Below are 67,867 nucleotides of genomic sequence, written 5' to 3'. Positions count from 1 at the left end.
AGTTCCCGACACTAGACCATACACTCCACACTTCTCTGCTATGTCATCCAACCATTCGTGACACGCCATCCAGTGTATCACGACCTCGTATAGAGTACACTCACGTGAACTCTCTTCCATCCACACTATGACAACATCACTACGATATACGCCTCACAGTGCATCGCTACGCGACACGGAGTACGCGCCATGCGTACTCCTTTCGTTACAACACTCATCATCACGATGCACATCACACGGTGCATCGCCATACCACACGGAGTACACTCTAAGTGCACTCCCTTCCTTCTACGCCACACATTACTACAATGCACGTCACACGACGCGTCGCTGCATTACACAGAGTACGCTTCACGCTTACTCTCTTCACACTACATGCCGTATCACATCTGTGGCATTCATCTCACGCCCATACTTCACAACATAGTCCACAATGCTACACAATCAAGCCCAACACTTCACAACTACACTTCGCTTCACAACTACGCAGCGAACTCCACAAATACTAACTACACAGTCTACGATCCAACCAATCAACTACTTTAAACATAAATAACTAGAGATAGAGGGTTATACCATCGACGGGCTAACCCGTGCGTCGTTCGCTGCTCGTCACGATTAAGCGTCGGAGGAGCGTACGTGGCGGTAACACCGCGTACGGTGGTTGTCCACCACATAAAGTGGTAGTTTGAGCTTGAGAAAAGCTAGGCGTGGCCTTGGAAGGCTCATGGTGGCCTCGTGGTGGTCGAAGGTGGCGGAGCACGGCGGCATCATGCCGTGAACAGTAAATCCGAATGGTGGGTGTTTGCTTGAGGTGGTGGAAGACCATAGAACTTCATGGCAAGCTAGGGAAAGGTAGAGGAACATGTGGTAGAGCTGTGGTGGCTCGGTGGTGGCCATACGGTGGCTCACGGCGGCGGATCCGCCGTTTGAAGCCATTTTCGGCCTTGGAGAGTGAGGGAGAGTGAGAGCTCTACATAGCTCCGTTGGCCATGGAATTTCTTGGGGAAGTTCGTGGTGATGAGAGGAACAAGGTGGTGGTGGTGAAACACCATGGGTGGCCGTGTACGGTGGTGCACGGCGGTGCAACCGAACGTGTGTGTGTGAAAACCCATCGGAGAAAGAGTGAGAGTTAGGGAGAAAGAAGGACATGGGGAGGAAGTCCTTGACATGGTGGTTCCAATGGTGGTGCTTGGTGGCCGTTTCAACCGTGTATGGTGGTCCAAAGAGGTGAAAAAGAGTTGAAGACCCATTTCTTTGAAGGGAGATAGAGAGAGACTCGGTGGCCGGTTTAGCTCACCACCGGTGAGGTAGTGGTCGCCGGTGATGGAGGGTCATGCCGGTGTGGGAAGTGAGGCACGGCGGCCGGAGGTGGCGCCGGCTGGAGCTTCAACCGAACGGACATGGAAGTCCATGCACAGTGATGAAGCACGGCTGGACGTGCACGAGGGAGAGAGAAGAGAGAAAAAGAAAGAAAAGAAAAAGAGAAAAGACTGAAGGGAAAGGGTAGGGGCCAGGGTATTTATCTTCAATCCTACGCTTCGGGATCCTCAAAAGGATCTAACGATGAATTAAAACATTGATTTGAAGAGGCGTAAGTATTTTATTTAAAATAAACACTTAGATAAAACACTGAGAGGAATTAAGATAGAATATTATTTTATAAACTAAGGTTTATAAAATAATATTTTCTTCATCATTATATAAAATGATAAAGTATCATTAATTAATCAAAGTGCATAAAATCATTTAAACAAAACACTGAGAGGAATTAAGATAGAATATTATTTTATAAACTAAAGTTTATAAAATAATATTTCTTCATCATTATCTAAATTGATAATGTATCATTAATCACTCAAAGAGGATAAAACCATTTAATTTAAATAAGAGTTTTCAACGTAAAGTTAAATCTCTTAATATTTTAAAACAACTAAAATATCTAATATAAGATATTATCCACAATTATAATATTTTCAGAGCTCATTAAAATATTATAATTGTGCTACATTAAAACAAGCTTATCTAATAATACTGAAAATATCTTCTATAGATATTTTCTATAGATATCTTCCATAGATATTTTCTATAGATATTTTTATAATATTAAAATATCCATAAACTTTAAAATATCTATCTTACTTTGAAATTCGCATAATAACTTTCAGAACACGCCATCGAGATACAACACGTGGGATAAGGCTCAGCACGTAGATCGAAACTCGGCACGTAGACCGAAACTCGACACGTGGAACGAGGCTCGGCATGTTGACCGAAGTTTGACACGTAGATCGAGGCTAGTCAGATAGACTGACTCTCGACATGTAGAGCAAGGCTCAGAACATACACCGAAGTTGGACACGTGGATCAAGGCTTGTACGTAAAGAAGAAGAAAGAAGGAGCGGATATTATATTATCACTTAATAAACTATGACAGTAGGCCAGAGAGAATATGTGCATTATGAGAGAGAGAGAGAGAGTAAAGGCCAAAGGAGCCATAGGGCTTATGAAAAAACTGGGCATTAAGAATCAGAAAAAAATATTTGGAAAGCAACTTGTCTTGGGTAATTTGTACCCAAAACTGAGTTTGCACATCGGCAATCTTTTTTATCTGGTATGTTTAAATAGTTCATTAAACTGTAGGACACACCAGACCAACTTCTCTCACTAGAATGGAACCATCAAACAAAAGGTACACTCACATGAATTACCAGAATGAGGCAATTGACTAGTGGAATCTTATTTATGCCACCATACACAAGAGAAAGGTATCATAGAAGTGACTGGCATAGTTAGTGTGCATTCAGTGGGTATAGAGATTATTTTAATTATCGGTATTCCTCATTGCATAATATTATTGAGCGCACGTTTGGTGTGATGAAAGAACGGTTCAGAAGTTTAAGTTTAATGCTTGCTTATTCAGTTGGGAGGCTAGGACTCATCATTACAGTATGTTGTGCACTACATAATTTCGTTAGAATGACAACGCCTCAAAACTGGTTGCTCACAGATGCAAGTAGTTCGCAGGTTCGCCATAACTTGTCAATTGGGACTGGTGGGGCTAATGTTCAATTGCCACTCCTAGCTGCCCACATCAATAATCCAATTTCATCCCTAATAGCACCCATGGCTTGGCCAAAGTAAGTGAAAATAACATATGGAAAAACTATAGTGTACAAATTATCTGAATTGAGCGAACACTGAAGTGACCAAGATTAACAAAGAGGGCTTTAGAACCTGATGTTGTTTGACTAAACTCAAGATATGAGTGAAGGCAAAGTTGGGCGAATAAGATGATCAACAAAAGTAGTATCATGTTTTGGTACAACCATATATATTTTTTTAATATAGTAGGTTTAAAGAAAATTATTTCAAGTAAAGCTTTAGCTACTAATTAATTAACTACTATTGAACTTGAAATTACATACACGTTTGAGTTTGATCATGTCAAATATAAACTATGACGTCTGTAAGAAATAATTCTAGTCATCCTACTTAAAAATCACATGTTTTTTTATCGTAAAATTTGAAACAATACTTATGTCATGTTATTACTACAACAGAAAAAGTCAATTAATAATGCACAATACATACCTATTAGGCATAAGATGATGCCTCTAAGAGAAATCCATGCATCATTCTTATTCCTCTTGATAAATTGAATGATATACATTGGATTAATTGCCTTGATAACACCTGGATTGTATTTAAAGAAGCTGTACAAGCCAATACTTTAATGAAAAGGAACCAAATTATGAGTATTGGAACAAAACTGTAACTGATTTTATCTGTCCCAATCCTTTGAATTTGGAACAAAATAATCAAGATTTCCACTGCAATCCACATGATCATATTACTATTGAAACCACTAGCAGCTTCCTTAACTCCTTCCACCATTGACAACACTGCATAAAGGATATCAAGATATATATTGTTATCACATATTGATGAATAAACCGATTAAAAAGAAATTACTAGATATAGAATTAACTGGCTAAATGTCAAGCTTGCCTTGGCATGACGACACATGAGAGAATACAGAGCAAAAGTTTCTTCTATATATGATTTTCAAAATATTAATCAACAGAAAATACTTTGATGATGAGAATATTGATTAACAGAAAATATATGATCAATATTCTGTTAAGAATATGTGATTTCATAAAAATATTCACAAATTGACGTGGTTTGATACAATACCTCATATTATAAAGTTACTTTTATTATAAAATAAATATAATATATCACAAGAAGTTACATCAATTTATAGATTTACTTTTATGAATCTCTTTGTGGTTGTAGGAATACAAAAAATAAATTACAAACCAGATTATGTGATCATTGATATTACCTTTGCTTGGATACCAATTGAATATAATATAATAGCTTTGACTATATACATGAATATATAAACAAAAAAAATCACAATCATTAGAGATTTTGCCAGGAAGGTGGTGGTAGCCAGATGTGGTTGCTATTGGATGAGTTTTTAGGGATAACTAGGAAAATCAGAACATGTCTCACTAAATAAAGTAATACTCTATGTCGAAAATATAAAGTGTGAGGGTCTCAAGAAAAATGTACATATATGAAAAAAAGAAGAAGCTTCAAATAATGAAATTTATCTCAACTAGAAATGAAACACATTCATCCTATACCTAAAAGATGTCGCCATCAAATAGGAAAATAAATGGAAATTTTAATAATGATAAGCATATATAGGAGATCAGAAGATTATTATCACTATTATCATTGACTAATAGCACAATAAAAATGTATTTGATCAAAGTGATTAACATGAGCAAGTAAAAGATAAGCGATAAATAAAGTAATAAAAGATGTGGTTGCTATTGGATGAGTTTTTAGGGATAACTAGGAAAATCAGAACATGTCTCACTAAATAAAGTAATACTCTATGTCGAAAATATAAAATGTGAGGGTCTCAAGAAAAACGTACATGTATGAAAAAAAGAAGAAGCTTCAAATAATGAAATTTATCTCAACTAGAAATGAAACACATTCATCCTATACCTAAAAGATGTCGCCATCAAATAGGAAAATAAATGAAAATTTTAATAATGATAAGCATATATAGGAGATCAGAAGATTACTATCACTATTATCATTGACTAATAGCACAATAAAAATGTATTTGATCAAAGTGATTAACATGAGCAAGTAAAAGATAAGCGATAGCACTCCAAGTATATCATCATTGTGCTTAATTCCAATAAAAAAAAATGGCTGGTAACACATATAAGGGCGAAGTGATGAAATCACCATATACAACACCTATGCTTTGAAATGCTAGCTACATGATTGTTTTCCAATATTCGACCTGTAATCAATTAAATGTGTTACATCCTATATATGTAGAAAACTAAAAAATAATCATTATAGCATGCAAATACAAAAACAAAAACCTAAAAAAAAGAAGGAAATCAAAACAGAAAAAGTAAAATTTACAATTTACCTAAGACGAGCCTTAGTTTGTGGTGAATCAAAAGAATCATGAATGGTCGATTTTTTGCGAGATAGCATGTTTTGACCTTTGAGTATGTTATCTTTTTCTTCTAATATTTCTTGATCTACATGATATTCCTCTCTTGACCTTTCTTCTTTCATGGCATTATCAACCTCCATATCTCTCAAACAATCTACAACTCAAAGAATACTGTTTCAAAATTTTGAAACATTTAAATGGAGTCAATATATCTACTTAGTGAAGTGTTTAAAATGGCCAGATTCAATTAATATTCAAGGAATCCATCTATCACTCAAATGTTAAGGAAATATGTCTGCCCACAAGTTATTAAAATTCAAAAAGTAGTGTCATTTTTAAAGATAGGAGCATATTTATTCAGTCTTCCATGCGTGCAATGTGCATGCTCAGAATTTTGCAATTTGCATGCTGTGCAACTAGCCAAACCAATAGCAAATGCGTTGTTTGAGACATTAATTCGAGACTTTGAATTGAACAGGAAACCTAATTTTACTTGTACACAAAAGGGAGATTGATTTAAACAAGAAATAGCAACAACTTTATCCTGGTATTCGCATTCAATTGAAGTAGTCCTTTAATATTTTATATATATATATATATATAAAACATAAGGAACTAAATATAATATTTTAATTGATGATAATAATCTGATTAGCTTTGAGATAATTATGATAGCTCAATGACTAATGAATGATAATAATCCAAAAAAATGATAATAATCTGATAATTTCTTTTAGTTTATAATTTTTTTATAATAAATTTTAATAAACGGGAATTAATTATGATAGCTCAATCAGTAATAAATTTTTTTTTTTTTTTACATAGGTTTATACAATTAATTTTAATATAATATAAGCATATTGACAATTTAGGTATGAATCTACTAAATAATATAATTTTATTATTAAAGTGTTGTTAAAGTTATTTAAGCACTTTTTAAGATCTAATTTGAAATGTTGAAGAGACGTTACAAGAATGAGAACAAAGACGAGCTTGAACAGAGCGTGGATGAGAAAAGTGGAACAAAAATAATAATAATAATAATAATAATAATAATAATAATAATAAAAAAAAAAAAAAGAAGTTGTTGGCATATGATATATACATATATATATTTGGCCACGAGAGAAAAAGAAAGAAAAAGAGCAAGCCAAAGGAAGAGTCGAGGAAGAGCAACGTTTTGTTTGGCCGTGACGTGGGTAAAAACAAAAACATATAATAGATATATATATATATATATATATATATATTTGGGAGTTAAAGAAACTATTACAACTGATGCAATTCATATCTTAAAGTTTGATCATTATTTTTGTCAACTTATTATATTTTATCGATCAAATTAATTTTTGTTTAATTCAAAGTCACAAATTAATGTCTCCAACAATCATTTGCTACTAATTAGGCTAGTCGTACAGTATGCAAAGTGTAAAATTTCGAGCGTGCATATTTACACACAGAAGACTGAGTAAATATGCTCATATATTTAAAAACTACACTACTTTGTGAATTTTAATGACTCGTGGGTAAACATATTTCATAGAGATTTGAGTGATAGTTGGAGTCATTGAATATTAATTGGCTCTGGCCATTTTAAACACTACATTGAGCAGATATACTAACTCCATTTTAAACGTTTCAAAAATTTGAAATAATATTCCTTGAGTTGTAGATTGTTTGAGAGAGAGATGGATGTTGGTAATGTCATGGAAGAAGAAATGTCAAGAGAGGAAAATCATGTAGATTAAGAAATATTAGAATAATAAAAAGATGACATACTCAAAATAAGAACATACTATCTCGCAAAAAGTTGGCTATTTGTGATTTGTTTGATTTAGAGGCAAGTAGATTCACCATAAACCAAAGTTTGTCTCAGGTAATTTACTTTTTTCTGTTTTGATTTCCTCCATTTTTTTAGGTTTTTGTTTTCATATTTGCATGTTATTATCATTATTTTTTAGTTTTCTACATATACGGGATGTAAGACATTTAATTAATTGCAGGTCGAAGATTCGAAAACAATCATGGAATTAGCATTTCAAAACATTGGTGTTGTATATAGTGATTTAGGCACTTCACATTTGTATGCGTTACTACGCATTTTCTTACTTGGATTAAGCACAATGATGATATACTTAGAGTGTTGTCGCTTATCTTTTACTCGCTCATGTTAATATCTTTGATCAAGTACGGTTTTATTCTGCTAGCGGCCAATGATAATAGTGATGGTAATCTTCTGATCTCTTACATATGCTTATCATCATCAACATTTTCATTTATTTTCCTCTTTAATGCCGACATCTTTTAGGTATAGGATGCATATGCTTCATAATCTGGTGGAGATAAATTCCATTATTTTAAGTTTTTTTTTCTTATGCATGTACATTTTTCTTGAGACCCTCACACTTTATATTTTCGACACAGAGTATTACTTTATTTAAATAGATATGTTCTGATTTTCCTAACTATCCCAAAAAATGCATCCAATAGCAACCACATCTGCTTACCATCACTTTTTTGAAAAAAATCTTTAATGATTGTGATTTTCTTGTTTATATATTCATGTATATAGTCAAAACTATTATATTATATTTGATTGGCATCCAAGCAAAGGTAATATCAATGATCACATAATCTAGTATGTGATTTATTTTTTATATTCTTACAACTACAAATAGATTTATAAAAATAAATTTATAAATTGACATAATTTCATGTGATATATCAGATCTATTTTATAATCTGAGGTACCATATCAAATCACGTCAATTTATGAATGTTTTTATGAAATTACTTATTTTTAATAATCTGAAGTTTGTCCAAGGTGAAACTTGATAACATAACTAATCACCCCATACATGCTTGATATTCCAACTTGAAAGTTTTAATTATTTGATGTGTGCATGTACCAATTAGTCTAATAGTCACGGGATTTAATTGTTCAATAACTTAACACAAGCTTCCTCACATGACGCTTTGATATTATATATGTCTATATATATATATATATATCAAAAAGTTAGCAACGTATTTTCTATTCATTAATTATCAGAAAATATGTGATCAATGTTCTCATCATCAAAGTATTTTTTCTTAATTAATATTTTAAAAATCATATATAAGAGGAACTTCTGTTTTGTATTCTCTTGTAAGTAGTCATGTCAAGGCAAGTTTGACACCTAACTAGCAAGCTGAAGACAAAGAAGTGTCTAACTATCGACTAGATGTGCCAAATCGATAGCTCAAGGGGGCATCTTTTGTAATGTCCATGCTTAAAAATAGACAAACAATAAAGTTTTTCATATTGTTCATAACCATGCTTGGCACTTCCATAGTTCGTGGAGATGGAATTTTTACACCATGCATCTAAGGTAAAATACAATATCTAGAGAGCAATTAATTCTCTATTTACTAATTTCTTTCTAATCAATTTATTCATCAGTATGTGATAATAATATATATCATGATGTCTTTTGTGCAATGTTTGGGATAGATAAAAGTGGCTACATTTTTGCTCAAATATTCACAATTTGATTCCTTTTCATTAGAAGTATTGGCTTGTATAACTTTTATAAGTATGATTATGGTGTTTTCAAAACAATTAATCCAATGTAATATCATTCAATATTTTATGAAAAATAAGAATGATGCATGGATTTCTCTTGGAGGCACCATCCTATGTCTAATAGGTTTGTACTGTGTAATATTAATTAACTTTTTCTGTTGTAGTCATAAGATGATATAGGTATTATTTCGGGCTAAAAAAGTATGTGATTTTTAAGTAAGGTGACTAGAATTATTTTTAACAGGCATCATAGTCCATGGTTGCCCGCTGCGTATCATGGTTTGAGCCAAGGCATGCAAGCAGGCTAGTCATGTGACTGTCCTAACCCTCCATGAGTAGGGTCGAGGTGTAGTCCCGGGCATTTCTCCTGGGGTTGTGACATTCCCCTTCCCTTCAAACACATTCTTGCCCTCAAGGATCAACTATGGAACCCTCGACACCCTCTCATCATTTCCATGATCTACCTCCAGTAACGAACTCCCCTCGCGCCTACTCTAAGCGTTCGCCACTTTGTTCTCCTTGCCTAGTTGGTAGATTATATCATATTTAAAACCAAGCAATTTCACAAAGAACTTTTGTTGCTCGGGTTTCACTATTTTTTGTTTAAGTAAACGTCTCAATGCTTGTTGATCTGTGACAATGGTAAACTTTATTCTCAACAAATAAGGTCTCCACACCTTCACGGCATGCATAACCGCTAGCATCTTCCTAGTATAAATACTTCAAGCCTTTTTCATAGGTCCAAGTGCTTTAGAAATAAAGGCTATTGGTCTTTTTTGTTAACCAAAACAGTCCATATCCCTTCACCACTAGCATTGGTGTATACCTCAAAAGGCTTCTCAAAATTAGGTAGCGCAAGCACGGGAGTGGTTGTCATAAACCTTTTCAACTCATCAAAGGCCTTAATTGCCTTTTGGGTCCATGCAAAATTGTCCTTCTTCAACAATGATATAAGTAGCATAGCAATAAGCCTATAGTTCTTCACAAATTGCCTATAATAGCCGATCAATCTCAAGAAACCCCTCAATGCCGAAATGTCATGTGGTAGTGGCCAATCAACCATGACATCAATCTTCCTTTGATCCACTTTCACTCCCTCTCTCGATATGAAGTGACCAAAGTACTTAAGTTCTCTCTCTATAAAAGCGCATTTGGAAGCCTTAATTAAGAAGTGGTACTCTTCCAAAATCTTCATCACAATTCTTAAGTGGCTCTTGTGCTTTTTGGTAGTCTTAGAGTAGACCAAGATGTCATAAAAAAATACCAACACAAACTTTCTCAACAATGGCTTAAAAATTCTGTTCATGGCAACTTGGAAAGTGGATGGAGCATTACACAATCCAAATGGCATAACAAGATACTCAAAGTGCCCGGAGTGTGTTCTAAAACCTGTCTTGTGTATGTCTTCACTCTTCATTAATATTTGATAGTAGCCCACCCTCAAATCTAACTTGAAAAAAATTCTTGCACCATGAAACTCATCAAGCATTTCATCTACGATTGGGATAGGAAATCTATCATTCACTGTGGCCTCACAAGTGCTCAAGCGTCTTGAAGAAATTAGTTATAAACTATGCCTATAATTGGTTGCGAAGAAGTGTGAGGCAGGTTGATGAAGTTTTTATGATTCTTCACAAGCGACTTCTCAAAGTGGGGATGACTTATGATGTCTAATAATAGAGTTTTGATCAATTCAGTGTGGTTTTCCTCTTTCTATTTTGTTAATTAGACTTCTCATGAGTTCTCATGAGAATGATATTTTTACATTTTTAGGAGTAAAAAGTGTGACGCTCCTAGATTTCCGTTTGGGATCGGACGGACATCCGAAGTGTTGGGACATACAACATAAGATTACCTACCCCCATTCATGACATATAAGATGCAATATTCCTAATATGCATATAGTATTATATAATATTTGCAGCGAATAATTTTTTTTTTTTAGCAATACTATGTACCAAACTTATAATATCCCAAATAGTTAAATCGTAATTCAAGCATACTTAACAGAATAAATATCCACGATTTCAGTACGAGTCTTAGAAGACTGCAATCTCTAAAACATGGGAAGCCAAACTCCATATTTATATTACCAAAATACTCTATTGAGGAAATTCGTCGAGTAACTTGTGTAACTTGACTAACGAGGCCAGAATCTATCTAAAAACTAACTATGGAAGCTGTAAGTTCCGCATCGTGTTTGCGGCGTCTAGTCAACCTCCTCCAGTCTACCAGTGTCTGCTCCCTGCTCTGATCCTGACATAACGCTTACCATTCGGGGGGAATAGTAGTTAGGACTACCACGGTGAGATTTTATTATAAATCTCAGCAAGTTAACAGGAAACTTTCACAAAGGTTAATGATGTATGCATGACAGTAAAAACATGAATGTATAATTAAAGTCATAAGTAAGCATAACATAACTTGACATATAGCATGGCATAACTGATATACCCTGAACAGAAATGTGAACCAAACTTGACTTGACATGACATGAACTTGAACTTAAAGCACAACATAGACTAGCAACATAACAAGAATTTGAATTTGAAACATAATATGGACTTGAAACATAGCATAAACGTGAACATACATAACATAAACATGAACTTGAACTTAACATAAACCTGAGTATAACATGACATAAATGTGAGCTTGAGACATAATGTGAACGTGAACATAACATAACATGAATTTGAACATAACATGACATGAACGTGAACTTGAAACATAACGTGAACATGAACATAACATGAACATGAGTTTGAACTTAACATAAACGTGAACATAATATGATATGAATATGAATTTGAAACTTAACGTAAACATGAACATAACATAACATAACATAACGGCAGATTATACTCCTTCACCGTAGTACTCAGCAGCGCATAGCCTTGAACGCAGTACCAGGTAGCGCGTATCATTCTTCTGTAGTACGGCAGATTATACTCCTTCACCATAGTACTTGGCAGTGCATAATCTTGACCATAGTACTAGGCAGCGCGTATTATCCTTGATCGTAACATAATTTAACATAACGGTAGATTATATTCCTTCACCGTAGTACTTAGCAGCGCATAACCTTGACCGCAGTGTCAGACAGCGCGTATTATCCTTAACCATAACATAACTTAACTGATTTAACAATTTGTAGTACAGTAGATTATACTCCTTCACCTTAGTACTCGGCAGCACATAGCCTTGACCACAATACCAGGCAACGCGTATCATTCTTGATTGTAGTACAAATTAACTGATAATTGAAACTTAACTGTTTTCAAAATGCACAACTGTATTCGAGATGAAATGTGATTGGAATACGAAAGAACATAAGTCCTGATGTCACATAATATGACTTGAACGTAACATGAGAGACATGACTTACTTGAGATAGAAATATTTTATAGTATGACATAACATGTAACAGTAAATATTATGTGACATGGCATACATGTAATAGATGGCATGACATAATATAACATACTTGTAACATATAGCAATACGTGACATAATAAATTGTGTAACAGATAAGCATTCATGACAGAATAAATCATGCGTAACATATATACATGTAATGATGTGGCATGGCATGACATATATGATAACATACATACATAAATTGTAGTTCCCTTACCCATCATACATAAACAGTAAACTGATAGTAAGTTAGAAGCTAATTTACCTCGATCGTCGCGTTTTACGAGAATAAAGGGTGAAACGAGAGGAACTGTAAGAGAGTATTCTAAAAGTTAGAAATTTAATTACTAACAATTAGAAATGTGTAAAAGAGATAACTTAGAGTAAAATTACCATTTTATCCCTAACTTAAGGATTTTACATTCTAACTCCAAAAATTTTCAAATTTACATTCCTCATGTAAATTTTGTCATAAACTCAAATATCAAGCTAGAAAAATTTAAAACAAATCACAACTACGGAAAACACACTATGGCCAAAACATCCATAGGCAATTTCTCTTGAATTTTATTGCAATTCCTTCCAACTCAAAACTCATGCTTAATCTAAAATTTTGCAATAAGGATCTTCCTATCCTAAGTTTGAAACCATACCTAAAACATTTATTTAGAAAAAGCTAATAATCAACACCAAATTTTTTGTAAAAAGATCCAAACACTTGAGACACAAGGTTTGACCCTAAATCAAAACATTTCCAAAAATTCCAAAAAAATCAAATCTTACTTCTAACATATTCATAACATCATCCTAAAATCAACCATGCTTTAAATCATCAAAATAAAGTCACCAAAGTCACAAAATAACACTTCGAGTTTTTGGTTTTATACTTAGTCTAAAATATGGGTGACAATATGTTACATGACCCGTTAACCTAACACGAACACGACACGATAGCGGGTTAGGATTTAGTCTTAACGAGTTCGGGTCAAAACGGGTTGACCCGTTAAAACACGATTGCTTAACGGGTCAACCCGTTTTGACATGTTATAACCCGTTATGACACGTTAAAAAAGTTGAATTTACAATTATATCCTTCTACTTAAAAGTAAAATTATTATAATTTTAATTTTGATATTTTATTGTTTGGATTGTAATTTTAAATTTATAGGTAATTTTATCATTTTTATAGATATTGTGATTTTAATATTTATATAAAATTATGTGAAATTTAATCAGGTTAAACAGGTTAATTTCGGGTATATTTAACCCATTTTACATAAACAGTTTGAAACATGTCGTATTGTGTCGTATTAGTGAATATTGGTAATATTCACTAATGGGTCAAAACGGGTTGACACGACACGACACGAAACGTTATGTTAATGTGTCGTGTTAGGATTTGAGATTTTGACACGATAAGGTTAACGGGTCGGGTTAGGGTTGACCTGTATAATATAATATACATGTTTTGACACGACACGAACATGATCAGTTAACACGATTTGACACCCCTAGTCTAAAAACAAAAACTTTTTTTTTTCAACTAGCTTTGATAAATCTCTTGATCAATGGCTAAAGAAGGTGAGATCTTTGAAATAAAGCATCACATGGTTTTAAAATGTGTCTTAAAGAATATCCAACTATTAAACTTAAAATCACATAGCTAAAACTCAATAAAATATAGATCTAACCCACAAACATCAAATTTCAGGCCTAACCAAAATTCTCTTGCATAGAAAAATCATATATTTGAAACTAATGCTAAATATCTTCAAAATAACATCCTAATATGAAAATAAAAGACTTAGGATCATCATATAAAAATATCAAAGCCATTAGAGTAAGATCAAACCATGAAATATTCAAACTTTCTTCAAATAAAGATTATTTTTCCACTTCCAGTTTTCAAATTTCTAGATCTAAGAAAATCTATCATCAAAAGCTTTATTCATGTAACAAAATTTCAATGAAAACTTTTAAACACATGCTAACGACACTATAAAAGTTTTGGACCAAGATATGTCCATTAGCTTGGTAAAAAATTTCAAAACATAATATACTCTCCAGTTTCCTGCCCAGAATGACCTTTTCATGGTTAAAAATACTTTTGACCAACCAAATGGCCATGGAATGATACGAATATATATATATATATATATGGAAAATACACTCAAAGGCAAACAACTGTTATGAAGGAGTCATCGTGTGAAAATAATTACAAAGGGTAGAAAAGCTCCACGCAAAAAGACCCAGAAGTGATGAAAGGGAATAAAGTGTGTCTTGCACGACTCAAGGCTTCTGTAGGGGGAAGATATGGACTTGAATGACCTTGATTGGAGGTGGTTATGTGACATAAAGTGGAGAATAGTGAGGGGTAAAGTATAGCCTGCAGAAGCTATAAGGTATGGAGGTTGATGGGGTGGGTTTCTCCATCTTATTAAGGCACTATTGGGTGCAGCCAAGGGCAGTGAATGGTTTTCCATGTGAGGGAGGAAACTTCTTCAAGAAGTCTTGCCAAGGTGGCCAAATTCGTGGGCCTTGGTGGGCCTCAACCAAGTGGGCTTCAATTTGGGGTTTTGGTTAGGGTTTGAGATGCTATCAAGCCCAAATCCAATTTTTCTTATCCCAATCAAATTTTCAAGGTTTAAAAGGTTGGATAATGATGTCATAACAAGAATTTGAGAAATTAATAACATGTGAAAGTGATTTAATCAAGTGATTAAACATAATGCTAGAAATTGGATCAAAAAAGGTTTGAAGGCCAATTTTAGGGTTTGGGAAAACTGTTTAGGGTTTCAGTTTCAACCAAGATTTTGAAATTTTAATTGGATTCCAAACATTTAGCGAAACTCTCTTTGATCTGGCTTAATTTGGTTGATCAGATGAAAAACGTTTTGCTTAGGTGGCATGATCCCACACCTTGATTTCCTTCACAAATCCATCTAATGGTTCCTCTTTGTGCCAAGTGTCTAATACTATTCACCATGTGTGGCTAAGATATTGAAGTGTCCAAATAAAATTTCTCTAATCTAATTTGGACATTCTACACTGTGATTTTAAAAACACTACACTTAATACGCTTATCGAGATTACTATTCATTCCAAAGAAATGCATAATAAACTTAATATTGAAAAATCCTAAATATTCATATTAAGCTACAGTGAAAATCGTTTACCAAAATTCAACCTTGAAGTGCGCCTAAAAATAAATTCATAATTTCGAACAGGCATTTCGTCTGAAATTATGAAAATGAGTTATTGCATCATAAAATCCTAAATATTCAACTGAGTCTAGTGGAGTAGACTATAATGTATTCTGACACTTTTAACTACCTCAAACAATTAAAAACGCATTTCTGACACCATAACGAGTGATAACACTGACTATGTTGACAGGCTAAAACTTTTGCGATTAGTCGATTCATGAAAACTTATGAAATTTTCATGAAGTTCCTAAAGTTTATAGAAATTCCACCATTGAATTTCTAGCAGGATGTTACAAAAAGTGGACTGAATGAAGGGGATTATGCACATAATACCGTCAATTTTTGCAGAGGGTAGCATCTACTGCTAGTTCATCCTGCTTTGTCTGAAGTATATGGACTTCAATCATAAAGATCTAATAAAAAAGAACCAAGAGATATATCAAAAATTTTGTTGCAAACCAATTTCAGATTTGGAAATATCTCTGATATTTTGATGGCCATGCATCAAGGTTACACCTACATTTACATATATTAAGAACAAATGAACAATCCAAGTGTTCAATTCAATTCTGGGAAGAAAAGAAAAGTAATTCCATTCAGGGAGGAAAAATTAATCTCAAAGAGTAACTTACTGATAAGAAAGTCCAACTAGCATTTTTAAGTTCCATAAAAATTTACATACTTTAAATTAAAACAACCATATTATAACAGGAGGGTCATTATGATCCAACAGCACAATACCTCTTCAACTAATTTTAATACTCATAATTCAAAACATATCTATTCGATCAAATTGGGAACACAGAATTATAGTGCTCCCACAGGCTAAATGCATGCCTTTGGTATGATAGCATGATACTTGAATCTGATGAACCATTCCCACCATCTGATACATACTCCTTCCCCATCTCTATATCAAAGAATGACCTTGAGTATATCATGATGTGTTTTATAAGGAGGGAGTTAAAGCACCAAGTTCTAATTATCAGATCTCAAATATGTTATGTAGTACTCCTTCCTTACGTTGCTGTTGACTCCACATCTTTGCAGTAATTCTCAAATCTCTCTACCAGTGAATTATTAGAATCTCATTCTTTTACATTTGCATTATCTGAGAGGAAAAATTTAAGGAAATTAGATTCATGTTTCCTCATATATATATGGAGATAAACCAGTAGATAAAATGATTAATTGGTCCCCAACAGCTCAGTCGAGATAGTGCCCATCCAACTTTATTTTACAGCCAAACGAAGAGGTTCAAGCTTTCTTTCCAATTTCTCTTTTTCAATCATTCAATCACTTACAATTCTGCTCTGCTCCTCCTGAATTCTTTACTCTCTTTCTACTTTTTGTTGAGCTCTTTTTCCTCATCTATTTGCACTATTGCTAGGTTGGTAATAGAAACCCCCTGTAAAGGCTTTCACCAAATTGACAATATTGCTTTTTCCATCACCTATTGCTATAGCCTAATGAAGCAAGTTCTACAGTGTGTTTTTCGTTATGTTTAGTAGATAGTTGAGAGATCTCTTTCCTCCACCTGTTTCTTCTTAGCTTTTTGTTCAGTCTTGCTACCCTTGGCTGCTGCCTTTTTAAGTTCTACAGTTGTGATATCTCTTTCCTAGAATAAATCATTTGCTCTTTGTTGATGCTAGTGTAATATTCTGTAGAACTAAACAGACAGAGTGGAAACACTTGCAATCTATCTTATCAGTATATGAAAAAGCTTTAGGTCAAGCTCTCAATAGGTATAAAACTTCAGTTTTTTTTAGTAGAAATACAACTGCAGCAACCAGGGCCTTAATTATAATGAAAGTGGGGTCCATTATAAGGATAAGGGGTATTGTATCCATTGGAAGAAGTAGAGTAAAATGGGGATGTCTAACAACAAAGGGGGGCCAGGTTTTTGAGATATAGAAAGTTTTAACTTGGCATTGGTAGCAAAACAAAGCTAGAGATTTATGTAAGATCCTCTCTCATTAGTAGCTCGAGTATACAAAAGCAAGTATTTTAATAACACAACTGCTGGAAGCAAAATTAGGAAACTCCCCATCTTTTATTTGGGGAAGTGTGTGGTCTGCTATAAAGTTACTACAGGAAGGGTTTATTTGGTGAGTAGGGGATTGAAAAAAGATAAATATATGGGGACATAAATGGTTACCGAAGCCATCTTCCTACTGTGTTCAATCTCCTACTACAAACCTAGGATCTAAAGCCAAGGTGTGTGTACTATTGGATAGAGAAAAGAGAAGTTGGTATAGAGATTTGGTTAAAGCCAATTTTGTGGAAGAAGAAGCTCAATTGATCTGCAACATTCCAACCAGCAAGACTGGAATTGAAGACAAGCTAATTTGGAATTCTAATAAAAATTGGAGGTTCTTTGTAAAAAGTGCCTATCATCTAGCACAATCTAAATTACAAGAAGTAGATGGTGAATCCTCTAGCTATAATGAAAAGGATGATAGGTGGAAAAGAATTTGGAGGTTAAATATACCTTGGACAACAAAGCATGTTCTATGGAAGGTGGATACAACATCCTGCCAACCAGAATTGAGTCTACACAAGAGGAAAATTAAAGGACACTCCTTAGTGTCCTTTCTGTCGGTATGAAGAAGAATCAACCATTCATGCTTTGTCAAGATTTTGCTACTACTACAGATGTTTGAGCAGAAGAAAGAAGCCTAGTTTATAAGTGGTCCAGTAACTACAATGATTTTGTGCATCTATGGGATAGGATGTGCTCATTATTAAATAAAGAGCAATTGGAAAGTGTAGTCCTCATCTTGAGAGGTATATGGCAAAGAAGGAATAGATTCATTCTTTATCATAAGTTTGATAGCCCTTCAATGATTAAATAAAAACAGCAATGGAAGGTTTATATGAGTTCCAACAAGCTTGGATGAAACAGGGAGGACTGAAGACATAGGTGAGAACAAGAAGATCATCTCCACTATGGCAAAAACCTAAGAGAATACCGCCAACTTAAGCTTTGCTTGCCCTCGAGCAAAGAAAAAGAGAAAAACAATTAAAACAAGCATTAGTTTGATTCATAAAATTTATTGTCTCAAAGATTGCCTAAAGTTTATAATTCATAGGAATCATGCAACATTAAATCAAGCCCAAAAGTTAATTTAAAACTGAATTTCACCGCATTATCCATCCTTACATTCATGCATACCTATCATTCTCACTTCATCATTAGCTCCCCAGATGGTTTTATGCAAACAAATAAATAAATAATGGATCTCTAAAACTCCATAGGCTTGCTTTTCAAATCACTTTCCACTAATGTAGAATAGAAATTATCACCAGGATTGATAGGTCTTTATTAAGCTTATAATGTAAGGCTAGGGTGAGGGCTACAAAGAAAAGGTAGGATTCAAACAAAACAAGGGAACTTAAGTTTGAGCACTAACAGAACAAATAGAGCCTCCTCACTTCAAACACAACATCTCTTCTCAATTATTATGAATCTCTCAACATACCTCTTTTTATTGTACTTTAAATGATTTCTCTTTACCTCTCTTATTCTTCTTCTTTTTAAACTAACCAAATTTTTTTCAATGCTTTTTCGAACGACTCTCTTCCGCCTTGACTTGTTGGCCTTGGTTCATTGGTACACAGTCTCCTTGTTGACACGTACACCTCCAAACTTGTGATTTTGATAATATGAGCTATGATATTCTTTACTTGTAGACCTCCTACCTTTCTCAACTTTCATGCTCTTTTGACTTTGTGTCTACTCAATTCTCTTGAAAGGTAAGGAAATCAGTGTTTAAGCTCAAATAGGGTAGGGAATATGATGATTTACAAGAAAGAAAATATAAGGCCAGAATATAATTCAATAAAGCTCGAAGGGGTGACTAGGGATAAAGATAATACATAGATAAGCTTGAAAGGTTCAATCGATCCAAAGAATGGCTTAATCATTTCCCTAGTGATATTCTGTCTAGGATTTTGGCTCAAGTGTCATCAAATAAGTTATAGAGTTCGCTGAGACCATACAAATTCACAAAATTCACATAAAGTTTCTCTAGGTATGAAAAAAAATTAATGATCATGATAAGCATTCATTGAACATAGAAAATCTCTAATTTAGTGAGATCAACTAAAGGATTAACAAATTGACTCAAGCAAAAAGAATTTTTCCTAAGAATTATAGTCAATTTCAATCATATTTTTATCATAGGCTTTTTATTCATCAAACCAAAAACATTTAAAATAATAGACAATAGTTTTTTTTTTTCAAACCAAAAGCAAAATAAAATATAGAAAGAAAATAACAAAAATTAAAAATTAAAATTCCTTCCCCCAAACTTAAATAACACATTGTCCTCAATGGGTGAAGTGAAAAGAATGAGAAAAGGTAAGAGATGCTCCCCTGATTTTTTTTTCTTTTTCTTCCAATTGAATATTTTCCTTGAAAGGGTAGCTATGTATACATGGGAGATCTCGCTGGCCTCTTGAAAATTCAAATTTGATGTATGCGATTTGAGCTTAGGCTTATGTGGTTCCATATTGGAAGAAATCGGTCAAAAGGATTTTAGTTCTTCAACTTTTGGCTCAAGTGGCCGCTCTTGAAATTTGACTTTATAAGTCTCATCGGCCATGACCACGTCTCTGTCTTTTATTTGAAAACAAGAATGTACCTAGAGATGAAACTCCATGGCTTTAAAGACATCGGAAGTGACCTGCTCATCTTTGACCCTCAACATTAGCTTTTCTTGTTGGACATCAATTAAAACTCTCCCCGTCACAAGGAATGGTCTGCTCAAAATCAGAGGAATCTCCTCATCCTTGTCCATGTCTAGCACAATAAATTTGGTCGGGAAGATGAATTTGTCTACTTTCACCAATACATCTTCAATTAGTCACCTTGGGTACTTTATATATCTGTCCGCAAGTTGTAGAGAGATGGTAGTCGGCTTTGCTTCTCCAAGGCCCAGCTTCCTCAAAACAGAGAGAGGCATTAGATTAATACTTGCCCCTAAGTCACATAAAGCTCTATCAAAATAAGAATTCCCTATAGTGCAAGGAATCGTAAAACTCCCCAGATCTTTCAACTTAGGCGGCAACTTCTTTTGTAATAGAATAGCACTACTCTCCTTAGTCAACATCACTGTTTCATGCCCATTCAATTTCCGCTTATTTGATAATATATCCTTAAACAATTTAGCATATTTAGGCATTTGCTCTAAAACTTTTATAAGATGAATATTAATATGCAATTGCTTAAATATACTAAGAAATTTAGAAAATTGATTATCAAGCTTATATTTTCTTAGTCTTTGAGGAAAAGAAATTGGGGGATCATAAATGGAAGAAGATATTTCCAGTATTATTAGATAAACTTGTTTTTAAAGTAATACGATTATAATATTTTTAATGAGCTCTAAAAAATATTATAATTGTGGATAATTAATTAAATTAAATATTTTAGTTGTTTTAAAATATTAAGAGGTTTAACTTTATATTGAAAGCTCTTATTTAATTTAAATGATTTTATTCTCTTTGAGTAAGTAATGATACTTTATTATTTTAAATAATGATGAAGAAATATTATTTTATAATAATATTTTGTTATAAAATTGAGAATATTATTTCCTGCTCAATCTTCAGAGTCATGTCCGAAAATATTACTGTAAGGATTAGAGTCTGTTGAGGAGTCCTCTAGTTCTTTAGCTGCATCATCATTGTTGTTTTCATCCTCAATGGATTTCTTCAACAGTTTTATTAAATCTTTCTTCTTCAATTGGTCTAGAGGAGACTTTTTCTATGAAGAAATTGAATCTTGTGAACCAGTTGAATTTTTCTTCTTGGCTGAAGATGATTTCTTCTTCTACTTGGATGAAGAATTTTGAGAAATTGAAGCTTGATTACTTGAACCTAGGATGGTTAGATACGTAATCAAAGCTTGTGTTGAAACTTGGGAAGGAGAAGGGAATTCCTGTTTATTCTTAAGATTAGGAACTGCAAGAGGAAAATCTTTTGAAACATAAAAAATAATGTCATTTGTGTGAGAAAATTTATCCCACCATTTGAAAAAGTATCGGCGAACTAAGATGTCATCATTTTTATATATTGCCATTTATAGATCCAAGGGGTCTAATATATGGCACAGAAATGAAGCAAGGGGGGAGTTTGACATCTCGTCCCTTAATCTTGGGTGCAAAGAAAATAGTAAAATGCCTAATAGACTATTGAAGGTTATCAGGGAAAATATCAGTGATGGGGCCAAAGAAATGCCACCATTTCTGAAACCACAAAGGAAAGCTGTTTTTGCACTTCTTGTCAAAGTTGCAGAACCAAGAGTGCTGCATGTTGGGGATTTGAAACAAAGGAAACCTTAACCAGACCTCAATATAATCATAATAATTATACTGAGAATCAGCATCCTTAATTGTTTTGGAAGTTAAAGGGTGGGTTTCCTATTCTTCTTCCATTATAACAGAAATAAGATAACAATTGTGAAAGATGATTTTGGAAGAATCAACTTTACAATAAATAGGTTTGATTGAAATGGAATCGGTGTGGACCAAGATTCCAAGGTAAAAAGAAAGGTTTTTGGTCGGGTTTTATGGAATCTAATGGAAACCTCGGGAAAAATAGTCTAAAGCTAGTTGAAAAGGATATTTTTTTAAGTGATCTCTCAATATAAAATAGATTCTGAAACAAAGCTTTTTTGAAAAATTCTGCTTTGTTAGCAGAGGGAAATTTGGGCGTTACTGAAGCCAAGGGATTTGCATACGGGTCGTATGGCATGGCTAATGTTGAAGCAAAAGAACTTGGGAAAATTGGCCTAGGAACTTGTCCTAGACTGGTAAATCTGTTGGCTATATCTAGTGGGGAGGAAGCCAAAATAGATGTAGATGCTGGAGGCATAAGCATTAGGTAAATAGGGGGAGGTGAAGAGACTGGAGAAGTAGTTTATTCTTCTTACTCATGTTTTTTACAAGAATTCACGTGTAAGAAAATCAGGTATTGAATTATCTGAACCTTTAATAAATTCACTATCAAGATCAAATACACTTCAAATGGCTTGCCAACGTGTAAAAATTTATTTTGATGCAATGTTTTTAACATCTTGTTCTAAAACAGTTTTAGCGCTTTTGCAAACAATGCGCAAAAGGAAACCCTGGTTAAGCAAATCACTTTGGAATTTAGAAATGCATAGTAATATAGATAAAATTTCTTTTTTAATAGTACTATAATTATGCTGTGCATGATTCCAGGTTCCGGAGTGGAAGCAAATAATTTGTTCAAAGGAACCAGGCGAAACTTGTTTCAGGATGCTGCCATAGCCTATGTTTGAGGTGTCAATTTCGACAATTTTGAAGATGTTTGAAGTAGGAATTCCAAGACATGGAAGGGTTTTGACATTTGTCTTGATTTTTTTAACTTTATTAGTGTGAACGTCAGTCCACAAAGAAGGATTAGAATGCAATCTTGCAAAAAGGGGGTTACATTGTTTTTTCATATCCTTGTAGAAATCTGAAATATAGTTCAAAGAACCAATAAATCTTTGAAGTTGGTTTTTATCAAGAATGATAACAGGAAATTTGTCAGCAAATTCAATAGCTCATTGAATGCGCTTGATTTTGCCTTCAAAGATGTCATAACCAAGGAATCTGATCTTGGTTTTAAACAATTTAATCTTTTTGGCCGAAACAACCAGTCCATTTCTTTTGATGATTTCAAGAAATGTTTGAAGATATTTCCAGTGTTCATCAATAGATTTGGAGAAAACAAGGACATCATCTATGTAGACGATGGTGAAATTAGTGAATGATAGGAATATATCATTCATGATATTTTGGAATTCACTAGGACCATTCTTGAGCCCAAATGGCATCACGTTCCACTCGTAGTGACCGAAAGGAATAGTAAAAGTAGTCTTGTACCTGTCTGACTCTCTAATTTAGATTTGCCAAAATCCAGACTTAAGGTCAAATTTGGAGAAAATAACTGCATCACTTAACCTATGAACCAAGTCATTTTTATTAGGAATGGGATAATGAATCTATTCTAACATTTTGTTCAATGGTTTGTAATTAATGACTAAACGGGGTGTACCTCGCTCAATCTCAGCATTTTTCTAAACAAAAAAGTAGCACAAGACCAGGGCGACTTACTATGCCTGATGATATTCTTAGCAAGAAAATCCTAAATCTCTGTTTTGCAAAACTCCAAAGTTTCACTATTCATTTGAATAAGTCTTGCTTTGGTTGGAATTAAACTTTCAGAAAAATCTTTAACATAAGGTAAAGAAACAACATGTTTCTTCCTATGCCAAAAAGCATTGGGAAGATCCAAGCAAACTTCAGAAATTAAAGTTTTTTGGAAATCTTCAATTTTTTTTTAAGCAAGGAATCATGTAAATTATCAGAAACACGTTTGAACTTGATTTCTTGTTTAAGAAAATCTAAATGTTTTCTTTTAGCAGAAAGCGAAAACACAGATCTTCAAGCAGTATCGCGTTCAAACTTAGAAGCAAAATTAAATCTAACTTTCTATCTGAAGGGGTCAGTGTTGATCTCTTTTGCATCATAAAGAAATGGATAAATCATGTTAGTACCAAGAATAACATCATGGGTTAAATTCTTAATAAGCACAAAAGGAATCTTAAAGCAAATATTGTCTTGGCAAACATGAGCCGTGTTTAACTCATATCGGATCTTCATCTTGGATCCGTTTGCAGAGAATAAATTCTCTTCGAACTTTTCAAAATAAGAAGTAGGGACTAGACCTTCACGAATGTAGTTAAGGTCAGCACCAGAATCAATTAAAGCAGTAGCAGAGAATTTGTATTCATGGTTAACAATAATCTCTACTAGACAAAACCATTTCTGTGGGACAGAACGGTGAAGCAAGCAAATATTCTTAGTTGGATGAGAGGGTTCAGCATGGTCTGACTGATTTGTTTTATCACCAGAAGGACTGTCATGATCAAGTTCAATTTCAAGCTTTAAACATAATAAATCTTGTCTAAAAGAAGCATTCTCAGATTTTAGAATCTTGATCTCTTCTCTGAGTATAGAAATTTCTTTTTTGACAAGAGAAATTTCATGCTGTAAATCTTTTAATGAAATCTCTTTGGGTTTTTATTTTTGAAAACGTCCTAAAATTTCATCGAAAGAAATGTTCCCTTTAGAGGACGATGACTCCTTAAGGGTCATTGTCTCCTTGAGCTTCTTGAAATATTTCTCTTTTAACTCAGGGTTTTCTAACTATGAGATAATAGAAAGAAGCATATTTTCATGTTCTTCCTCTTTACTCAAAACATGTTCTCGTTTTTCTTCTTTGTCTAAAATATTAATTGTTTTGACTTTAGAAATACAACGAGAATCATTGCAACCAAGCTTAATATTTGGTGAGTTAGAATGATCAGAGTTTGAGTGGTAATCTGAACCGCTAGAACTAAGTTCATCCTCATCCGAAGATGTAGGAGATCTATGTTCGAGTAAGCAAGACAGATCTTCTTGATCAACGGCATTGATATTTAACTCATTAAGCTTTTTCTTAAAACCTTGTGGCTTTTTTTTACACTTATTTGCATAGTGTCCAAGTTGGCTACAATTAAAACATGTTCCATTTGCAGGGGTTTTTGAAACATTTTTCTGAAATGGTTTCTTCTTTCTTGGAATCGATTTTGAAACAGGTTTTTTGTAAAACTCATCACGGGATCTGTTATAGTTTCTGTGAGGTTTTGAAAACTTTTGAAAACTTTTTTTATGCTGCCTAGATGGAGCAATAGGAGGAAGGCTAAATTATTCACAAAATTTTCCCATTTTGTATTTGGCTTTCTTTTTATCCTTCATCTGTTGTGCAAGCATTCTTTGTGAGGATCAGAAGATTATCCCCCACCCCCGGGAGATGAATGAGTAATGCCTGGTTGTTTACAACACTGAAGACTGAAAAGACTCCAGCGCTATCTGTTTTCACCTTTCGGCCAGGACTCAGCTTTTTGAAAGGCGGAAAGATGGTTTAATTTACTTTCGACACAAGAAGACAAAATACTTTCGGTGCAAAAGAATGATTTCACTTTCAATGGAAGAAGACAAAACTACTTTCGGTGAAAGATTGTTTCTGAGAGTTGAATAGTAAAAGATAACTATTCACTTTCACTATTTACCACTGTTTATCCTGTGATTCATGAGATTTTACTGTTTGTAAAAGCGGGTCCTTCACTTATAAAAGGACGCTTAGTTTCATTTGTTTAGCAGAATTTTCTAGCTAAACTCACATTCAGTAAGAGCTGCGTGCACCTCCTAGATTACTTCAAGCTTATAATTTCTTTTCTCTTCTCCCTAGTTTATCTCAAGCTTGTAAGTTTGTTTACTTTCATTAATAATATTTTGAAAGTTTATTTCAAGTTTAATTTTCATATTTGGCATTGCATTCATTGGAAGGCTAAGCCTCCACATACTCTGCTCATATCCGATTCTTGCCATTAATCTTTGACATGTTTATCTTCATCATTCTCCAATCCTCACTTGATTCTGCTTTTTTGGTGTCAAAGCCATTTTCTGGTTCTGGTTGCTAACAACTTTTCTTTATCTTAACTACTTTTTTTTCTTGATAACTTCTGGAGACACTCTGTCTCTCCTATCTAGTTATCTTTTCTCGGTTTTCATGTTGTACACTACCGCAGTTGAATACTACCTTCAATAAGTCTCCGGAGTTAGCTGGGTAGGCATTTGAAGGACGCGGAAATGATATAGAGCTATGTGCTTGGTAGTTGTGGCCCTCCGGTATGTGTGAGCCATGCAACTAGGAAAAGGAAAAGGCCTAGGTCTAGGAAGGACTTGAGTTTTGTTTCAGAATTTACCAAGATGAGCAAGATGTTTAGATCTAGTTCAACTGTTAGTTCCAGGTCAGGTATGCCTCCTGTTATTATTAATGAAGAAGATTGTGAAATTTCAGAAAATAACTTAAATAATACTGATCAATGACATTTACCAAAGATTAAAATTGATTCTTTTTATTCTTGCACTTGGCTTCAAACAAAGTTTAAGAGTTTGTTATGGGTGAAAACCATAGACCAAACTTTTTCTGTTTCCAAAACACATGAACAATGTGTTTTATTTCAAAAGAAAATGATTAAATATTTTCAAGAAAAAGGTTTCAAATTTATGCATATTGCTTTTGTTCAAGTTGCTATCTGACCTTTGATTAGGAATGGTATTAATGCTTTTGTTCTTTTATGTTTACTTGATGGCAGATTCAAAAGGTTTGATGACAGTGTTCTAGGAGTAGTTCAAACTTATCTGATAGATGGACCTGTTCATTTTAATTGCTATCTTGATTTATTTGATAAGAATATGTTGTCTGTTCTAACTTTAAACATCCAAGCCTCTGGTTTTGATATGGTTGAAGGTAGCAGACCAATGGCCTTTGTTTACCGTATTTATTATAGAGTCTTAAGCACTAACCTTGAGCCAAAGGCTAAGATTAAGTCTCCAAAAAATGAGACCCTTCTGAGGTATAGTTCAACTTTGGACGCCAACATTAGAACACCTAAGATGCTCTTTTGGAAAGATATAAATCTCCTAGAAGAATGGATCCTTAAACAAGAACTTCCTCCAACAGAAGTTCCTTCCCATGACCCAGATCTTAGTTATATCCATCAGTATCTTGATGGTACTATAAAGATTTCCTTTGACCGACCTTCGATCAAAGAAAGAAGAAATTCTTTTGCCAGTTATAGGTCATCCTTCAAGTATCTTTTGAGATTTTCATCTCTTAGATTTTGGTCCGAGCTGAAAGATGACCTAGAACCGGCAAAAGAATTTCTTTTTTCTTTGATCAAAGGTCAGTCAAAGGAAATATTTACCGTACCATCAAGATACTTATAGTAGAGGTTGATTCAATGAAAAGAGCTTACATAAGGGTAAAGGAAAGTCTAAAGGTCATTCACAGTCTGTTAAAATGAAGCTCAAATGTCACAATCTTCATAAATTTGACAACTATAAGATTGAGTACATATTTGGGATTATGGTGGATAATATTACTTTTAACTTGAGGCTTATAGAATTTAAGTAATAAAGCACACTATTAAACATCTTTTAATACCCATAACATAATTCCAAACAGGCCTTGAGTGCCCAAAGTTGATAAACAAGGAGGAAAGTAATACAATAAGTTGCTCTAATGTTACTATTGTTGTTGAAGAAACTTTTGACATTATAAATTTTACTAGTAGCTAATAGTTGTTAACAATTGCTATCCACCAATGCATGAATAGGCATGTATCTCTTATATGCATATTAAAAGAGACTTGTTTATTACCTATCAGTCAATTAATGGTGGTTTCATTTTGATGGGTAATGACATGGGGTGTTCAATACGATTGTTAGGACTATGACTAATGTTCATATACTAAGAAAATCTTTTTTTGTTTTTGGGTACTTTGGAATCTCTTAGCTATCTGTGGTGAAGGTGAACCATTAGAGTTTACAAAGGCTCTTTAGTTGTGACCAAAGGTAATAAAGCTAATAGCCTTTATTTTCTTTAGGCCAATACAATAACAACTTCAACTGAGCTGTTATCCTCATATATCGAAATGCAAACTCCTAGTTATGGCATGTGCATTACAAACATATTAGTGGGAGATGTATGTTAATCTTGGGCAAGTAGGGTCTACTTTGAGATAAAAAAAGTAGAAAGTTTGATATTTGTGAACACTATAGTTTTGGGAAGAGTCGAAGAGTCTAATACAGTTATCCACTGAATATAGAGAACAATTGATTATATACATTCTAATATTAAAGCCCTTCTTGTGTTCCATCTAAGGGTGGTGTTCAGTATTTTTTCATCCTCATTAATGGAAAATGCTAGGTTTATTTTCCGAAATAAAAGAGTTAGGTGTTTATCACATTCGACCAATGGAAGGCTCAATTTGCTAATTTCTAACATACTTTTGGTAGCAATAAACATGTCAATCAAGATAAAGCAATAAATAAACAAAAGAATGAACGGAAAAAACAAACCTGTAATATTCGTTCAAAATACTCAAGAACGAATGACACAATTAACAATAGGAATGAGTTTTCGAATTTCTTAAGTAAAAATTCAACAAATATTAAGTGAATGACAGATATAAAAATGACAAACAGACTAGATTTACACATCCTTGCAAAGGATATTAAGTGAAAAATAAATTCAATGACTTTGTTTGTGGGTATGCATTTGCAAGCATTAATGTGATACAGCCAAATGTGTTTTCTTCACATATCATACAAGTAATATATATATATATATATATTTTATAGGTAAATATCAGACAAGTTATACTAATCATCATTTACTATATATAAAAACTCAAACAAGAACAGGGGACGGTACAAAGTTTCCTATTGCATAACTTTGTAAGCTAGACAGAATTTGTATCGAGCTAAAAGGGTCAAGTGAAGGGGCAGTGAGCGTCGTGCACTGGCTGATGTTGAGTGTCCTAAGCCCATCCTCATCATTAACTTCTTCCACTGAGTCCCACATTGAAGTCTTCTTCACTCGGCCTTGGGCCAAAGAGTACATTGCTCTGTCTGGGATGTTCTGACAGTAGTACAGCCCAAGGGATCTCAAATGAAGACGTGTGTAATTTGCAAGTGCATTCACACTATCATCTGCAGTCTAAGAATAAATGGGTCAAGACTTTTAAGATGATAACAAGCCGAATAAACTTCCCGTTGGCCAAAAAATTTTAGAACTACGCATATTTTCAGATTTAATACACTATCATTTACATGTTTGACTGTTCCAAAGTTTCGTACCTCTACTAAATGATCTCACTTCTTATGACTTGAGTTGAAAGAAACAATTATAATTTTAGAAAATAATTTATACCTGCAATGCACTGTCAGATGCAGCTTCGACAAATCCACAAAGATTTAAAACCTTTAACTTATGGCAAAAACTAGCCAGATATGCAAGAGCACTGTCACTGAATGCTGAACATCTACTGATGTTGAGTTTTGAAAAATTAGGACAACCATGAGCCAGGGCATACAGGGATCTGTCACTAAGCATGAAGCTTTTGCTGAGGTCCAGGACCTGCAAATCATGACAGCAGTTTGCAATAGTTTGAACAGCATGATCCTCAAGCTGTGGTTTATCTTGGCGCAATATGAGAGACTGCAATTTTGTCAACTTTGGAGCAAGAGATAGGACCAAGTTGTTCTCACAAAAAGCTCTCTTGTTTTGAGATGCCCATCAGTTTTAAAAAATTTAGCAAAATCTTATAAACATGAATGAGGAAGAAATAGTGCAAATTACAGGAACTCATTCCATCAAAGTTTTCACAATAAGCATATAGGGCAAGAGGAATGTACTCTTAATGCTATGTTTTTAAACTTTGTACAGTAAGATTCTACAGAAACTATAGACGACTTTTTTTTTGAGAAACTCTTACTTCATTTCATTGAACTAAAGGAGAAATACACTGAGGAATGTCCTCCATTGTTACATTAAAGTCATCAGAAATGCTAAGAGAACCTTTTGCTAACAAATGGGCTATGTTGTTACCGTTTCTCCTAACATGAGAAACACGCCACATTGCAAAAGTTTTAAGCCATGTTCTAGTCTCACAGATAAACATGCTAGTACTGCTCCATGCTTCATTTTCTTCCTGTAGTGCCTTTGTTACCAGGAGTGAGTCACCCTCCAATTCGATCTGTGTCAGTCCCAGATCCTTGGCAAAACGAACAGCTATTAAAGCCCCATAGGATTCTGTTAGTAGAGGGTCGGGGAGCTGCATCTTCTTGTGCCTCATTGTAGCTATGATCTGACCTTTCTCATCCCTTACAACTACACCTATGCCAATCAAGCATTTTGCTTTGTCTACCGCCCCATCCCAATTGACTTTAAACCAGTTTGCAGGTGGACTCTGCCACGCCTCAGCTGAATTCTGTGTCTGTTGGCCCTTCTTTTGTATCTGATTCTTGTCCTTCTCTTCTTTTAGCAGCTGTAGTTTCAAACTGGTTTCTCTGAGTAGACAGTTTGGAGGTAGGAATATGTTTTTGTAGATAAAGGAATTTCTTCTCAGCCATAACTGTCTAGCTACCATCACAAACTCCTGCATCTCTGAATCATTGAGAACTTTGATCATGTTCTCAAAGAATAACACCATTGGCAGTTGGGAGCTTGAGCTTTTTTGCAGCCTCATCGAGCATTGGCCCCAGACATCTTTGGCTGCCTCGCAATTCCACAAGGTATGTAGAGTACTTTCTTCCTCTCTTGAGCAAATTGGACATAGGGGTACCTTCACTATCTTTTTCTTGAATAAGTTGAGTTGGGTAGGGAGGGATTCTTGGCATGCTCTCCACATAAACATCTTGTCAATGGGAGGGACATGGAGCTGCCATATCTTTTTCCATACTTCTTTAAGTGATTTACTGGTTGAGGCTTGGCCTCTTCCTTCCATTTCCTTTGCTTTCTCCATGTGATATGCACTCTTCACTGAGAAAGAGCCATTTTTTGTGCCATGCCATATGAGCTTGTCCTTTGAATTCAGGGAGCTGATGGGAGTTTGGAGTATCACTGAAGCTTCCTCTTCTTCGAAAATTTCTTGCACCAGGTCCCTTTTCCAGCTCTTGGTTGAGTGGTCGATAAGTTCAGCTACTAAGGCTTCAGAATTAAGGACCTTTACAGGGCTTCTTACCATAGTTGGTTTAGACTTGACTAGCCATTTATCTGACCATATTTTAACTTTGTCTCCTGTGCCAACCCTCCACAAAGACCCTGCCTCAATAGTCTGTCTAGCTGATAGAAGACTTCTCCATACAAAGGATGGCTTTGCTCCCACCTTAGCCACTTGAAAGCTCGAGTTTGGGAAATATTTAGCTTGAAGGACCCTGGCAGCAAGTGATGTTGGGTCTTGGAGTATCCTCCAGCAATTCTTGGACAGCATGGCTTTGTTGAATACTTCAAGATCCCTGAAACCCAAACCACCTTCAGATTTGGCTTGCCCCATTCTCTTCCATGAGATCCAATGTATTCTTTGCTCCTTCTCTTGCTGACCCCACCAGTAGTTGTGGATTACACTGTTTATAGACTGAAGTAGATTAAGTGGTAGCTTAAAGACACTCATTGTGTAGGTTGGGAGGGCTTGAATCACTGCCTTCAAAAAAATTTCCTTTCCTGCCTGAGAGAGTGATTTGACTCTATGGTTGTTCAGTCTCATCCTGACATTGTCCAAGATATTCTTGAAGGTTTTAAATCTGTCCCTACCTACCACAGGAGGTAATCCCAAATACCTTTCATAAGGCATAGATGTTCTTATTCCTGCTATAGACAAGATGAATTGCTGGGTTGAAAGGCTTGTATTTCTACTAAAAATAATTGAAGTTTTCTCCACATTCAATCGCTGACCCGAGGCTCTTTCATAGAGTCTTAAGAGGCTGATCATTCTTCCCCACTCCAAGGCATTAGCTTTGCAAAAGATGAGACTGTCATCTGCAAAAAAGAGATGGGATACCCTCATGTTTCCTCTTGCAACAGGAACGCCATGAATGATCTCATTCTCCTCAGCTTTCTTTATCAAATTGCTCAATACTTCTGCACACAAGATAAAGAGGTAAGGGGATAGAGGGTCCCCTTGCCTTATTCCTCGAGTGGGGGAGAAAGCTTTTTGAGGTTCCCCATTGACAAGCAGGGAGTATGTGACTGTTTCTATGCAATTCATCACCAAATCCACCCAAGTGTTACAGAAACCCAGCTTGAGTAAGGCTGCTCTCAGGAATCCCCACTCCACTCTATCATATGCTTTGCTCATGTCTAACTTTAAGGCCATATAGCCCTCTTTCCCTGTCATTTTACATTTCATGGTATGCAAAGACTCAAAAGCTACAATAATGTTATCTGATATAAGCCTATTTGGGACAAAAGCTGATTGAGATTCAGATATGAGGTTAGGGAGAATTCTTTTAAGCCTATTTGCAATAATTTTTGAGATGAGTTTGTAGAGCACATTACAGAGGGAAATAGGCCTGAATTCTGTCACTCTAGTAGGCTTTTTCTTCTTGGGAATGAGTGCAATGAAAGTGCTGTTGATGCTTTCCATTTTGCCCCTCGAGTTGAGCACTTTCAGAACTGTATCACAGACTTGAGGACCCACTATTGACCAGTGTTTTTGATAGAAAATGGCTGGGAATCCATCTGGTCCTGGGGAGCTTAGACCATTCATTTGGAACATTGCTTCTTCCACTTCTTGAATGCAATAAGGTCTAGTAAGGAACTCATTTTGGGAGGTAGTCACTCGGGCTTCTAAAGAGGCCAGGCATTCTGTTTGGTGACTAGGACTAGAGGTGGTGAAAAGATTAGTGAAATAGCCTTGGAAAAGGTCCCTAATACCTTCTCTCGAGTGCACCACATTGTCATTGTTGTCTAACAAAATCTTTATCCTATTTGTTGACCTTCTTTGGGAAGCTGCCTTGTGGAAGAACTTAGTGTTTCTGTCCCCCTCTTTCAGCCACCTTATCTTTGCCCTTTGTTTCCACTTGATGTTTGCAGCCTCTAGCTTGTTATCAACTGCCCTCTGGACTTGCTTGATTTCCTCAATTAAGTTTCCTGTATTATCCTCCTGTAGTTTAGAGAGTAGTTCTAGTTGAGCCTGAGTCTCTTTCTTGGATGTGCCAAAGGTCTTCTTGCTCCATTGTGTAAGCCTCTGCTGACAGTTTTTCAGACCTTCTGTGATACTTTTCATACTGTTGTTGGTCAGTCTGGGTGACTTCCATGCTTCTTCCACCTTTGTAAAACAGTCTTGATTCAATGTCCAGGAGGCTTCAAACCTGAAAGGCTTTGTGTGTCTATTTCCAAAGTGTTGGTGCTGTTCCATGGTGATCAAGATGGGGCTATGATCTGAAGTAAGAAAGGGGAGGGTGTGAACACTTGGGTCTGTGTACAGGTCTAACCAGACTCCATTTCCAAGAGCCCTATCCAACCTCTCTTTTGTAAAGGCTGCCCCTTGCCTGCCATTGGTCCAGGTATATTTGTTCCCTATAAAACCCATATCTATAAGGCCACATTTGGTGATTGTGTCCCTAAACATCTCCATTTGTTTGAGAGGTCTCAAAGGGCCTCCCCTCTTCTCCTTATTGCTCAAAATTTCGTTGAAGTCACCTACACACAGCCATCCCTCTCCTGCTACTGGTTGCAGTGCTTGCAGTAATTGCCAACTCTCATGTCTTTTTTCTGTAATTGGGTTGCCATAGAAACCCGTTAGGAACCAAGTGACTCCTGCTTCCCTATCTTTTATTGCCAGAGAGATGTGTGAGATTGTTGAGGAGATTACTTCTGCTTCCACTTCTTCTTTCCAAAAGAAAGCTAGACCTCCCTTGGTCCCTATGGGATTGACCACAAAACTATGCTCATACTTTATCAAGCGCCTAATTGATTCCATTTTTTCTTTTTTACTCTTTGTTTCCATTAAGAAAACAAAGGATGGGAACTTTGTTTGCACCAAGTGGCACAAGTTATTAACTGACCGAGGGTTCCCAAGCCCTCGGCAGTTCCAGCTCAGGTAACTCATCTTAAATGGTGGGGCTGGATCCCAGCCACCACCATATCATTCTTGCTAGCTTCCATAGCATGTTCCTTCTCCATCTTTGGTTTCTTGAGGGCCTTAACAGATGCTGATCTAGTTATAAGGCCTGCCTCTCTCTTTGATCCAGTTGGTATGTTTTCCTTGTTCACTTCTGTTAAGGGGCCTGCACTGCCTTTGTTCCTTGCTTTCCTTTTCCATGTGGCTTGACTCTTGAATTTCTGCAGGGCTAGGACTTGGTCCGAGACAAAGGTGGCCATAGAGGATACTTGGGCCACCAGATCATTGCTACTGAGGTTCAAGACAGGTTGTTGGGCCTTGTCCTTGCTGGAGGTTTCTGCCTTGTTGATTGGCAAAGCAGCATCTTCAAGGCCTTGCATCAGACAAGGTCCTGCATCCTTTGAAAACTGTTCTGACTTGCCCACAACTAGCTCCACGTTTGTTTCCTTAAAAAGGACCTGACTGCTTCCTGTCTTCTGATAAACAAAAAGGTGGTCTTTCACAGTTGCCCCTTTTGTTTCTGTGCTGTCCCCATCCTGCAGGTTAGCATTCTGACCCCCTGGAGTATTGTCATGCTTTTTGGTTGGACTGTCTTCCCTGACCTCTCTCTCCCTCCCCCATGGTTGCTCCTCTGTTTCTCTAGGTGGACTTGAGTTGCCATACCTTTTCCTTGAGAGGTCTCCTTCTCTGGTTGCTGGTGCTCGAAGCCAAGGCCCATACTGGAGCTTACTGCTGTCTGTTTTCATTACTTGGCAGCCTCTTTGTGCATGCTTTAAGACCCCACATTTGAAACAAAAAGATGGCAAACGTTCATATTTAAAAGGGATCCAGGTTCTCTTACCTTCAAAAGACAAGAAAAGACCTCTTTGAAGAGCCTTTGAGATGTCGACCTCCACCTTGAGTCTCAGGAACTTACCCCATCCTATGCCCCTATCATCAACTTGTACTGAGAGAGTCTTCCCTATCGTATCACCAATCTTTTTGCCTACCTCTTCAGTCATACTTGCCAAAGGCATGTTATATGCTTGAACCCAAAATTCTTCCAAGATGAAAGGAACTTCATTGATTGATCTATCCCCTTCATACAAGTGAATGCAGACCAGCCACCTATCAAAGGACCAAGGCCTACCATGTATAACCTGTTGTAGATCCTGCTCTAAGTGGAACTCAACTAAGTATTTATTGCTTCCAACTTCAGTGAATTGTATCCAGCTTTTGCATCTCCATACTCTTGCCATAGTTGTCTTAAAGGCTTCTCTATTTACCGGCCTTTCAGCTATGATCATAGCCAGCAGACAGTAGTTACTATGTAGCTGTTTTGTTGCTGTTGAATCAGGGACCAGTACTACCTCCCCCTTCTCCTTCTCCGTGAGACTCAGTTCTTCCCACTGTTTTGTTATTTCCTCTGCCATCTCTCCTCTTCAAACCAGCCAAAAACTAGCTTAAGAGACAAAACTCTGCTAGAGAGAAAAACCTCAACCTTGAGAGGAGAGAAGTGAATGAGCAAGAGAAGTGAAGCTATAAGACTTTACACCCTTAAAGCTTAATGATTCCACAACAGAACTGAGCAGCAATGTTATAAATACCCTATCCTTCTCTATCCTCTTCACCCTTTCAGGGCACCTGGTTAAATCCATAAAGATCAAAATATGAAATATACAAATTGAATTCACCCTTAAAGCTAGAGGCTTGACCAACTGCAATTAGCCAAATTTCTTGTAATTTGAAGGATGACAATTTATATAATACAACTGTCCATAAAACAATACAAAACCCGGAAAAATAACAACACGAACACTTGAAGTCCCGAGTTTGAACCAACTCTACACTATCCCATTTAATATTAATCCACTTATTGGATCTACTCATTAAGGATAAGTCTAATTTATACATGAGTGAGAGTGTTAAGAATATAATATAAATAAATAAATCTACTTGTTTTAATCGGTTTAAATTTTTGAGATAAGTTGTCATTTATCCTAAAAACCACTTAATTGTATTATGATATTGCTTTTACTCGTGGCACATAACTCGTTTCAAATATATATGAGCAACTGCACATGATATCCTGCAGACGTGTATGTGTTCAAGTTGAAGTAAGTGTGAAAAGTTTTCAATGGTTCTAAATATGTTTGACAATGGACAATGAAAAATGAATTGGTTACCAAAATCTAAATAATTTCGTCTCATTTTATTTAATTATTATAATTTTTTTAAATTCTTATATAAAATATAATAAATAATTTAATTTTTTTAAATTTTAATATAAAATTAATATTAAAAAATTATATTATAATAATATTTTATTTATTATTATTCATAATACCTCTTCCTATCTAAACTTCATTATTACCAAACAGGGTCTGAGTTAGCATTTAACAGTAAAAAGCAATGTCTTCTTCACTGACCCGTCGTCCTCCTATTTTTTCCTTTTTCCCCATCTCATTTCGGACATCTATCTTCAATTCACGCCCCTTCCCCTCTGCCGAAATTCACCACTTCCCCAAGCGAAACCAACGCCATCCCCACCGCAATAAACCACTCCTGTGCTTTCATCGTGGCTGTGTTGTACTTGCTGCAACACTTTCGGCCCGCAGGTGATGCACCAAGACGGCGTTGGTGTTCGTCGGGGATGTTGGAGCACCATAAAGGTAACCGTACCCCTCTGACCATTTTTTATTTTCTTCCCCTCTGCAAAATTCTTTTCCCCTCTGCACAATTTTTCAACTGCAGTGGGTAGAGATCATTCCCACGCCTTTGACCTTATCTTGGGGAATCTTGCCTTTCTAGATTTTCATTATCAAAAACAGTCGCCCTATTTGCCTTTTTCCATTTCAAAATCCTCTATAAATTGAAAATGACCACACTCAGAACACCCACCACCACCACTGTCTGCATCCATCGCACCGCCGCCCCTACGACTACCATTAAACGCCGCATTGTATTCGCAGCCACCACGGCTCCTCAGGCGCGGTCCTTCGAGGTAACCAAATATATGTTGTTATATTTATTCGCTGCCACTACCATTAGCAGTTGATAATTGGATATTTTGATAATTTTAGTTTAATTCTATTTATTTAAAGAAGTTTAGTCCATTGATAGTTTGATATATATAATCTTTCGTGGGATTTGCATGAGCATTGTATTGGAATATGGCTCTGTTTGATATATAATTTGATATATATGTGGCTCTGGCTCTGTTTCATGTGATGCGGCTCTGGTTGATATATATGTGGCTCGTTTGATATATAATTTGATATATATATATATATACGGCTCTGTTTGATATATAATTTGATATATATGTGGCTCTGTTTCAAGGGATTTGCATGAACATGGTAAAGATATATTTTAAAATTTATCTTTGTTTGAAAATGTTCTTTACAGTTCTAATTCATATGGTAAAGATATTTTAAACCCTTGGTTTCATTCTAATTTTGACTCAAAACCAGCCATCGTCATGGATATATAGCTCTTCTAAAAAGATTCTCTACAAAGAACTTCACTGAATGTAGATTAGATAATAGTTTAGAAGGCTAGCAATGTTCATATTGGTAGAAAAAAGTTACAAACTTGATGGATATTCTCTACCAGTTTTCCATCCATCTGAATATATTCTAGTCCCTTCTGAGTTGGAGGATGAACATTGCTATGACACAGAATAAATAACAACTCCTTTCCATCAACATTTTGTGGTAACATGATAACCAAACTTACAAATCTCAGTCACCTTCATCTCAAGAATATTTACTCAACCAGCAATGAAATACGAGTTACATCTTCCTTGAAGTTGAAGCCCATAGAGAGAGCCTAGGCAACAGCTTTCATTTGTCCTAATCAATCCCTTGACAGAATCAAATAAAATAACTTCAAAAGGAATCAACATTAACCAGGGGTGTCAGCCGTAATTCTTGAATGTTTTTGCTGTTTGTTATCATATAATGAAAGGGATTGCATTATAGGCTGGTTTGTAAATGGTTTCAGTCAATATGATGCAAAATGGATTGACAAAAGTATAAAGATTTTTCAATAGGTACATGAGTTACTCAAATAAATGGATGCTACTTATTTCACATCATAAAATGGAAAGATTCCTTTTTTTTCGAAAATAATAGAGGACAATGGAATCCATCTTTAAATTTAAAAGGATGCACTTAGTAAGATTGTGAGTGACTAGTTTGGCTAGATTACAGAAACAATATGCCTACCTCATCATTATAGTGCCTAAGGGTGTAAATTTTAACCGAAAAACCAGACTGGACCAGACCCAACCAATGCGGTCTGGAACCGTTTCTAAAATGCCAAAACCGGTTGGAACCGGTCCGGTTCCGGTTCCATGATTTTTAGGACCGGATCGGACCGGTTTACTATAACATATATTTATAGTTATTTTTTAAAAATTATGTATAATATTTTTTTATATTATATATAATATAATAATTTTTATATATAATAATATAAATTATAATTAATAACATAAAACTTTAATCTTAAACATGAAAATTTACTTGATCATATACATTAAACATAAAATATATATATTAATAACATTTTATGGTCTAATAGATTCTCAAAATATTCCTTTTGAATTTTTGATAAATACATAATACATTAGTAATATTAATATACATTAGTATATTAATCACATTTCATTTTAATTAATTAATAGACATTAGTATACTAATGTATATTAGTATATTAATTACATTTTATTTCCTAATACTAATACTTTTAGTAGGGCTGTGCAAGAAGCTGCTTGACTCGGCCCTCCCGCGAGACCCGACCCAACCCGCACTGAAAAGCCGTTTTTTAAAAGGTGCTTGGGTTCAACCCGTTCAACCCACTAAACCTCAGCAATTCGCTAATGTAACTCAAAAGTCAAAACCAAGAAGAAACCCCAACAAAGAAAGCTAGGTGTCTTCTGCTACTTTGTCTTTTTCAAACACATGTCTATGTTTTTGATCCTTATCTTTCTATTTAATCCTTCTCTTTCTTGCCGATGGAAATGATGACGTTTTGGGGTGCGTGTGGTTGTTGAGGGCAAAAGGGAGGATAGCGTGGGAAGGATGATGGCTTTGGAGAAGTTACAAAGAGGAATGATGATTGTTGTAGATTCAAGTAGAGAGATCAAACTAGTTTCGAAAAACAGATCCACACAACTGTATTTGTTGTTGTGTTCTATTTGAAAACATGCTAAAGATGAAAGAGCCACATTCGGAGGAGACAAATTGGATGGTGAGGAGGAGGACGATGGGGAGGATTAGAAGTCCCACAGGGCTCAGTAGCTCGGCGATGGCAGAGGTAATGGACTCACCTTGGTCATCAACGAGCGACGTCACCACAAACACAAAGGCCACCACCAGTAAGACGCCATGGGGTGCATGGCCTTGTGTCTCTTCAATCATCCTGTGAGTGGGAGGTTTCGTAAGTTTTGGAAGCTGTTTTTCTTCGTTTTTTGGCTTTCCTGATGTACTTTTTTTTGTAGTCAGAGGGAATGAGGTGCGATGCATGGGCCGTAGTCTTGGAAGTGTGTTTTCGCATGAGTTGACCCGACATTGGTCGGGCGGGTCGGTTTGTGATGTCCTGGGAGCCGGGTCGGGCCTAAACACAATCCGGGTTGTTCGGGTTTTAGGCCTAACTTTTAGTATTAGTAATTCCCTTTAAGTCTATATATAAATAACTATATAAATCATTGTAATATTAGTAGTTATACTATATTATTATAAGTCTATATGATATTATAGTGAATCAGTGATACAATAATACTAATACAGAAATACTATTATATAGTTATACTAAATTAAAATCACTATAACAAATACTAATATATAGTTATACTAAATCACTATAACTAATATTAATATATAATTATACTAATACTAATAGTCTAATACGATTATAAAGCTATACTAATCACTAATTCATTATAACTAAAAGTCTAAATATCTATAACCATATATATTATTAATATCACTATGACCATATGTTATTATATAGTATTAATTTCACTATTAGTATAGTATATAGGATTAGTAATAATTTAGTATCAATATATTATTATATAATATATAATATATATTCCATAATGTATAACATATAGTATTAGTATCACTATATCATTATAAGGCGTACGACCACGTGAATTGGGATTTTTTGGTGTATATGTTGGTTAGAAGTGGGTTTGGGGCAAGATGGAGGCAGTGGATAAGACACTGTGTATCAACGGCGCGTTTCTCGGTCTTGGTTAACGGGGATCCAGTGGGTTTCTCGGTCTTGGTTACGGCAAGGAGATCCATTATCCCCTCTCTTATTTGTTCTGATTATGGAGGCACTAAGCAGAATGGTGTCAGCGGCGGTAGGGGGTGGATTTTTCTCAGGTTTTAATGTGGGGGGCAATCATGGTTCCATCATTATTTCTCATCTCTTGTTTGCAGATGATACCTTATTATTTTGTGAGGCAACGGCAGGTCATATAGAATCCCTGAAGGCTATTTTGCTATGCTTTGAAGCCGTGTCCGGGTTGAAGATCAATCTTGCTAAAACGGAGATGGTTGCAGTGGGAGAAGTAAATAATATCAGGGGGCTAGCTAACATCTTGGGTTGTGTGGTCTCTTCCTTGCCTTTGAAATATCTGGGCCTTCCGCTGGGGGCTTCTTTCAAAGCAAAATCTATTTGGGAAGGGGTGCTGGAAAAATTCGAACGTAGACTGGCTGGGTGGAAAAAGGTATACTTATCAAAAGGGGGACGAATAACCTTGATTAAAAGTACGCTATCTAACCTTCCTACATACTTTTTATCCTTATTCCCACTCCCTGCTAGCATTGCACAGAGATTGGAGAAACTTCAGAGAGATTTCCTATGGGGTGGGATAGGAGAAGAGTTCAAGTATCATTTGGTGGGATGGGATAAGATTTGTACTCCGTTGAGAGATGGTGGGTTGGGGATTAGGGATGTAAGGGCCTTTAATATGGCATTGTTGGGTAAATGGCTGTGGCGGTATAATTGTGAGAGGGAAGCTTTATGGAAAGGAGTGATTGACATAAAGTATGGTAGTGAATGTGGGGGTTGGTGTTCTAAAGAGGGAAGGGGGACTTATGGTGTGGGGCTTTGGAAGTATATAAGGAAGGGGTGGGAGTCCTTTTCTTGCAATACCCGGTTATGTTTAGGGGATGGTAGTAGGATCAGTTTTTGGATGGATAGGTGGGTGGGTGATCTGGTTCTAAAGGATGCCTATCCCACAATCTTTGCTATTGCACGGGAGAAAGCAGCTGTGGTGGCTGATTTGAGGGTGATCTTTCAAGACACACAGGAGTGGAATATTAGTCTTACCAGGGATGCAAATGATTGGGAAGTAAATGACTTGCTGGAGTTTATGAATTTACTGTACAGCTTGCCCATTGCTGCCACAACTGAAGATGTGATGGTTTGGAGGCCGAATAGAAAGGGGAAATTCTCGGTACGTTCCTTCTATGAAGTCAATACCATGCAACAAAGGCCTAAGTTTCCGTGGAAGAATATTTGGAGAAGCAAAGCACCAACTAAGGCTGCATTTTTTGTATGGACAGCAGCACTAGGGAAGATCTTGACCACTGACAATCTTAGAAGACGTGGCCTTATTATTGTGGACTGGTGCTGTTTGTGTAGAAACAATGGAGAGACAGTGGACCACATACTCCTACACTGTAAGTTCGCAAGTGAGATATGGAACTACTTCTTCAACAGAATGGGAATAGCATGGGTAATGCCAGGTCGGGTGGTGGAGCTTTTAGCAAGCTGGCGAGGAATCTCCGGGACTCCGCAAATTGCATCTTTGTGGAGGATGGCTCCAATTTGTATTTTTTGGTGTATTTGGAATGAAAGAAATGAGAGACTTTTCGAGGATCATGAACGTTCCTCGGAAGAGTTTCGGAGTTTCTTATGGAAGACTTTATTTCTGTGGGCCATGGCTTTAGACTTTAATGGCCTAAGCTTCCATGATTTTCTTGCTTCTGTCTCTAGTTCCTAAATAGGTGTATGCTCATGTATACCTCCAGTGTACCTGGGCTATGCCCATCTTTATCTTAATAAAGCTCTCTATTACCTATCAAAAAAAAAAAAAAGTAGTAACACTATAATAGTATAATATATAGTATTAGTATATATTAATATATTGTAAGAGTTACAGCATAATATATGTAAATAGTATAGTTAACTTAATATGTTAGTATTAATATCATCATAACTATATATAGGCTTGCAACCCGAATTGAAAATACAGGGTTTGCACTCAGCCCGACCCGAACATCTCAATTTAAGACCAACCTGATCCAAACCACCTGTCAAAACAGAATCGGGTTGAATTCGTATGACCCTACTTAGTCTTTATTTAAAAAATAAATAAATAAATTAAATTAAATTAAATTAAAAATATTACTTCTTCTTCATCAGCAAAGGGACCTTGTTTGTACTCATTTTCTACAGAAGAAAATTCCCGACCCAACCAAGAAAAGCAAGTTGATTAAGCTCATACATTTTTAGATCATTTGGCCAATAAGTTCTGTTATTTTTTAAAACTCTCATCAACCAAACATAAAGGTGATTACTGCATAGATGAGGACAACCAAGAAAAAAATCTATCGAGTCATCCACTTCAGATTTATTGAAAGCAAAAAATCCCCCAACAAATGAAAACCCAGAAAGCCCCCAACAAATTAATCCCCCTACAACGAGATCTATAACAAATCCCCCAACAAGAAGATCTATAACAAATAAAAACCTAGAAACCTAGAAAACAAGCAAAATCACTAGACACCATCGGGCTTGATCATTATCAAAGTCTGCTCCACATTTTCTCCATGAAGGCTTAAGGGTTGTAGCTCTTAAAATGGAGCTAGTTTTTCCATATGATTTTTTTTACTTGGTTTTATTTTTTCTCTGAAGAGGAAGATCGACGGTTACGGCAAGAGGTAGCGGTTGCGATGGCAGTGGAAGATGCGGAGGAGGAGTAGCACCTGAGAAATCCAATTTTGGAGCATGTGGCAGCAGAGGCAGTAGAAGTTGTGAAGCGAAAGAGGTGTCCAAAAGGCTGGGAGCTCACCCTTACAACCTCCATTAAAGCCGTCTGCTAATGCTTCCTCTTTCTTTTCCCCTTATAGAGTTTATCCCCTACTCGTGTTACTATTTCTCTACCCTCACAGGTTTTAAACAGATTCAATATTTTCAAGCTATAGAATGACATCGCCGCTCGCATGGTACTTGAACGCTAGGGTTTGATAGAAATGACCAAAGAAGAATTGATATTCAGTCGGTTTAATACTAAAATTCAAACTCGATGTTTTATCGAATTGGTGACCTGATCATTAGTCACCTGTTAAATGTTGGGTCGGGTCGGGTCAGTTCAGAACACTCAGATCATACGGGTTGCCAGGTCATATGCATAGGCCTAACTATATCTAGTATTAATATCACTATTAGTATAGTATATAGTATTAGTAATAATTTAATATCAACGTATTATTATATAATATATAATATAAATTCCATAATGTATAATATATAGTATTAGTATATATTAATATATTATAAGAGTTATAGCATAATATATGTATAATAATATAGTTAACTTAATATGTTAGTATTAATATCACTATAAGTATATGTAGTATTAATATCACTTTGTTTTTGGTTGATAAATAAACACTTCATTTTATAAAGGCATAACACCTTAAAATAGGTTACAATAGTGTTGATCAATGAAAATTGCATTCTCAATTATAGGAGGAACACTATTCCACCAAATGAACATATCTTCAATGGGTCAGGCATGTCTTGCAAGTCGATGGGCAGCCTCATTTGTGAATCTGCTGCTATGCTGAATACTGCACTGAAGGAAAGTTTGCATCAAACTTTTGACAACTGCTACCACAGATCTTATAGTTGCATTCGACTCAGTTGAGCTGTTAACCTCTTCAACCAGAAACAAACAATCACTTTCAATAATCAGCTTAGGAATGCCCATATTCATGCACAATTGTAGCCCCCTCAATAAGCCCACAACTTCTACTTGTTTTGGTTCCAAAAAAACAGTTTCAACTCTACTAACTGCCATTATCACCTCTCTCAGATGGTTCCTCAAAACAACACATATACCAGCTTTGTTTAAGTCAAAGAAAAGGGCTCCATCAATATTTAGCTTAAGAGAATCTTTAGGAGGGGGTGGCTATCTGTACAACAGGTGCTTAGAAATGGGCAAGGAATGTCTGATCGATGCACTTTGCAATTTCTTTGTAAAAGCAAATCCAATAACTTTCTGTGGTGGTAAAGCAATTTGTTCATTAACCATCTTGTTCCTTCTAAACCAAAAAGTCCAAACCATCAAGAAAAAAATCAGCTAACTCTTCAGTTGAACCATTAAATAGAATATCCATTGCAGTAGTGATAAAAGAATTGAGTTGGGCTCCATTTTGAATGATAAAAAACCTGCGCATTAGGAATTCATGGATAGAAGAGCATAAAATCAAAACATGGCACAAATCCTCCTCCATTGGATGTTGACAAAAGCAACATTGCCCCTTAATGTCCAGTTTTCTCTTAATCAAATTTGCCTTTATTGGTAAGCTGTCTTTAAATGCCATCCAAGCAAAAACCTTAACCTTAGGAGGAACTTTTAACTTCCAGAGAGCAGTCCAAAACTTTTTCATCAAAGCCCCATTTGAGGACTCCCCAGATTCAGGTTCCAAGCAAGTTTTAAAGAATCTGTAAGCACTTTTAACAGAAAAAGATCCTGACTTTTCATGTTCCCACATCCATTGATCTATAGATCTAGTATGACTAGGGTGCAGCCTAATAACAACATTAACAATGTTTGGATTGAATAGAGTTCTAACCTTTTCAAGATTCCACCATTTAGTACTTGGATCAATAAGTGAGAAAACTTGATTCTCCAATTGGCTAAGTTGCTCAACACTCTGCTCAGCTCTTAGTTCATGTCTCAAGTTTCGAAATCCAGGAACCCAGGCATCATCTTTAAAATATGAATAGAGCTTCCATATCCCACGTTCCACGTTCCACCTTTTAGTAACGGGTTTTTTGCCTCCCATATTCCTCTCCACGTATAGGAGGGATTACCTCCAAGAGAGGCTATCAATAGGCTCCCATCAGAAAAGTATCTAACAGCATACCTCTTGTGGAATAAACTTTCCTTATTCTGCAATAACCTCAAAGCTTGTTTTGCCAACATAGCCATATTGAAGATTTCTAGCTCCTTGAATCCCATTCCTCCCGCATATTTTGAATTGCACATTTTCTTCCAACTTAGCCAATGGACCTTTCTCTCTTCATTCTTTTGACCCCACCAATATCTGGCCATCATACTCTCTATTTTAGAACAAAGCTTTGTTGGAAACCTGAAGCAACTCATGGCATAAGATGGAATTGCCAGAGCTACTGCTTTTAGGAGAATTTCCCTTCCCCCTTGAGAAAACATATTCCCTTTCCATTCTTGCAACTTGAGCCAAACTTTGTGCTTAATACCTACAAATGCCCTTGCTTTTGAGCTATCAACTACTAGGGGCATGCCAATATACTTATCATATTGCTGCACTTGAGATGAGCTCCACAAGTTCATAATAGCCTGCCTGTTATTCTGTTCCACATTGGCACTGAAAACCGTTGCAGTTTTCTCTCTATTCAACTATTGGCCTGAAGCAACTTCATATTGTTTTAACAAAGCTTGCAATCGTACATTGGTGTCCACATTTGCAGCACAAAAAATCAAGCTATCATCTGCAAATGGTAGGTGATTTAGCTTTGGGGCCCCATGACAAATTTGTATGCTAGGAATAGACTTAGTACTTTCCACCTCTCTCAAAAGACTAATCAATCCTTCGGTACACAAGAGAAAGAGGTTAGGAGAAATAGGGTTACCTTGCCTCAAACCTCTTGAAGGAACAGTAAAACCAGTAGGAGAGCCATTAATCAAAACAGAGAAAGAATGAGACCTAAAACAAATCATCAGAAGCTGAATTAAGCTTTCATGGAAGCCCAGTTTGCTCATAATAGATTCACTAAAACTCCATTCTACTTTCTCATAGACTTTGCTCATATCAAGCTTAATAGGCATAAATCCTTTCTTTCCTTTCTTCTTCCTCTTTAAAAAATGTAAAATTTCATAGGCCACAAGGACATTATCTGCGATGAGTCTACCAGGTATGAAAGAGGATTGTGAATCAAAGATGACCACAGGTAATACTTGCTTGATTCTATTGGCAATAACCTTAGAAATTAGCTTATATATGACGTTACATAAACTAATAGGTTTAAGGTCATTAACTGTTTATGGGGACGTTTTTTAAGGAACCAGGGTGATGAAGGTATGATTAAGGGCTTGAGGCATTTCACATTGGTTCAAAACATGTAAGACAGCAGAGGTGATGGAACTACCAATGTCAGGCCAGAATTTCTAGAAGAAGAGAGGTGGCATGCCATCTTGCCCTGGTGCTTTGTTGGGATGCATCTCTTTCAAAGCCTAAATAACTTCTACAGCTGTGTAGAGTCTAATTTGGTCAGTATTCGTCTCAGTTGAGACCTTCCTCTCCATTTTGTCAAGATTAACTTCCTGGTCTCGAGATCCTACAGATGTAAACAATGAAATAAAGTGGTTAACAATCAACCTGTCACAATCCTCTCCTTCCTGCCAGCAACCACTTGCATCCATTAATTTTGATGTCGAATTCTTTCTTTTTCTTTGAGATGCTTTAGCATGAAAATTTTTTGCATTTTAGTCCCCTTCAACTAACCATAAAGCTCTTGATCTTTGTTTCCACATAATCTCCTCCCTATCCATCCATTTCTGAACCTCATCTGTAGCTTTACCAATCTCCTTGGTATTTAAGGCTGTCGTGTCCTTACTTTGTTCCAGCGAGAGTTTGAGCTTTGCCTCCTTCAGCTTAACCTGGACTTTACCAAATTTGAATTTGTTCCACCTTTGTAGCTTACTGCTACAGCCAGAAATACAGTCCATAATCCCTACATGCCAATAGAGGGAGCCGCAGAGAGCCACTCATGCTGGACTATTCTTGAGCATTCTACTTCTCCAAGCTACATTGCCTCAAACCTGAAAGGTTTCGCACCTTACCTTCTTGGCTGTACACCTTCTAGCTCAATCCATAAAGGGAGATGGTCTGAGTAAGAGATAGAGCCATGGGTGACAAAGGCTCTATTGAACAGATTACACCAAGAGTTGTTACCAAAGAACCTATCCAACCTCTTAAAGACCTGAGCCGCATCTTGTCTTCCATTGCACCAAGTATATTTTGGACCACAAAAATCAAGATCCCTCAACTCACAGTCCAGAAGCATTTGTTGGAAGTCCAACATTTGCTGAAGTGGTCGATCTCTTCCTCCTCATTTTTCCTGTACTATTAAAATCTCATTGAAATCCCTAAACACTAGCCAAGCCTCCTCATAATTCCTATGCAAACTTCCAGATTCCAAGTTTCCCTTTTCTTACAATGTAAGGCTGACCATAGATAACTGTCAAATACCAGTTCTTGAACCTTCAGTTACCATAGCATCAATATGCGAGGCTGAGTAACTCAGAATGGACAAAGGGATATCCCTCTTCCATAACAATGCAAGAACCCCACTTCAATCCACAGCATCAACTATTAAACAACAATTAAACTTTAATCTAACTCTACAAAACTCCATTTTTACAGCATTAAGTTTTGTCTCTTGCAAGAACAAAACATCGAAATTTTCTCTGAAAGAGTTCGAATACCATGAGGGTTCCCAAGCCCTCGTGTATTCCAACTTAGGACCTTCATTGAGCTCGGTGGGGCTGAGCATCAGCCATCATCGCATCATATTGAATGGATTCCTTCTTCCCATTTTAGTATTTAGCATTACTTTTAATCCACTTGGGAGTTCTAGCTACTTTCAATGCATCACCAGAACTATGAGACCTCTTAGGCCTCCCATGATCACTTATAGATGGAGAATGGTGCACCTGGGATCTTAGAGTTCTCCTCCATTTACGAGAGGATCGAGGGGAAGATGGTATCTCTGCTTCAGCATTCAAAACCTCATTCTCACTAGAAATATTGACAATAGTAGCCTCGTCTGTTGGATTATCACAAATACCTCTCTGTTGAGGAGTATCAAAACTGAATCCAATATCTTTCGTAGCAGTTACACTTTCCACCTTATCTTTCTATTGATCAGTTACCTTGCTATGCCCCGTACCATCCGCATCAATTTCAACTCCCACCTTATCGCCTGAGAACTTACTAGATAACCTTTGGCTTGTATTTATCTCTTCTACCCTCTTGTAACGGAAATTGGTGATCATTATCACAATCGTGGCCATTATTCGAAATTTGCGCCCCAACAACCTCATCTCCAACGTAATCCTTAGTAATTGTTGCCTTCCAACCACCCAGAGCATCGCCGGCTGCCTGACCAGTAACGTGACCCATCGGAGAGCTGCTTCCTCCTTGGTAAATCTTCCTACTACAATCGGCCCTCTATAATCACCAAGGTTGCCTGCACCTAACCAGGGACCATATGGAAAGTCAAAGACAAAGAACTTCTCCATTGATGGCCTCCACTGATTACATTCCTTGTGACCGTGACCGAGGGTGCCATAGATGTAGTAGAAATTTGGGAGACGTTCATAAGAAAAACAAACCCGGAAGGGACTAGAGGAGCCCACACAAACCACGTAACAATGGTTTAGTAACATCCAACATAACTTTGATACGCAAATACACCCCCCAAGCTAGTGCATCCTTCTCCAAATCAACCTCCACCACCCTACCAACTTCCTTCCCTATTGTGTCTCCCAACTTCCAGTTCCTAGCCATAATGGGAAGATCGTGAATTCGGACCCAGAAGAGGGCTTCAAGGAATGACACTAGTTACCTGATGTAGCCCGTCAACCTCACTTATGAGAACTAAGTGTTTATTGAATGCCCAAGGTCCTTCTCTGAAAACACGCTCTTTATCCCATGGATCATCAAACTCTGCAATGAACAAATTAGCACTGACATCCTGAATGGAAAATGGCTTACCAGAATGCCATAGATGCTTCATAGTACTCTTAAACGCCTCCTTGTTAAATTGTTTACCAGTATAGAGTTTAAACAGCAGACACTTCTCACTTCTTCCCAGAGCACCATCGAGAGACTCTTCATCCACCATGATAACATCCTGTTTCTGCTTCGTTAGAGACAGTTGTTCACACATCTTCTTTAAGTTGCCGAGACTTTGTCCTGCAGAAAGCTAGTAGGGAACCTCTACTCAGGGGAGCCCTCGAGAGGAAAGTTAACTATTTTAATATCACTTTTAGTATAGTATATAGTATAAGTATTACTATTAGTATTGGTATTGTCTATAGTTATTTAGTATGACAATATATACAATTATTTATTAATCATATTCAAAATGTAAAAACTAAAAAGTTTAATATATCATAATACATTGAATACTTTAAGTTAGTAATAAATTAGCAATTAACATCATATTATAATTATAATTAATTATTTTTTTAATTAGTTAATTAAACAATCCACATTAAATAGTTTACTTAATTTTAATTTTACTAATTTAAATACACCTCATGTGCCATACAAGAAACGATGCTGTTTAGTATAAAATTGGATCTAAACAGTGTTGTTTAGGTTTACTACTGGATCAATTTTGAAATTGGGTTGCTTGAAACGGCATCGTTTCACGCAATTTTTTTTTTTAAATAAACACTTGTTGAAATGGCGTTTTTCATTCCCCCCATCAGATTCTCTCCCCCCCCCCCCCCAAAAAAAATATCCCCAAAATTATTTCCCCCCCCCCCCCCCCCCCCCCCAAAAAAACCCTAGCACAGCTACACATCCCTCCTCCCTTCTCCAACAACCCAACCCCTCCGTCACATCCCTAGCCCAACCGTTCCTCTCTCACCAATGTGTTGTCCGGCTCCTACGTCGCACGGTATACTCTCTCTCTCTCTCTCTCTCTCTCTCTCATCTTTTGCTTTTTTCAATTCATAACAATGTAAGATAAGCCTTCAAATTTGAATAATTTATAGACTTGATTAAGATTAATTTGTTTAGATATTATTATTGGGTGCATTGATGATAATTCAAAAGCATTAGAGCCTTAATCTACACCAAAATCAATTTATATTGAAATAATTTAGGGTTTCGTAATTTGGTCCTTGAAGGCTTTGGGCCGATCAAGCTATCCATGGATGTAAATATATATAATATAGATAAGGTTTGCTAAGACATAGCACTCTTGATCTTAAACTTCAAATTTCAGGCACTAACTTCTCGGATTTGAATAAACTATGAAGGCTCAACAAACATTTTAGGCAATACTCTATGATTTCAGTGCAGCAAACATTATTGTAGTTATATCCTTTGTTTAAATTGGGCTAAGGCCTAAGAGTCTAAGACCAATTAAGATTTTCATTTGATAAAACTTACCCCCATTGGTTTAGGTATTATATAGTTATAGCTGCTTTTATTAATTTTATTTTTATTAAAACCAGACCGAACTGGACCAAAAACCGGTAAAATCGAATGTACTGGTTTAGAAGGGTAACCAGTGAGTAATTAGTTTTGAAAATGTAAAACCGGTGCATACTAGTTCGCTCCTAAATTTTGTTTAAAACTGGACCGAACCGGACCAGTTACGTCCCTAAGTCAGTGCTTATAATATTCTAGTTACTGGCTATGTTACTTTTTTTTTCTTGTTTTGTTAAAGATCTTCATTAATAATTGTTTACCTCTGTCTTTACCAGGTTTGAATATAGATTTATGCAATAATTTTAAATTGTGATTTTTTCTTTATAGCCATACCAGCTATGCTCCTCCCGACAAAGGCACCCACTGAAGGTATGGTAATCTATTGCTCCTTTTCAATTGTTGGATTGGTTGCCATAATATTGTGCATTAATGGCAACATGAATGCTCTTGGACTAAGGTAAAAATTATTTTACTTGCTGGATTTCTGACCTTTCATTTGCTGTCTTTTTCTTGTTGGATTTTTTTATCTTGCATATGCTATCTTTTTGTTGCTGGATTTTTAGGAGCCAATATACGATACTCATATAGAAGCTAGTTCATTAAACTATAGCATGTTTATAAGTCTCCAAGAGTGGTGAGTTTTAGTGGTGAAGTTGTTTTTAGGGGTGAGTTTATCACTTAATAAACTATGACCGTAGGCCAAAGAGAATATGTGCATTATGAGAGAGAGAGAGAGAGAGAGAGAGAGAGAGAGAGAGAGAGGCCAAAGGAACCATAGGGCTTATGAAAATACTGGGCATTAAGAATCACAAAAAAATATTTGGAAGAGAACTTGTCTTGGGTAATTTGTACCCAAAACTGAGTTGGCACATCGGCAATCTTTTTTATATGGTTTGTTTAAATAGTTCATTAAACTGTAGGACACACCAGACCAACTTCTCTCACTAGAATGAAAGCATCAAACAAAAGGTACACTCCCATGAATTACCAAAACTGGATAATTGACTAGTGGAATCTTATTTATGCCACCATACACGAGAAATGTATCATAAAAGTGACTGGCATAGTCAGCGTGCATTCAACGGGTATAGAGATTATTTTAATTATTGGCATTCCTCACTGCATAATATTATTGAGCGCACATTTGGTGTGATGAAAGAACGGTTCAAAAGTTTAAGTTTAATGCCTGCCTATTCAGTTGGGAGGCTAGGACTCATCATTACAGCGTGTTGTACTTTGCATAATTTTGTTAGAATCACGACGCCTCAAAACTGTTTGCTCATGGATGCAAGTAGTTCGCAGGTCCATCATAACTTGTCAACTGGGGCTGGTGGGGCTAATGTTCAATTGCCACTCCTAACTGCCCACATCGATAATCCAATCTCATCCTTAATTGCACCCATGGCTTGGCCAAAGTAAGCGAAAATAACATATGGAAAAACTATAGTGCATGAGTTATCTGGATTGAGCGAGCACTGAAGTGACAAAGATCAACAAAGAGGGCTTCAGAATCTAATATTGTTTGACTAAACTCAAGATATGAGTGAAGGTATAAAATTATAAAACCCAAATAAAACCTCTAAATAAATCTCAACATAGTAGACATGACATCAATATAGATATATATATATATATCAAAAGATCAATGAACATCAATTATTACTAATTAAGTTAGTTATTGAAAATACCATTTTCAAATATAGGAGAAATACATAGGAAATTTCCTAAATAAATTTTGGTTTAGGCAAAAAACAAAACATACATATTTATTTGCAACATAAAAATTTAAATACATTAAAAGTTGGCTTCTAAAATACATCAAAATGAAAGGAATTAAGTTAGGATTTTTACCTTAAGCTTCTAACTTCTTTCAAGAGGTAAAGTGGAGGTTTAAAACTTGAAAAAGATAAAAGGAGCTTGATTTCTTGAAGAGGAGAAGAAGAAAGGGAAAGTAGCATTGGCTATGGCTTGAGGGAGAAAGAAAATAATTTATTTCTTTCTTTGTGGGTCACATGGCTTGAAGGGGTGGAGAGGAAGCTTGGTTTCTCTTGAGTTTGAAGATGAAAAGAAGAAGAATAGAGGAAGGAGTGGATGTTCAACTTAGAGGGGAAGGAAGAAGACTTGTAGTCTTCTTTTTGGCTAGGTGACCTTCACAAGAAAGGAAAGGCTTAATAGCCTTTCGTCATGGCTTGCCTCACAAGCTTGGAAGGGACCAATCGGATAAGGGGAAGACTTGTCTTTCTTTTGTGTTGAAGCCAACGGTTCAAAATGAAAATATAAAAGACTTAGGCAAAAACTTATCTCATAAGCTTAAAGAATGACCAATCGGATTTAAGAAGGAAAAGTTAGTCGTAGTCAAAGCTTCCCTTGATAGTTTAGGTTTGTGACTGATGGGTTCATAAGGGGAAAAAGGCTTAATTCAATTTTGGTCAAAGTTTACTTTAAAAGCTTAAGAAATGGATGGCTTGGATTAAAAGTAACAGGATATTTACTACACCTATCAATCCAATGGTGGGAATCATTTGGGCTCTTTCATAAATAATAAAATTTGAGGGCTTTAAGAGAAAATACTATAAGGCCTTAAAAATCATGTACTTAATGTATTTATAACCCACATAAAATAAAAGCACATCTATTTTAAAATAAAATAATAAAGTATAAAATGATAAAAATCTTCACCTTAAAATATTTAACTTAAGAATTAATGAAATGACATGATGACCTACATAGTATGAAATACCCGAGTCTTACTATGTAGATCTTTACGTCATTTGATTTTTATTAATTCTTTAAATTAAATATTTTAAGATAAAGATTTTTATTATTTTATTATGTTATTATTTTAGTTTAAGATGGATGTGTTTTTATTTTTATGTGGGTTATTAAAATATATTAATTACATGATTTTTAAAGCCTTATAGTGTTTTCTCTTAAGCCCTTAACTTTAATTAATTTAGAAATAGCCCCATATGATTTCTACCATTGGATGTGGTGGGTGAAGTAATTATTTTCTTACAATTAATTCTAGCTATCCATTTCTTAAGTTTTTAAAGTAAGTTTTGACCAAAGGCAATTTAGCCTTTCATCTTGAACCCGTCAGTCAATCAAGCCTAAACTTTCAAAGGAAGCTTTGACCAAGACTAACTTTTCCTTATTAAATTTAATTGATTCTTCTTTTAGCTTATGAGGTAAGTTTTTACCTTAGTCTTTTACTTCCCTTTTTGAACCGTTTGTCACCATAAGCCCAAGGATGCAAGTCTTCTTCTCTTCCCTTCCAAAGCCGATGCCCATTCTTCATTTATCTATTTTTTTTCTCCTCCTCCTCATCTTCAAGAGCAACAAAAAACGATAGTTTCCTCTACTCACACAGAAAGAAAGAAAAATTTTTCTTCCTTCCCCAAGCCATAGCCAACGCCACTTTCCGTCTCTTCTTTTCCTCTTCAAGAAATCAAACTCTTCTCATTTTCTTCAAATTTTGAACCTTCACTTTACCTCTTGAAGGAAGCTAGGAGCTTAACGTAAAAATCTTAATTTAACTCATTTGATTTTGATGTATTTTAGAAGCTAACTAAATTGTTGGGCTTATGTTTTGATGTATTTAAATTCTTATATTGGAAATAAACATGTATGCTTTGTTTTTGGCCCAAACCGAAATTTATTGAAAGAATTTGCTATGTATTTCTCCTATATTTGAAAATGGCATTTTAATAAGTAACTTGATTAGTCATAATTAATGTTAGTTGATCTTTTGATATATATATATATATATATATATATATATATATATGTTGATGCCATGTGTACTATGTTAAGATTTATTTATAGGTTTTGCTTAGCTTTTATAATTTATACCTTACTTTAAAAGGTATTAAATGGGTAAAGCATAAGCTTGAGTGTTTAAAGGTTTTACAATTTATTTAATGAGTAATTTTGCTATGTTTAATTCTAAGGAAAGATGTTATCTAAACTATTAAACATTGCTTGTGCGATTAGAGTATAACATGTTTTAGTATTAATTATGTTACTTTCGTAAATGTTAGATAAGAGGTTACTTAATTAAGATAACGTTAAGGATAGAAAATACGTTAAATTGTAATATTACAGCTTTCTCATTTAAAGAGAGGCCTAAAGGATCTTGGATAATTATTAACACGTTTATTATTTATTGGAATAGGACTTATATTGATGATTGGAAGTATCGAGGAGCATCGAGATAAGTAGCTATAACCATGCTTTTACACAAAGTTCTCTTATGAAAGAATGTCTCTCTTCAAATGTTATCGTAAAGAAATTGTAAATGTATATACTATGTACAAGCTTTTCTTGGTAGCCCCTGTTAAGTATTCTATTAATTATAATTGTTTGTATGTGTATAAGGTAATTTATGCACGTAGATGCTAAGTCATGAGATTTTCATACATCTTCTCTCAAAGTATTAACGTCTTATTTATACGTAGCATGACATGAAATGCTATTTTTCAAAAATAAATGTATATGCATTGGACTAAAAGAAGATAATGAAAATGTTTAACTGCAACGAAAGAAGAGAAATGAAAAGAATGTTAAGGTACAAAAATTTGTAACTGCATGAAAGATGATGTTTAAGCTCATTTAAACAATGACTTTTTTCTATGAATGAACTGTTAAATGAAAAGGATTGAAAAATAAAGGACTAAATGAAAAAAAGATAGGACTGAAAGGAAATTAATATTTTAATATATGAAACTATGTAATGGCTATGATTGATAAATGAATGATGGTACCAAAGGAATGGGCAGATTGTAATGCCAGGTAAGTTGTATTGGCGGTACACCCAGTGCTGCACCCTGAGAGAAAATGATTCCTAACCCACGGCTACGGGTGAAATCAGGTCTAAAAGACCGCTAACCCCAACACACGGGGCATAATAGTGTGTACAAGCTAAATGAAAGTAAAACATGAAAGTAATGTTATGCATGAAAATAATGTTTAAATGTTTATGCATGAAAGTATTGTTTGAACGTTTATGCTTGAAAGTACTGTTTCAGTATTATGCATAAAAGTATTGTTCAAATGTTTATGCATGAAAGTATGATTTATTTTTTAAACTGTTTACGCATGAAAACATTGTCAAAGTAGCAAATGTGTATGTATGCAAGTTTTCAAAAGAAAATATTAGACGATTAATAAGTTAACAACATGGTGTATTGCTTACTGAGTATTAGACTCACTTTGTATTTATGCTTTAAACGTATAGGTAATGATGAAAAGGTCAGGGAGCAGGGCATTATTGCAGAGGGAGAGGTAGATGTTTAGTGTCTTCTATGTTGGTTCGACCTTATATGAATTATGGGTTATGTTTATGGATGTTTTGTTTTTATGTTGGGATGAGTCCCTTGTCAGGACGTTTTATTGGGTTTGACTTTAAACCATGTATCTTTTGGTATTATATAACCATTATGGTGGGGTGATAATAAACTCTTATATATTGACTTAGTGCCTTCTTGTATGTATAATAGAGATGGAGTCTTTTCCTAACTAGAACAATTATGTTTTTACGAAAGTATGATAGATCTTGAGAGTCTGTTTATGGAGGAATGTTAAATAGAATGTTTACCAAGTATTCAATTTATTAAATTAGAAATTTAGAGTACACGTGTTATGTTTATGTCGATCGCATATTACTAGAAAAGAAAATAAATAAATAAATAATAGAAAGAAAAGAAATGGAAGAGGGACAGGTAGGGGTGTACAAGAAACTGACAAACCGATCGTGACTGACACAGATCGACTGCTGAAGTCTGGAACCGGCTGGAACTGCCAAGGAACCGGTTGGCTGGCGGTAGAAATTTAACAAAACTGACAGACGTCGGTTCGGTCACGGCTTGAGGCTGTCTCAAACCGTTGAACCGGCTAACCACATATACTTATATTTTTTTTTAATTTATACCTATATAAAACGACGTAATTTCATTTAAATTTAAGTGGAACGACATCTTTTGATGCCTTCAGTTGTGTTTAAAATATATCTAAATGACGCAGTTTGTATTAAACTAGACAGCGTCATTTTATCTATGAGAAACGAAAAAAAAAAGTAGAACGACACCGTTTGATTTAGAACCAAACGACTTCGTTTAAATCTTCTTCTTCCTTCTTCTTCTTCTTCCCTGATTCACGTTCGTTTCTCATACTCTCTCTCTCCTTTGTAACTCTCTCTCTCTCTACTCTCTTAGAGAACTAGCGCTGTTAGGGGAACCAAGAACCCACCGTGAACCGCCAGAGAACCACCGGGATAGATATGGACGGTTTTCCTCCTCCCCATCGACCGGTTAAGATAAGTTGCTCCGGCATATCTCACCTCGTCGGTCGGCGTATGTTTTACCCAAAAACCGTGCCGATGAGGTCAGTTTTCATCCCTAGGAACATGTATGTACGTAGCGATCCCACCCTTCCCATGGTGGGATTGTTACATAGTAAGAGTCGAGTATAACAATAACATCGATCATGTGGGGAAGCTTGTATTCATTTATTGAACAACTAAATCTTAAAAGTTAAAATGTATGTTGATTTTAGTTCCAATTATGCAATCACCTGATTGGAATTTACCATTTGAGATTATGTGTGATGCTAATGATTATGTTGTTTGAGCTGTGTTGGGCCAACGTAAGAAAAGAAAGCCTTGGGTTATTTATTATACAAGTAGAACTTTAAATAGTGCTCAAATGAATTATTCAACTAAAAAAGAGCTACTTGCAGTAGTTTTTGCACTTGACAAATTTTGATCTTATTTGATTGGGTCTTAAATTGTCATTTTTACTGATCAAACTACATTGAAATACCTTTTAGAGAAAAAAAGAGATGCAAAGCCCAAGTTGCTTAGATGGATCATTTTGCTGCAAGAATTTGATTTGATAATTAAAGATAAAAAAGGAGTTAAGAATGTTGTTGCTGATAATTTTTTTAGACTTGTTCTTTCGGATTCTATAGAGACAATTCCTATTAGAGACATGATGACTTGCATAATTTAATGCATATATTTTATCACCTCTTAACTTTAAAATTTAGTCTAATTTTGTTGATTTTTGTCAATTTTAGGCTTCATTGTTGTCTTTAAATTTTAGTTTAGATATGAAGAAATGAAATATCTAAATTTAAATAGCTTATCATTTTTGGAATCTCTCTCATTTAAATACTGGTTATCTGATTATAAGGGCAAGACTGAATAGAGAAATCTAAAAAAAAAAAAAAACCAAGAGATGATGAAGATCGAAATTTGAAAAGGCTGAAAATTTGGATGGTGTATGAAAAAGTGACGTGCATGTGAGAAATGGAAAGCTGGATTAGATATTGGAAAAGGTTGAAAAAGTTCAAAATTCAAGATTTAAAATGTAAAAAATAAAAAAAGAGAGATGAAGGGATCAAATATGTGAGATGTATGCGGGCCACTTTGGGTTTTATGGTAGGGGTTGACTAGGTCCTTAGGAAGATTGATTTATCGTATGCAAGCTGGGATGCAACAAACAGACGGCAGTTTTTGGAAAATAATTGTTTTTCGGCTTGGCTATGAGAGGATGCAACAGAAGGATAGATTCAAAAAATTAATTTCCTTTGGTTTGGAAAACGAGTTGCAACTGTGAAGACGCTGCTGCGACTACAAGGAGCATTTTTCAATGTTCATTTTCCTTCTAATATTCTTAGAAAAATTATGGTAAATTCGTTTATATTGAATTTAATTTTTAGCATGAACTAAATTTTTTTTATTATAGAAAAACGATATAATCTAGTTCCGAACTATGCTTGATTTTTTATGCTAATTTAAAGTAATTCTTTCTTTGTTTATCTGATTTATTCTGAGTTTATTGTTTCTAATTAACTGGCCATTAATTAGATGATTTTAATCTTGTGATTTGCTATCGAAAGAGGGAATTATAAGATAGATTTTAGATATTTCAGCATAGATAAATATAGAGATCGAAAAACTTTTATGAACCAATGTAGTATTAAAATTATTGGTTTTATTGCTTTCTTACTTTATTAATTTGTAAATTTTTGTATAAAATGATGAACAAGAATAATTTTCAATTGATTATCGAAAGAAACTTTTGGATGAATTAGAGATTTGCTAATAAACAGAGATAATTAAATTCAATTAGTTAGATGAGTAAAGCATAGTGAGAAATTATGTGAAATCGATTTCCTAAAAAGTTTTCTTTACCATTAATTTGATTTTCGAACATCATTTTTCTTTTCCTTTGCATATTTTTCTTTGAATTGATTTTATTTTAAATTGAAATTACAAAAATCTTAGTAATTTTTCTAGATAAAATTGAGATTAGTATAATTTCGATATTCGTCAAAAGTATGTTACGAATTCCTGAGGACGATACTCTTCTCATCATTTTACTATAAAATTACGATACTATGCACTTGCAGTTTTGCACCGATCAAGTTTTTGGCGCCGTTGCCGAGAATTGATTGATTCTTATTTTTTTCCAATATCGATATAAAGTAATTTTCATTTTAATTTAGAATTTTATTTTATTTTTTTTCATATTTATTTATTTATTTTGCTCTACAGGTGTGTTTTTGACGTTGGAAGCGTCGTACTAGATCTCGTGACATTACTTCTTTTGATCTGGAGATTGAAAGAACTCTTAGATCACGAAAAAAAAAAAAATACTAGCCATGGCTGACGGACAACATGATGCACTGCCACGCATCTTGAAGGATTATGTACGACTAGTTGTGAATGACAACTACTTGGATATAAGATGCCGGACCATTAATGCCAACAACTTTGAGCTCAAACCAGCCTTGATTAGCATGGTGCACCAAGCTCAATTCGCTACTTAATGATCCCAATATTCATTTGACAATGTTCTTAGAGATTTGCGATACTATAAAGATCAATGGTGTTAATGAAGACACCATTAGACTGAGATTGTTTCCTTTTTCTTTGAGGGACAAGGCTAGAGGTTGGCTACAATCTCTACAACTAAGAAGCATCACTAGTTGGCAGGACATGGCTAAAAAATTTCTTGCTAAATTCTTTCCACCTACAAAAACAGTCAAACTCAGGAGTGAGATTGGTCAATTCAAGCAAAATGATTTTGAGTCACTCTATGAAGCATTGGAAAGGTATAAATTTGATTCGATGCTGGCCTCAACATGGATTGCCAGATTGGTTGCAAGTTCAGATGTTCTATAATGGTTTAAATGGGCAAGCTCGAACTATAGTTGATGCTACTTCTGGTGGAAATTTGATGTCAAAGATAGCTGAAAGTGCTACTTTTCTTTTAGAAGAAATGGCCTCAAACAACTATCAATGGCTAACTGAAAGAACTATGACTAAGAAAGTTGCTGGAATTTATGAATTGGAGCCGATAGCAGCCCTTTCAGCTCAAGTTGCTACTCTATTTCATCAGCTTTCAGCTTTGACAACCCAAAGGATACCACAAAGTACAGAATATGTTGCAACTACAAGTATGACAATTCCAAGTAATGAAGCGAGTCAAGAACAAGTTCAATACATCAAAAATCGGAACTACAACTATCATGATAATCTTATGCCAAATTACTATTATCAGGGCTTTGAAATCATGAGAATTTATCATATTAAAATACAAAGAATGTGTTGCAACCTCAACCTCCTCCAGGATTTGATAGTCAACCAAGCGAGAAGAAGATGCCATTTGAGAATGGCATGGTTTCCTTTATTTAGGAGACAAATGCAAGGTTTAAAAAGACTGATTCACGGTTGGACAACATTGAGACTCATTGTAGCAATATGGGAGCCACTATGAAGAATCTTGTAGTGCAAATTGGGCAATTGGCCACGACCATCAATGCCCAGTAAAGAGGAGCTTTTCCTAGCAAAATAGAAGTGAATCCAAATGAACAATGCAAAGCCATCACACTTAGGAGTGGAAGAGAAATTGAGAGGCCACCATCAAAGGAAAGCAAGTCCACCCCTACAGCTGCGAACAATGGCCAAAGTAAGAATAAAATAGAAGAAGAGGAGATTGTTAATGATACACAGAGAGACTGACATGCCTCCAGCAATTTCATTTCCTGACAATCCTCCTATTCCCTCTACTCCACTTCCTTATCCTCAACCTTTTCAAAAACAAAAATTAGATAAACAATATTCTAAATTTTTAGATATTTTTAAGAAAATTCACATAAATATTCCTTTTATAGATGCCTTGGAACAAATGTCAAACTATGTCAAATTCCTGAAGGATATCATTTCCAAGAAGAGAAGGTTGGAGAAGTTTGAAATAGTGAAGCTTTCTGAAGAATGCAGTGCCATTCTTCAAAAGAAATTACCTCAAAAATTAAAAGATCCAGGGAGTTTCACTTTGCCTTGCACTATTGGAAATTCATTTTTTGATAAAGTTTTATGTGATCTTAGTGCTAGCATTAATCTTATGCCACTTTCTATTTGCAGGAAATTAGGACTTGTAGAGATGAAGCAAATAACAATTTCTTTGCAACTAGTGGATCGATCCATTAAGTATCCACATGGAATCATAGAAGACGTATTCATAAAGGTGGATAAATTTATTTTTCCAGCTGATTTTGTGGTGTTAGATATGGAGGAAGATGAAGAAGTCCCACTAATTCTTGGCCGACCATTCTTGACTACGAGAAGGGCTTTAATTGATGTTTAAAGGGTGAATTAACATTGAGAGTTAATAAGGAAGAAGTTATGTTCAACATTTACCAAGCCATGAAATTTCCAGAAGATCCAAGTACTTGCTTTCGGGTAGATGTCATTAAGCAATGTGTAGAAGAAACCTTTCAAGAAGATATGCTAGCCGATCATCTAGAACGATGTATCACCACTTCATCTCATGCTTATGATTTTAATAACTCTGCTGTTTGTGAATCTGATTTACCTTTTGTTAATGGAGAATTTATCCACTATATATTTGCCTTGGGAGCATTGCAGTAGGTTACATCACTTAGTAATGAAGTGGGAAGGCTAGAGCCGATGGTAGCAAAGATTGATTCTGTGAATTCTAAAGAAATGATGCAACAAACTACAACTCCGGAGTTCAAGCAATTACCTGAGCATCTTTGCTATGCATTCTTGGATGATAGTTATACATTTTCAGTGATTGTTGTTGAATTACTCACATCCAAAGAAGAGGAAAAGTTACTGCGTGTATTAAGGGAGCATAGAACAGCCTTGGGATGGGCTATTTCTGACATAAAAGGTATAAGTCCTTCCATTTGCATGCACAAGATTTTAATGGAGGAACTTTACAAACCGACGATAGAGCACCAAAGAAGATTAAATTCAGCAATGAAGGAAGTCATGAAAGCTGAAATTTTGAAACTCCTCAATGATGAAATTATCTATGCTATTTCAGACAGCTCATGGGCAAGTCCAGTCTAGGTTGTACCAAAAAAGGGTGGAATGACAGTGGTGAAAAATGACAATAATGAATTTAGTCCTACAAGAACAGTCACGGGCTGGCGTGTATGCATGGATTATAGCAAGTTGAACAAAGCACCAAGGAATGATCATTTTCCACTTCCATTCATTGATCAAATGTTGGATCGATTGGCTAGGTATTCCTATTATTGCTTCTTAGATAGTTATTCGGGGTATAACCAGATTGCTATAGTCTCTGAAGATCAGGAGAAAACTGCATTCATATGCCCCTATGGAACATTTGCTTTTAGGAGGATGCCTTGGATTGTGCAATACCCCAGCGACATTTCAACGTTGCATGATGACTATCTTTTCTGATATGGTGAAAGATATAATAGAAATTTTCATGGATGACTTTTTAGTTTTTGGTACATTTTTTTATCATTGTTTACATAATTTAGCTCTTGTTTTGCAGAGATTTGAAAATAAAAATCTAGTCCTAAATTGGGAGAAGTGTCATTTCATGGTTCAAGAAGGGATCGCGCTTGGCCATAGAGTGTCATCTAAAGGAATTGAGGTGGATTGAGCTAAAATTGCAACCATAGAAACACTACTACCTCCGAAGAATGTGAAGGGAATCAGAAGCTTTTTGGGACATGCAGGATTTTATAGAAGATTTATAAAGGATTTTTCTAAACTCTCTAAACCTTTATGTAATCTTCTTGAAAAGAATTCTGCATTTAGCTTTGATGATGTTTGTTTGCAGGCCTTTAATGCAATCAAGGAAAAACTAATTTCAGCACCAATTATGATTGTACCTGATTGGAGTCAACCTTTTGAAGTTATGTGTGATGCAAGTAACTTTGCCATTGGCATATTGTTGGGACAAAGGTGAGACAAACTGTTAAGGGCTATCTATTATGCAAGCCGGACATTGAATGAAGCTCAATTAAATTATATAATAGCTGAGAAGGAGATATTTGCTGTGGTGTTTGCTTGGAACAAATTTCGGTCTTATCTCATTGGTACAAAGGTGATAGTGTTCACTGATCATGCAACACTTTGCTATTTGTTTGGCAAGAAAGATGCTAAGCCTAGGATAATTCGTTGGATCCTGCTTCTTCAAGAATTTGATTTGGAGGTTCGAGATAAGAAAAGAAACGAAAATTCAGTTGCTGATCATCTCTCCCTGCTAGAGCAAGAGGAAGAAAGACCAGATACAGTAATGAAACAAGCATTCCCTGATGAGCAGTTGTTTGCATGTGGGATCAAGGTTCCTTGGTATGCTAATATTATAAACTACCGAGCTTGTAAAGTACTGCCACTTGATCTTACTTACCACCAACGCAAGAAGTTTCTATATGATGTGAAATATTATCTTTGGGATGAGCTTTTGCTGTTTAAAAGATGTCCTGATCAAATCATTCGAAGATGTGTGCCAGAAGAAGAGATGCAAGCCATTCTCCATCATTGCCATTCATCGTCATATGGAGGACACTTTGGAGCAACCCGAACAGCAGCTAAGGTACTTCAAAGTTGTTTCTTTTGGTCTTCTATTTTTCGTGATAGTTATACTTTGGTAAAAACTTGTGACCGGTGCCAACGTATAGGAAATATTTCAAGGCATCACGAGTTACCATTGAAAATATCTTAGAAGTTGAGTTATTTGATGTTTGGGGAATAGATTTTATGGGGCCTTTTCCTCCTTCTTTTGGCTTTGTGTATATCTTGTTAACAGTTGATTATGTATCAAAATGGGTGAATGCAATTGCTACAACAACAAATGATGCAAAGGTAGTGCTCAAATTTCTGCATAAGAATATATTAACAAGATTTGGCACTCCACAAGCTATTATTAGTGACGAAGGGGCCCACTTCAAGTTGTTTGATAATCTTCTTTCTAAATATGGTGTGAAGCACAAGATAGCATTTTCCTACCATCCTCAAACTAATGGCCAAGCTGAAATTTCAAATCTAGAAATCAAGAACATCCTTGAGAAGATGGTCAACACCAATAGAAATGATTGGGTAAAGAAACTTGATGATGCTTTATGGGCATACCGTATAGCCTTTAAAACACCTATCGGGATGTCTCTTTACCGATTAGTATTTGGAAAGGCATATCATCTCCTTGTGGAGTTGGAGCATAGAGCTTATTGGACTGTAAATAAGTTTAATTTTGTTTTGAAGGCAGTAGGGGAAAAGTGACTTCTTCAATTGAATGAGATGGATGAGTTCCGGAATGATGCTTATGAAAATGTAAAGATCTACAAAGAACAGATGAAGAAGTGGCATGACAAACAGATTCTTAGGCGTGAGTTTGCACCAAGACAGAAGGTTTTACTCTTCAATTCACGACTCAAACTCTTTCCAGGTAAGTTAAAATCAAGATGGATCGGTCCCTTTGTTATAAAAACTGTTTATCCTTTTGGGGCCACTGAGATAGAAAACTCAAAGAATGGTAATGTTTTTAAAGTTAATGGACAAAGGTTGAAACCATTTTTGGGTGATTTTACTCCAAAGGTTGAGTTCACTTCTCTGGAGGATCCTGTTTATCAGAATTAATTTCTGATTCCTCATTGTATGCATCGTATTTGTTTGTTTTGTTTTTCTTTCTTTTGTTTTTTGTGTCTTCTAACTTTGACATAAATCTACTCCTTATGTGCACTCGAGTATCTCAAGTGACTTCTTTCCTCTCTTTTTAATCATTTTTCGTTTCAATATATGTTATGCAGTGTTTATCTTGCTTCAATTCATGCCTATATAGCATACGTCATCGAACATTCATTTGCTAAACATTGAAGACAATGTCACATGTAGTTGGGGGGAGGGTTTTCTATTGAAAATGTGTTAGTATTAAAAAAAAAAAAATTATGTGATGTGCATTGAAACACAAATGATTAACACACACTCCTTCTGGTATTTTTGTGAAATTTGAGTATCTTGATAGAGTAGTTGAGTAGAATTATTTTGTGAAAATTTATTTTCAGCCCTAAGCATAGAGCATAACTTATGATGCATCATATTTTGTTGAAAAGTGACTTGAAACACTGGGATGCGATATTTATAGAGATGAGAATTAGTATGATTTATATAGAATGAAGGGCAAGTTTTGAAAGAATATTTTGCACATGCTTACACTTGTAGTATTCCTCATTAATGTTCATTGATTTAAAATAGGAGAAGTAAACTACAGGACTACCGAGCCATATATATATGTAAAATAGAGAGAGAGAGAGAGAGAGAGAGAGAGAGAGAGAGAGAGAGAGAGAGAGAGAGAGAGAGAGAGAGAGAGAGAGAGAGAGAGAGAGAGAGAACAAAGATGAATAAATTGAAAAAAAAAAAAGAGAAAAAAATAAGAAGAAGATGAAAGTGTGTTAGTTTTCCTAAATAAAGGGCTAGAAACAGTTACCCAAAACTTTGGGGGTTGAGTATTCAACCTTTAAACAGAGTTGGCGTGAAAACTATTAGTCCCTTAGGCTTTGAGGTAGTTAGAATCAATAATGATTAATCTTAAAGTTGAAAAATTCTACAATAAATCATGCTTATTAATAAGGAACACAGAAAGGTTTAGCCACACACACATATCTGAATTCTAAGACATTTGCCTCAATTCTATGTGAACAATTGTCGAGACTTTCCTCGTGGATACAACTCCTGGTGTTGAGTAGTCACGAATCGATTTTTTGTTAGAATTCAAAATTATGTTTGATTACTTTTGTATGAATTTTGAGCTTTATGCAATGTTTATCTCAATTACTTTTGTATGAATTTTGTTTCTAGGCATTTACATGCAGGAAATTGAAAGGCAAATCTTATGCGGGACCCATGCATGGAATAAAGAAAAGAAAAGTTGTTTTGGAAGCACATGCATTTGGGAAGCACAAGCACACACGGCATTATTTTACTTGTTTCATGTCTACTTGATTGTAAGTTCATTTTAGTAATTTATTTTCTTTGTTTGAGTTTAATTTCTTCCTCACATAAGTTAATCCCTGTGGATTCGACCCTGTTAGGTATTACAACACTTGTATACTTGCAGATAAAACTGCACTAAATTTTTAGTTCAGTAGTTTGAGTCAAAGTTTAGGCACAACATCTTGTAACTCATAGAGCAGAGGAACTTTGATTTCTACCCTTTTCTGTCAGTGTTGTTGAGCATATAGTTGCTTCACTTATTCAATCTAAATCCTTAATGATAACTTTTTGCATATGGCTTCACAATGGATAGTGTGCATTATGAAGTTAATTGATTTTAACAATAAAGTTTTACAATGAAGATTGTTTATATTAGGGTGTGCAATCAGATCCAGATTCTAAAACCCAGCGGTTATCATCCTGGATTAATCCGGAAATAATTTCGGATATCCATTTTTTTTTTCCTTTTTCGCCTATAAATCTGGATTAAATACTTTAAAAAAACTATTTAAAACTTTAAAAATATTTTTATAGCACTTTTTATTAAATTGCCCAGATTTAAAAAATAAAATAATTTAAACACTTTTTAAAGTTTCTTTTTAAAATAAAATAAATAACAAGATATATAATATTGTTGTTACATCACAATGCAAAATATTAATTTACAAAGAATAAAATAAATAATAATACATCATAGCTAATTTGACTAATACAATGCTACTACTTTTCACAAGTACTAGTTGTCAAAAAGTGATCCATCCATTACTACTTTTTCAATTAAAATTAAGAACATTTACCACGAAAATTTTAAACAGGTAGAGGTTACTTTTAATGCAAAGTGTCTAAATATTTCATGGTCTTTTTCATGAATTTGTGCCGTAACTAATACTTGTTTCATGTTAGATGAAAGCTTAAGTGCAGTCAGGACTGTTCATTGACCCGACTCGGCCCGATCAGCAAGAATTCAGACCCGACCCGACCCGACTCCGAAGTCTTTTGTTTAGCTGATAGCCGTTAGCCGACCCGATACTATTTTCGGAATAAAGTTCCGACCCAATTGTTTTTTTTTTTTTTTCAAATATCATGTGTGTGTAAATATATATATATATATATATACTTGCAATGTGTTAGGAAGAAAACCAAATAGAGAACTTTATAAGAATATGTCTGATTGTTTTAAAGGCAAATTATTTTTATATTAGTAGAATTCATCTCTCCATGAGAATAAAATGACATTGTGATGACCCGCTTTTGAGTGTATTTTCGCTGAAATAATTGTTCTTATTTTAATTAATATATTAGTTATTTATTTTAATTTATTTACGTTGTAAAATTGGTTTTTTATTTATTTGACGTTGTGTTTTATTTCTTTTAGATGTTTTGTGGTTTTTAATCCCTTTTCGGCGGTTTGTTTTGTTTTCCCGAAGTGAGGATTGGACCTCATTTCTTTTTACATCTTTTTCCTTTTTCTCTTTTTTCCTTTTTTCTTTTTCCCTTCTTTTCTTTTTCCTTTCTTTTTCTTTTTTCTTCTTTTTCTTTTTCCTCCTGCTTTCCCCCGCGTCGACCCCCCCGATCTCTCTCTCTCTCTCTCTTCTCTCTCCTCACCCACAGCCGGAATCTTCTTCAGCCCAGACCGCCGCCGTCCGGCCACCGTTTGGCTCACCGCCGGTCTCGTTCGAACCCCCTCCCTCCGGCGCACCTTCCCACCAAATATCTCCCCCTGCCGGCCGGCCGTTTGGCCGGAAATCCTCCTCAAAGCCCCACGGTTTTTCGTCCGATCCGCCGCCGTCGCTCCACCTGCGGCCACCATTTCTTCACCACTTCATCACCGGTCCCTTGCCGTCTTAACCCACCTATTT

General features: G+C 35.4%; 2 protein-coding genes, 1 non-coding gene and 2 pseudogenes across 12 annotated transcripts; 2 read left to right on the top strand and 3 right to left on the bottom strand.

Moving 5' to 3' along the window:
• Window positions 1-16,482: 16,482 nt before the first annotated feature.
• Window positions 16,483-22,453, bottom strand: LOC122298820 (annotated as a pseudogene).
• A 6,558-nt stretch (window positions 22,454-29,011) lies between these two features.
• Window positions 29,012-29,998, bottom strand: LOC122298819 (annotated as a pseudogene).
• A 6,601-nt stretch (window positions 29,999-36,599) lies between these two features.
• LOC122299389 lies at window positions 36,600-56,321 on the top strand. 10 transcript variants are annotated; one of them, XR_006239677.1, is made up of 4 exons: window positions 36,600-37,209; window positions 43,983-46,767; window positions 51,056-51,097; window positions 55,965-56,321. XR_006239677.1 is itself a non-coding variant. In XM_043109643.1 (3 exons), exons 1-3 carry the CDS (start codon window positions 36,859-36,861, stop codon window positions 43,318-43,320), a joined length of 306 nt encoding a protein of 101 aa, XP_042965577.1. In that variant the 5' UTR covers window positions 36,600-36,858; the 3' UTR covers window positions 43,321-43,549. The 10 variants fall into 10 exon arrangements, 1 of the variants encoding a protein (XP_042965577.1); XR_006239676.1 differs by having other exon boundaries at window positions 54,903-56,321; XR_006239680.1 differs by lacking the exon at window positions 43,983-46,767 and having other exon boundaries at window positions 36,602-36,877; window positions 37,098-37,209; window positions 54,903-56,321.
• LOC122299388 lies at window positions 40,360-42,310 on the top strand. Its single transcript, XM_043109642.1, has 2 exons — window positions 40,360-41,682; window positions 41,795-42,310. The coding sequence occupies exons 1-2, from the start codon at window positions 40,549-40,551 to the stop codon at window positions 41,798-41,800; spliced, it is 1,140 nt and encodes a 379-aa protein (XP_042965576.1). The 5' UTR covers window positions 40,360-40,548; the 3' UTR covers window positions 41,801-42,310.
• Window positions 56,322-59,777: 3,456 nt separating the features above from the next.
• Window positions 59,778-59,882, bottom strand: LOC122300053. Its single transcript, XR_006239895.1, has one exon. It is a non-coding gene; the product is annotated as a small nucleolar RNA R71 (small nucleolar RNA).
• Window positions 59,883-67,867: the final 7,985 nt, after the last annotated feature.

Source organism: Carya illinoinensis, chromosome 16 (assembly GCF_018687715.1).
Source record: "Carya illinoinensis cultivar Pawnee chromosome 16, C.illinoinensisPawnee_v1, whole genome shotgun sequence".
Taxonomy (NCBI): Eukaryota; Viridiplantae; Streptophyta; class Magnoliopsida; order Fagales; family Juglandaceae; genus Carya; species Carya illinoinensis.
Note: the sequence above shows the minus strand (reverse complement) of the source record. Positions and strands in the feature narration are given on the sequence as shown.

What these genes read in the sequence shown, in the direction of transcription:
- LOC122299389 (XM_043109643.1), top strand. An exon ending in CTCAGGCGCGGTCCTTCGAG is followed by an intron (nt 37,210 to 43,145) that starts GTAACCAAATAT and finishes TTTTCTCTGAAG; the next exon opens with AGGAAGATCGACGGTTACGG.
- LOC122299388 (XM_043109642.1), top strand. Translation starts at nt 40,549, where the DNA reads ATGGAGGCACTAAGCAGAATGGTGTCAGCGGCGGTAGGGGGTGGATTT.